The sequence below is a fragment of the Magnolia sinica genome, chromosome 13, assembly GCF_029962835.1.
Source record: "Magnolia sinica isolate HGM2019 chromosome 13, MsV1, whole genome shotgun sequence".
Taxonomy (NCBI): domain Eukaryota; kingdom Viridiplantae; phylum Streptophyta; class Magnoliopsida; order Magnoliales; family Magnoliaceae; genus Magnolia; species Magnolia sinica.
The window spans coordinates 67,033,910-67,105,998 of NC_080585.1; the positions used below are offsets into that span (position 1 = coordinate 67,033,910).

A 72,089-nucleotide genomic window follows, 5' to 3' on the forward strand; every position below is an offset into this window, starting at 1 on the left:
ATCCTCACTCAACTGCACTTGCTCCCAACTGATAATATGCGAAGGATCAGGAACGTACTTCTTCAGCATAGAAACATGAAATACGTTATGCAAGCCCGCAAGAGGTGTGGGTAAAGCAAGGCGGTATGCTACCACTCCCACTCGATCCAGAACTTGAAATGGACCAATAAATCTCGGCGTCAGCTTCCCCTTCTTACCGAACCGCAGAACTCCCTTCATAGGAGAGACCTTCAGAAAAACATGGTCTCCAACCTCAAACTCAAGCGGTCGACGCCTCGTATCAGCATAACTCTTCTGCCTGCTCTGCGCTGTCAGAAGTCAACGTCGAATGATGTCAACCTTCTCTGAAGTCACCTGCACCAACTCCGGGCCAAGCAAACTACGCTCACCAATTTCTGCCCAGCAATGTGGTGCTCTGCACGTGCGACCGAACAATGCCTTATAGGGAGCCATGCCGATACTCGCCTGGAAACTATTATTATACGCGAACTCTGCATACTGAAGACAATCATCCCAACTGTCTTTAAAATTCAAAACACAAGCTCGCAACATATCTTCCAGGACTTGATTCACGCGCTCCATCTGCCCATCTGTTTGCAGATGCAACGCGGTGCTGAACTTCAGTTTCACACCCATCGCTTCATGGATATGAGTCCAGAAGATAGATGTAAAACGCGTGTCTCTATCAGACACAATCTCCAGGGGAACTCCATGCAGACGCACTATCTCCTTGATATACAACCTAGCCAACTCGTCTGCAGAGTAAGTGACCTTGATCGGTAAGAAATGCGCCGACTTCGTTAATCGATCAACGATCACCCAAATAGAGTCATATCCCTTCCTCGTCCTCGGCAACCCAGAAATAAAATCCATAGAGATGAAATCCCACTTCCATTCAGCTATGGGCATGGGCTGCAACAACCTAGGAGGTCGACGATGCTCTGCCTTGACCTGCTGGCACATAAGACAACGAGAAACAAATTCAGTAATCTGGACCTTCATATTGTCCCACCAATAACTTCTCCTCATATCCTGATACATCTTCGTGCTACCTGGATACATCGCAAGTTTAGAACTATGGGCTAACTCGAGAACCTCCCGTCTCAAGTCAGGGATGTCAGGAACACATAACCGGCCACGAAAACGTAGGCCCCCATCAGAACTAACACTCCAGTCGGAGTTCTCATCTGTACCAACCCGCTGCCTCATCTTCACCAAAAGCTCATCATCTGCCTGAGCTGCAACGATCCTCTCCTCAATAAGGGGCTGTACACGAATGTGTGCGATAACCTCATACGGCTCAACCACCGTAAGCTTCTGCTCAAAATCGCGCATGAACTCCAACATATCCCACTCTGCTATCATCAGCAGAGCCGCAAACTCAATAGCCTTCTTGCGACTCAACGCATCTGCCACAAGGTTCGCCTTGCCCGAATGGTAAGAAACATCGAACTTGAAGTCCTTCAATGTTTTCATCCATCGGAGCTGCCTCATATTCAAATCACGCTGCGTGAAAATATACTTAAGGCTCTTGTGGTCGCAAAAGAGCTCGAACTCCTCACCATAGATGTAATGTCTCTAAAGCTTTAATGCGAATATGACAGCTGCTAATTCCAGGTCGTGCGTAGGGTAATTCTCTTCGTGTTTCCTCAACTGACGCGAAGCATAAGCAATCACCCTGTCCTTCTGCATAAGGACACAACCCAGACCAACGCGAGAGGCATCAGTATATATAATATACTTAACCCCTTGCTCTGGCAATACTAGCACAGGGGTGGACGTCAACTTGTCCTTCAGCTCCTGAAAAGCTAACTCCGCCTGCTCATTCCAAGAAAACTTCAAATCTTTCCGTGTCAACTGCGACAACGGTCTGGCAATCTTCGAGAAGTCTTGAATGAAGCGTCGATAATAGCTTGCAAGACCCAGAAAATTCCTTACCTCAGTAACTGAACCAGGTTGCTTCCAGTCCTGCACTGTAGCTACCTTGGCAAGATCGACGGCTATTCCTTCCTTAGACACCACATGTCCCAGGAACTTGACTTCCTCTTTCCAGAAATCACACTTCTTGAACTGTGCGAAAGTTGATTCTTCCTAAGAGTATCCAAAACCGCTCTTAAGTGCTCCTCGTGTTCTTCCCGGCTCGCAGAATAAATCAAAATCTCATCGATAAAGACAATGACAAATCGGAACAAGAACGGATGAAATAGCCTGTTCATCAGATCCATGAACACGGCCGGTGCGTTCGTCAGACCGAACGACATCACAAGGAACTCATAATAACCGAAGCTAGTCTTGAAAACGGTCTTCTGCACGTCCCCATCCTTGATGCGCAACTGATGATACCCTGACTGCAGATCAACCTTCAAAAAGTACTGTGCCGCCTTCAACTGATCAAACAGATCATCAATCCTGGGCAAAGGGAACTTATTCTTCACAGTTACCAAATTCAGCCTGCGATAATCAATACACAATCGCAAGGAACCATCCTTCTTCTTCACAAACAGAACAGGTGCTCCCCAAGGAGACACACTAGGCCGAATAAAACCCAAATCCAGCAAACCATCTATCTGCTTCCTCAACTCCTCCATTTCACTCGGAGGCATACGATAGGTGGGTAAAGAAATGGGCGCCGCACCAAGCATAAGATCGATAGCAAAATCAATCTCACGCTGAGGAGGTAATCTAGGAATCGACTCAAACACATCTTCAAATTCCCGAACTACCGGCGTACTAACTAACGCCGATTCGGCCAAACTCTCCAACAGAGAAGAATAATAATCAATACGAAGAGGGTAACTGACCTGAACTGGGAAAGTAACAGTCTTGCCCTCAGGTCCATGGATTGTCACTGATTTAGCTTCACAATCAATCTCAGCTCGCATCCTCGTGAGCCAATCCATACCCATAATAACATCGTAGTGATAAAGCGGTGCGACAAAGAAATCAACACAGATCGATCCACTTCCCAGATCGACCAAACAATCCATACAACGCTTGCCCAAAGCAGAGGAAATCCCCGTAGCGGTAGTAAGCGTCACTCCTTGCATAGGAACAGATCTCAAACCCAAACGCCTAACTGCCGCATAAGATATAAGAGAAGTAGTGGACCCTGTATCCACTAACACAGAAACGGGAATACCTTCAATGTGCGTTGTCACCTCGAAGGACCTCGGCATTAAGTCAGACATAGGCGCTTCAGCTGAAAGAGCAAGAACTCGAGCCTGCTGCTGACGATTCGGCGGAGGAACCATGGGCCGCTGAGGTGGCCTGAAGCTAGGAACTGCAGGTCTGAAGGATGGATGAGCTGGCGCTGAGCGAAGAGGTGGAGGAGAAATAACCTGAGGCATCAGACGGCTAATCCTCTGCGGTGGAGTAAATCCACTAGCTCGCATACGGGAGAAGCAAAAATGGTCCAAGTGCCCTATCTTCCCACAATAGGAACATCAAAGATCAGCTCTCATCTGCTGAGCGGGCGGCGCTGAACGCCTTGGAGGAGAATTTGTTCGCGGCCTCTTGCCGAGGAAAGGTGCACCCTGAAAGTCCGGTCGTGGCCTAGGAACCATCGGTGCTGGCATGCGGGACGCTCTATCCCCGTCCTACTCTGCTCGCAAGGACATGCTCACCAGCTCCGCATAAGAAGAAATGCTAGCACAGCAAATCTTCGATCGGATATCAGGTCTCAATCCCTCAGAGAAATGTCGCATCCTCATCGGCTGATCACCCAGGATCAAAGGAACATACCGCCCCAACTCAGTAAACCGGTTCTCATACTCCGTCAACGACAGCCCTCCCTGGTGGAGGCGAAGGAACTCACTCTCCTTCTCATGTCGGTACGTAACCGGGAAATACTTCTCGTGGAAGCGCGCCTCAAACGCCTGCCACGACCACACAAAATCCTCCTCGACAGTGCGAAGAACATTGTCCCACCATAAACTGGCCTCCTTCTCAAACATGAAGGAGGCAAGCTCAACCTGCTCGACCTCAGAGCAGTGCAGCAGTCTCAGCATCTTAAAGATGCGGTCGATCCAATACTCGGCCTCCTCAGGTCTGTGAGAACCCACAAACGTAGGAGGTCACAAGCACTGGAATCGCTCGAAAGTGCCGCTGGCACTGGCGCTCCCAGATGGAGGCATAGGTGAAACAGGTGGAGTCGCCCCCACTGACTGAGCAAAGATGCCAGCCATGGAAGAGAGGAACTCCTACTGCTGCTGTTGCTGCTGCTGCTGGTGCTGCTGCTGCTGCATCAACAGCATCATCTGCTCAAACCTATCAGCAAGTGGAGCAGACGAAGGCGCACGGCTCGGCTCAGGAACCGAGGGTGTGACTGGAGGAGCCATAGGTTTTGGCCCAACACCGGCATGAGACGGACCCGCCTGGGGATCTGACTGGCTATCGCTCAAAGGAGGAACCCCAGCAAGTGACTCAATCAAAGAGAGACGGGCCGAAGACTTCGAACCCTTAGGAGGCATCCCTACATTCAACAGAGGATGCAACCTGTTAGATTCTACATCACATAATCCATCCACACAGCAACACAACACAACTCCAAAGACAAACAACATGCATTCCATTAATCAAAATCGTCGCAATACAAGTAGTGCAGCAATACATGAATCACGACTAGGAAAGCATGTAAACAACAACATCTAACACTTCAAACACTTTAAACAACCACAGTAACTACAACAACCACAAACAACTACAACAACTACAAACAACTCCAACTACAAAGCCAACAACGGATACACACAGAAAGAAAACAACAAACAAAGCAAAGGACGGCCACAACGATGCTACTCGTCGGAATCAGGAGATGGAGGCGGGGCACCCTTATCCTGCAAGCAACACAGGATAGACTTCAGAGTTCGAGTCACCTTCTTAAACTTATGTTTAACAAGGCCTCGAAGATCAACAATATCCTGGCGTAAAACAGCCTGCCCTTCTTCAAGCCGTGTAAGACGGGCATCTCTGGCAGTCTGCTCTGCGCTCTGCTCTGGCGCCACAGGAGGAGAGCTATCACTCGAATCCTGTGCCTCATCTTCTTCCTCGTCCTGCTCTGTTTCTTCCTCAATCTCAGCACCACCTTCAGCATAACTCTCTTCATCACCGCTCTCAGACTCAGCCTCACTCTCTGAGGCATGCCGACCAGAACCGATCTCCATCTGCTTAAGAGTCCTCAGATCAATATGACGAACAGGAACCGGCTTCTCAGCTCCAAGCCTATAGCCAAACTCATGTGCAAGCTTGCAAATGAGGCGGCCAAATGGAAGCGACTCGGTCCTCCTACTCGAACGAGCGATGAGAATAATCTGGCGCAGGACGTACGTCGGCACACACAACTTCGCTTCCTGCCCCACCTGATATAGGAAATCCACCATCAGGCGCGTACACTCGCTGCGGTTGCTCCACCTTGGGTATACATTGAACGTAAATATGTGGTGAAGCAAACGGAAGTCATCCGTCATGTAGGTAGCCAGAAGACTCCTATTCGGCTGCCATTCGACCAGACGACCACACAAGGATCGGGTGCGACGATCCCTCTCGCGCACACTGTTCACATTCTTCTCGCTGGCATGCACTTCACCAAGTGGCACCTTTAGGAGTCGGGATATCAAAGCAACATTGACAATACCCACTCGACCGCTACCACAAGGAATCTTGAACTGCAGAGGCTCCAGCGAAGGATCAAGAATATTGGCATAAAAGGCTCGAACAGTGCTAGCATTCGCGCGATACTCACCTTCGAACAAGGGACCCCAACCAGCCCCTTCTAGGCGCTCCAACAAGAAAAACTCACCAAAGAGCCGCGGATCAACATGAGCCTCAAAAAGGACTCTACGGCCTTCATAGACTCCATGCGACAACTCCGCCAACAAAGTTCTACCAATGGGAGCTCGAGGATCGAGGTCCCGCTTGGTCTGGAATTCACGAGTGACAGACGTGCTCGCGGTAGTACCTCTCGGCCTCCGTGCACGGGTTGGGCGGCTCGGCCCGGCTTCATCCACGGGCGCTCTCTTCTTCCCCATCAAGGAAAGAATGGAAGAAATGAAAAAGATCGCTGTCACAATCTCAAAAAGGGCCATGAGAAATGAGAGAAAGAGAGAAATAGGAAGATGGTGAAACTTCCACACACTTGAGAGCCAAAAAGGGAAAGTAGGAGCTCAAATAAGAAGGAAAGAAAGGGAAATCAGTAATGGAAAAGAGGATTTTGAGATGGGGTATTGGGTTTGCACGAAAAATGGAAAAAGAAGAAGATTTGGGAGAGATTTGGAAGGATTTGGAGAAGGTTTTCAAGAAAGGGAAAGCTTGGGAGGGGTGTTTGTGAAGGAAATAGATGAAAGAAAGGGTTTTAAGGTGAAAACCATGGAGGGGTGGGCCACACAAGGCCTAGGATTCATCGGCCCGCGCCGGCCCGGCCCGCCTGGCCCGCTGATCGGCGAGCCCTCGCCGAACCGGCGATGACATCGCCGGTCTCTGGACTGACCAGCGATGCCTCGCCGTTTGGGCGAGGTCCTCCTGGTCCCCCATGGTTAGAAATGTGTGGTTCCCCCCTGGGCCCCACAGAAAATGCCTCAATTGGCCCCTTGCATGATTTGACGCCTATCGGGCCATTCTGGTAGAAATCTGATTCAAATAAAGATTTTTTGAAGGTTTAAGGGTTAAAAAGGGAAGATAGACCATTTAAACTCATTAATAGATGGTCTAGGGAAGGTTTCGAGTCGCTGTGTGTGATCAGGTAAGAGTACAGATTCGATCTCGGCGAAGGTTTTCAGGAAACTTTCGCCGATAGAAACTACGGAGCACAAACACAAAATCTATGATAAACCTGCACCCAATTACACTAAAGTGGCGACAACGTGCGGTGTGTGACCATAACCCAGGTCCGGTTTAATCCAGATCATGCTCTGATACCAACTTATAACGCCCTGAAATTCGGGGGTCGAGCATAACTCAGCTCCCGAGTTCCAAAACATCACTTATGCAACATATTTAATGATAGATTTATGTTGACTGTATCAGTACATAAAACATGGAATAGATTAAGCCAAAACACAGATATAATTCAGGGATAAGTGAATAAAGCAAGCGGAAGACTTATAAAAATATATGTGTACAAGTGTAAATCCCTGAAGTACATTCACCAACCAGGTCGTATGAAAGTTTTACTTAACAAAATTACAAGTTTCAAATTACATCATTTAAATTTCCAAAAATAATCCCAGAGTCCCGCGCATCAGACCAAGGCTCGCTAGAACCTGTCTGAAAACTGCATATACGAGAAAGCAGCCTCATCATCATCCATCTCCCGCTCTGCCTCAGAAGTCGCATCAACATCTGCAACATCAGAACCTAAGACATAATCTGGTGGGTGTTTAACACCGCCCCAGAACATGGGAGTGAGTGATCAACTCAGTGGAACAATAAGGCACTGGTTAACATGTTATCAGTTCAATCAAGCAGTAATGATAAAACAGAACATTTAAATAAATCCTAAGTACTCTTGTTAATGCAAGGATGTATGGAAAATGATGCGTGCCCTCACGTGTACACCCTCAGTGTCTTCATCTTATGTTACGCATGACACCACCTCAAAGTGCGCCACATCTACAAAGCACATGCAAATGCGGTGCATGAATATGATTACCAAGTTGTTATTAGTTCTTTTCATACAGTAGGATTGGGAAGCTAAGATACCTTCCTCATATCATCATCCAAACAGTGATCCATACTAGGGTCGTCAGTCCTAGACATCTCATACGATCATATATTTAAGGTCGTAGCAAAGGGCTCGTCACCAATCAATGCACGCCTTTCATACCTTTATTTCCACAGTTCGGCTCGTCACCTCATTGCGGTATCCAGGTATGCTCGAGGTCACTACAAAGGGCTCGTCACCAATCAATGTAGGCCGACAGCACGAATATAGTGTCCCATACCACCATAATCGGCTCACGAGTTTAGGTGCTCACTGGTCACTACGGGGAGGCTCGTCACCCCAGCGTAGGCTGACAGCTCGACCACGGTGTCCCATACCACCATGTCCGGCTCATGAGTCTTAGTGGATCAAGGTACCATGGTTATTAGGATTTCACTGGTAAGTTCGGTACCCTAGATTCAAGCAGTAGCGTCCATACATGGTGAACATACATCGGACAATCGGGTTACTTGACGAACTCGACTAGCACGAGCGCACGTTGGGTTGAGCGACATAGAGTGCGCAAACACTCCGCGTGGCCAAACCACTGCCGACAACTCTAATACGACTCGGGTTCGTCTAATACGTCCTACGTGGCGAAAGCAACCTCAGCCACGATCATAAAGCAAATTACTGATTTCCTGGACTAATGCATAGTCCCACACACATTACACTACGACAGATATTCATATTAAATGTAAAACAGTAATGGAACAACAACTTAATTCAAGTGATACTCAAGCATCTGAAGAATATCAACTTAACATAAATGTAAGCATAGTAATGCTTGAAATTAAATAACATGGAATGTAACTTGCATAAAGGAAATCATGCACATCAATAGGAGTGTTGAGAATCACTTCTCAACGCCCGCAATTAGTGTAATAAATTACACTTTAGATCATTCATGCATTTCTACAAACACTTAGAATACGTGGTACAACATACATGACGTATGTTGAAAAACAAGCACTTGGACAATTCCTTTTACCAAGGAGTTGTCATACACACATCTAGCATGCATACATGACAAATAATCATGGCAAACACAAGTGCATAATTTATACGTATACGGTACTTTATACATACACATAGAATACATAAATCTCAATATAACACATGCATATCAGGAACGCATCATAAATACAACATTTGGCATGTGAAATCCCATCCATAACAAGAATAAATCATTAACTGGCATTGAAAGCCTTGAAAACCATAACCTATACACTTAAAGTCTGCACTTTAAGCAAGGAAAGAAACACCGAACTGATTTAGACGAGTTGTCTTCGTCAACGGTGATAGAATACCCTAAAGCAAGGATAGAAATGAGATACAACAATACCAAGACTAATCTAAGCTCTAACACAGATTAGGGTTAGGTTAACTTACCCCAAGATGAACTCAGAATCGTCAGAATAACGATTCAAAGTGAAGGTTCAAGGATGCAGATGAATAAGATAGAATCCAAGATGATTCACCAACTTCTCTCTCACTTTCTCTCTCTTTTCCACTCTCTTTCCAAGCTAGGGTTAGAGAAAATTCGTATGGAAAAGAGAGATAGGGTTTAAGGACTATAAATAGGCCTATAATTGATGAAAATGACCCCAGGGCCAAGGTATACTTAGGGTATAACCAAAACTAGCCTCTTACGATCCAATGAAGCACTTCTGGTGGGCCTATAACCACGAAAGGTCCGACTTAAGCTCACTGACCATGGATTTAGGTCAGGCTGAGTTTTCGTACCGACCGGCTCTTCAGATCAGCCGTGGCGGACCACACTCAATTCAACGGTCACAGAATCTCGATCAGGTCCACAAGCACAAGGATATGCCTAGGCCACCTTCCTTGATCAGAGGGTAAAATTGGGTCAGAATCCAACGGTCAGATAGCTTAAATTCATCGCGTAAGCGACACGACTCAGATTTCATAAAAGCTTAGTAAATTTCCAACCGTTCTCACACTCTTCACTTCGAACTCAATCAAATCGACCCAGAACATCACATGGACTTGATTTTCGAGGTGATGGTCAAGCCCAACTCCGTGATCGCAACAGCCTAAGATCATCGCCATCGAACTTTCGACGCGCGGTCCAGGTCTGATCCAAAACTTCCAAAAATTCCCCAGAACAACTGGATTTAGCGATGGATCCCAGGTTTCAGAGTAACATAGCGCTAACTAATCTACAAGTTTAGAGCCATGCAGATACAATTTAAAGTGATTGATGCGAATTTCACAAGCAATCAAGTATAGCGCTAATTACCCCAAAAACAACTACTTAAGGAAAGATAAGCACAAAAATTTCCAAGGTTGTTACAATAAGTGTCAAGTATTCAATGCAATGTCATAATTAAACAATGTTAGAAATATTAGCAAGATCATGAATCATACGATAATAAGTAAGGAGAAATACTGACAGGTCCATGAGTTATTCAATATCAGAGTACGCAATATAGATCAGCCTCGATAATTGACCTCGGCAATCGGCCTATACAGTCGGCCTCAACAATCGGAATCAGCCTCGACAATCGGAATCGGCCTCGACAATCAGAATTGGTATCGACAATCAGAATCGACAATCAGAATCGGCGTCAATAATTAGCCTCGACAATTGGAATCAGTACCGACAATCGGAATTGGCCTCGATAATCGGAATCGGAATCGGCCTCAACAATCGGCCTCGATAATCGACCTCAGCAATCGAAATCGGAATTGGCCTCGACAATCGGCCTCGACAATCAGAATTGGCCGAACAAGGCCTAAGGAAAGGTCACAATGTGGACATTAAACCATCATTGCCCATCAATGTGGCCATTTAACCAACATTGCTCCCAAGGAGTGGCCCACATAGAGCCAAACATGTAGTGGGCCCATGGCCTCACACAATGGCCTAATGTACATCACAATGGGCCGAATACACGGGCCTAATATATATCACCATAGGCCACGACCCATGGTCCTCAAATACATCATAATGGGCTACGACCCATGGGCCTCAATATACATCATAATGGGCCGTAACCCATAGGCCTTAATATACATCAAGTGGGCCGCATTAATGGTCGCACCACTGGTCCTCATATACAACGAGTGGGCTGCATTAATGGGACGCACCAATGGGCCTCATATACACAACAGGTGGGCCCTGTTCATGGGCCTCAAATACATAACATGTGGGCCCTACACATGGGTCTCATATGCATCAAATGGGCCACGTATCTGGGCCTCGAATACATCAAAAGGGTCACGCGTCATGGGCCTAATACATATCATAATGGGCCTTGCCCATAGGCCACGAATACATCACAATGGGCCTTGCCCATGGGCCTCAGATTCAAGCAGTGGGCCCCATCATATGGGCCTTAAATACAAGCTAGGTGGGCCCCATCATATGGGCCTTAAATATGCATCATGATGGACCTCATGGATGGACCACACCAATGGGCCTCAAGTGGGCTTGGACCACACCAAAAATTATTTCAATAGTTGTAGGTGTAACATGTATATCACTGTACACTGTCATGCAATGGGGCACATGGCCCACTAATGATGATCAGCATTGTCCAAACATTGTCCAGGTAAATCAGCACCATCCAAACACTTCCCATGTAAATCAGCACCATCCAAACATTATCTAGGTGAATTAGCACCGTCCAAACAGATCCAGCATTGATCTAGACGGTGTTGATGAAACAAATACATCAAGTCGGGTCCCCACCGTCTAGAAACGCTGGACGGTGTGGATAATTCCACACATCAAGGTGGGTCCCACGTGGGACCTGCCATACATATACATATATATATATATGCATATATATATATATATATATTGTATAATACAATAATATATTATCATATTTTTATTATTATTATTTTTTAATTGAAATGGTCCACCGTCCAGACCCATGTCTGGACGGACAGTGTGGATTACAAAACATGCATCACAGTGCGGTGATGGACGGTCAGGGCCTCACACATACATCAAGGGTCCACACGTGTGGACCCACCAGCGTTTAAAGGAGCTAGCCAAGAGTTTTGCCACGTCCAGACCCCAGCGTCTGGATGGTCTGGATGTAACACGGACCACATAGATGGGGTCCACTCCACCGTTAGATGGACGGTGTTGATAAAACCTAAACATCATAGTGTGGCCACCATCCAGATCTGTTGGACGGTGTAGATTTAATAAATACATTAAGGTGGGTCCACATCAGCGTGGCCCACCTGTTTAGATCAATCTAATATTTCTGTTTTCTCTCCATCCAGGCCTGCCCAAATGGAAAGGCGGGAGGATCCTGCCCACTGGACAGGCAGCATGGATAAAACAATTACATCATGTGGGGCTCACTTTCACGTGGCTGGACGGCATGGTTATATGCCACATGCGTCAGGTGGGTCACACACTCTAAATAGATGAACGATGTGGGCAATGCATATCATCAAGGTGGGCCATCAAAAGAAGGAGAGGGGGAGAGAGAGAGAGAGAGAGAGAGAGAGAGAGAGAGAGAGAGAAAGGTGGAGATGGGAGGGACCCTGCAACTATGGGACCCTCATTCATATAAGGCATACATCAAGATGGGTCCCACCACAAGTGAGCCCTAACACATCAAAATCACACAAATCAAAACCTAAAAAAAATACCCACCTCAAGATCTCTTCTTCCTTCTTCCACTAATGGGTTCTAGAGCTCCAAGGAAATAAGATTTAATAGTTAAGATTGCACTACAAGAAAAATAAGCAAAGGCTACGGACAAAAACCGTAGCAAAAGCCCTTTTGCTACGGATATAATCCATAGCAAGTTCGTCGCTATTGGTGGGGTAGCTAAAGATCCAGCTACGGACTAAATCCGTAGCAATAGATACAAATTGCTACGGACTATATCCGTAGCAATAGATATCAATAGCTACGGATATAGTCCGTAGTAATAGATACCAATAGCTACGGATTATATCCGTAGCAATAGATTTAGCTACCCCATCAATAGCGACGAACATACTACGGATCATATCCGTAGTAAAAGGAATTTTATCCGTAGCAATAGATACCTATAACACCAATTATATCCATAGCAATAGATACCAATAGTTACGGACAAAAGCCGTAGCTATAACTGCGGATTATATTTCTAGCTATTTTTTAAAAAATTGTAATAATACGACCTGTTTCCATTGCAAGAACCTGCTATGATTGATAACTTATCTAAGCTTAATGCTGATAGAAATAGTACATAAAATGCAATAAAAAAAAAATGAAACGATGCATTTATTACAAATAGCAATCAAATCATACAATGCATCCTACATTCACATTTCTAAATAAACAATACTTCACTTTGCTCAACCTATCATAAGAATTACAACTAAGGCGTGCCCTCTTGTACAAGAAACAAATACACTCCAACACAGTAAACACCCTCAATATGCATTCAATAATGCTCACAGTTTTCAGAATTTTCTTCCTTTAGAAGGTCAATTTCAACAAATGCAGAAGATACAACTTCTTCTTTCATTGAAACTGCAGATGTAACTTCTGCGGACTTCGACACAAGATCACTTTCAAGTTCTGAAACCCTTCCCTTGAGAAAATGAATTTCATCCTCCACTGACTTCTTTAGTTTGTCAGCCTGTATAAAACAGCATTTGTAGACACAATCAAACAAGCATACCTTTGTACACATCTCAAAAGGAAGAAAGACAAAAAAAAAACACTTATATATGAAGAAATAAAAAATATACCTACAAATCTTCTAAACTATGGCAAAATCCAACATGAGTAATGTGTTCAAACCTAGGATGGACTTGTAAACTCAAAACCTACGTTTAGGTTAAGGTTATAGGTTTAGGGTTAGGTTAAGGTTAAGGCTATAGGTTTAGGTTAGGTTTAGGTTAAGGTTATAGGTTTAGGTTTAGGTTTCGGTTTAGGTTTTAGGTTTAGGTTAAGGTTATAGGTTTAGGTTATAGGTTATAAGTTATAGCTTTAGGGAATTGAGAATAGATTAAGGTTTAGGTTTAGGAAATCGGGTTCGGGTTTTAGATCGGGTTTAGGTTTGGGTTTTCAAGTTTAGTTTTAGGTTTAGGTTAGGGAGTTGAGATTAGGATTAGGTGTAGGTTTAGGTTTAGGTTAGGGAGTTGAGATTAGGATTAGGTGTAGGTTTAGGTTTAGGGATTTGAGAATACATTTAGGTTTTAGGTTTAGGTTTTCGGTTATAGGTTTAGGTTTAGGTTTAGGTTTTAGGTTTAGGTTTAGGTTAGGTTATAGGTTATAGGATATAGGTTAATGTTTAGGTTATAGGTTTTGGTTTTGGTTTAGGTATAGGTATAGGTTTAGGTTATAGGTTTAGGTTTAGGTTAAAGCTTTAGGGAATTGAGAATAGGTTAAGGTTTAGGTTTAGGAAATCGGGTTTGGGTTTAAGATCGGGTTTAGTTTGGGCTTTCAAGTTTAGGTTTAGGTTAAGGAGTTGAGCTTAGGATTAGGTGTAGGTTTAGGTTTAAGGATTTGAGAATACATTTAGGTTTTAGGTTTAGGTTTAGGTTAAGGTTATAGGTTTAGGCTAGGTTTAGGTATAGGTTATAGGTTATAGTTTTAGGGAATTGAGAATAGGTTAAGGTTTAGGTTTAGGAAATCGGGTTCGGGTTTGAGATCGGGTTTAGTTTGGGTTTTTAAGTTTTAGGTTAGGGAGTTGAGATTAGGATTAGGTGTAGGTTTTGGTTTAGGGATTTGAGAATACATTTAGGGCTTATGTTTAGGTTTAGGTTAGGTTTTAGGTTTAGGTTAAGGTTAGGTTATAGGTTATAGGTTATAGGTTAAGGTTTAGGTTATAAGTTTTAGTTTAGGTTTAGGTTTAGGTTTTAGGGTATAGGTTATAGGTTAAGGTTTAGGTTATAGGTTTTAGTTTAGGTTAAGGTTATAGGTTTAGGTTTAGGTTTAGGTTTAGGTTATAGGTTATAGGTTATAGGTTATACGTTAAAGCTTTAGGGAATTGAGAATAGGTTAAGGTTTAGGTTTAGGATATCGGGTTCGGGTTTGATATCGGGTTTAGTTTGGGTTATCAAGTTTAGGTTTAGGTTAAGGAGTTGAGATTAGGATTAGGTGTAGGTTTAGGTTTAAGGATTTGAGAATACATTTAGGTTTTAGGTTTAGGTTTAGGTTAAGGTTTAGGTTTAGGTTATATGTTATAGGTTAAATGTTATAGCTTTAAGGAATTGACAATAGGTTAAGGTTTAGGTTTAGGAAATCGGGTTCAGGTTCGGGTTCGGGATCGGGTTTGGGCTTGGGTTTTCAAGTTTAGGTTTAGGTTTAGGTTAGGGAGTTGAGATTAGGATTAGGTGTAGGTTTAGGTTTTGGGATTTGAGAATACATTTAGGTTTTAGGTTTAGGTTTAGGTTTTAGGTTATAGGTTTAGGTTTAGGTTTTAGGTCTAGGTTAAGGTTAGGTTATAGGTTATAGGTTATAGGTTTTAGTTTAGGTTAAGGTTATAGGTTTAGGTTTAGGTTAAGGTTTAGGTTTAGGTTATAGGTTATAGGTTATAGGTTAAAGCTTTAGGGAATTGAGAATAGGTTAAGGTTTATGTTTAGGAAATCGGGTTCGAGTTTGAGATCGGGTTTAGTTTGGGTTTCCAAGTTTAGATTTAGGTTAAGGAGTTGAGCATAGGATTAGGTGTAGGTTTAGGTTTAAGGATTTGAGAATACATTTAGGTTTTAGGTTTAGGTTTAGGTTTAGGTTTAGATTTAGGTTAAGGTTTAGGTTTAGGTTATATGTTATAGCTTTAGGGAATTGAGAATAGGTTAAGGTTTAGGTTTAGGTTTAGGAAATCGGGTTCGGGTTCGGGATCGGGTTTAGGTTTGGGTTTACAAGTTTAGGTTTAGGTTTAGGTTAGGGAGTTGAGATTAGGATTTGGTGTAGGTTAAGGTTTACGGATTTGAGAATACATTTAGGGTTTAGGTATAGGTTTAGGTTTTAGGTTTAGGTTAAGGTTAGGTTATAGGTTAAGGTTTAGGTTATAGGTTTTAGTTTAGGTTAAGGTTATAGGTTTAGGTTTAGGTTTAGGTTAAGGTTTAGGTTTAGGTTATAGGTTATAGGTTATAGGTTAATGCTTTAGGGAATTGAGAATAGGTTAAGGTTTAAGTTTAGGAAATCGGGTTTGGGTTTGAGATCGGGTTTAGTTTGGGTTTTCAAGTTTAGGTTTAGGTTAAGGAGTTGAGCTTAGGATTAGGTGTAGGTTTAGGTTTAAGGATTTGAGAATACATTTAGCTTTTAGGTTTAGGTTTAGGTTTTAGGTTTAGTTTAAGGTTATAGGTTTAGGTTAGGTTTAGGTGTAGGTTATAGGTTATAGCTTTAGGGAATTGAGAATAGGTTAAGGTTTAGGTTTAGGAAATCAGGTTGGGTTTGAGATCGGGTTTAGTTTGGGTTTTGAAGTTTAGGTTTAGGTTTATGTTAGGGATTTGAGATTAGGATTAGGTGTAGGTTTAGGTTTAGGTATTTGAGAATACATTTAAGTTTTAGGTTTAGATTTAGGTTTTATGTTTTAGGTATAGGTTTAGGTTTTAGGTTTAGGTTAAGGTTAGGTTATAGGTTATAGGTTATAGGTTAAGGTTTAGGTTATAGGTTTTAGTTTAGGTTAAGTTTATAAGTTTAGGTTTAGGTTAACGTTTAGGTTTAGGTTTAGGTTATAGGTTAAAACTTTAGGGAATTAAGAATAGGTTAAGGTTTAGGTTTAGGAAATCAGGTTCGGGTTTGAGATCAGGTTTAGTTTCGGTTTTCAAGATTAGGTTTAGGTTAAGGAGTTAAGATTAGGATTAGGTGTAGGTTTAGGTTTAAGGATTTGAGAAGACATTTAGGTTTTAGGTTTAGGTTTAGGTTTAGGTTATAGATTTAGGTTATAGGTTTAAGTTAGGTTTAGGTGTAGGTTATAGGTTATAGCTTTAGGGAATTGAGAATAGGTTAAGGTTTAGGTTAAGGAAATCAGGTTCGGGTTTGAGATCAGGTTTAGTTTGGGTTTTCAAGTTTAGGTTTAGTTTTAGGTTAGGGAGTTGAGATTAGGATTAGGTGTAGGTTTAGGTTTAGGGATTTGAGAATACATTTAGGTTTTAGGTTTAGGTTTAGGTTTAGGTTTTAGGTTTTAGGTTTAGGTTTAGGTTATAGGTTTAGGTTTAGGTTAGGTTATAGGTTATAGGTTATAGGTTAAGGTTTAGATTGTAGGTTTTAGTTTTGTTTAAGGTTATAGGTTTAGGTTTAGGTTAAGGTTTAGGTTTAGGTTATAGGTTATAGGTTAAAGCTTTAGGAAATTGAGAATAGGTTAAGGTTTAGGTTTAGGAAATCGGGTTTGGGTTTGAGATCGGGTTTAGTTTGGGTTTTCAAGTTTAGGTTTAGGTTAAGGAGTTGAGCTTTGGATTAGGTGTAGGTTTAGGTTTAAGGATTTGAGAATACATTTAGGTTTTAGGTTTAGCTTTAGGTTTAGGTTAAGGTTAGGTTTAGGTGTAGGTTATAGGTTATAGCTTTAGGGAATTGAGAATAGGTTAAGGTTTAGGTTTAGGTTAAGGTTAGGTTTAGGTGTAGGTTATAGGTTATAGCTTTAGGGAATTGAGAATAGGTTAAGGTTTAGGTTTAGGAAATCAGGTTGGGTTTGAGATTGGGTTTAGTTTGGGTTTTGAAGTTTAGGTTTAGGTTTATGTTAGGGATTTGAGATTAGGATTAGGTGTAGGTTTAGGTTTAGGTATTTGAGAATACATTTAGGTTTTAGGTTTAGGTTTAGGTTTTAGGTTTTAGGTATAGGTATAGGTTTTAGGTTTAGGTTAAGGTTAGGTTATAGGTTATAGGTTATAGGTTAAGGTTTAGGTTATAGGTTTTAGTTTAGGTTAAGTTTATAAGTTTAGGTTTAGGTTAACGTTTAGGTTTAGGTTTAGGTTATAGGTTAAAACTTTAGGGAATTAAGAGTAGGTTAAGTTTAGGTTTAGGAAATCAGGTTCGGGTTTGAGATCAGGTTTAGTTTGGGTTTTCAAGTTTAGGTTTAGGTTAAGGAGTTGAGATTAGGATTAGGTGTAGGTTTAGGTTTAAGGATTTGAGAAGACATTTAGGTTTTAGGATTAGGTTTAGGTTTAGGTTATAGGTTTAAGTTAGGTTTAGGTATAGGTTATAGGTTATAGCTTTAGGGAATTGAGAGTAGGTTAAGGTTTAGGTTTAGGAAATCGGGTTCGGGTTTGAGATCGAGTTTAGTTTGGGTTTTTAAGTCTAGGTTTAGGTTTAGGTTAGGGAGTTAAAATTAGGATTAGGTGTAGGTTTAGGTTTAAGGATTTGAGAATACATTTAGGTTCTAGGTTTAGGTTTAGGTTTTAGGTTTTAGGTTTAGATTTAGGTTTTAGGTTTAGGTTAAGGTTAGCTTATAGGTTATTGGTTATAGGTTAAGGTTTAGGTTATAGGTTTTATTTTAGGTTAAGGTTATAGGTTTAGGTTTAGGTTAAGGTTTTGGTTTAGGTTATAGGTTAAAGCTTTAGGGAATTGAGAATAGGTTAAGTTTTAGGTTTAGGAAATCAGGTTTGGGGTTGAGGTCGGGTTTAGTTTGGGTTTTCAAGTTTAGGTTTAGGTTAAGGAGTTGAGGTTAGGATTAGGTGTAGGTTTAGATTTAAGGATTTGAGAAGACATTTAAGTTTTAGGTTTAGGTTTAGGTTTAGGTTATAGGTTTAGGTTTAGGTTAAGGTTTAGGTTTAGGTTGTAGGTTATAGGTTATAGGTTAAAGCTTTAGGGAATTGAGAATAAGTTAAGGTTTAGGTTTAGGAAATTGGGTTTGGGTTTGAGATCGGGTTTAGTTTCGGTTTTCAAGTTTAGGTTTAGGTTAAGGAGTTGAGCTTAGGATTAGGTATAGGTTTATGTTTAAGGATTTGAGAATACATTTAGGTTTTAGGTTTAGGATTAGGTTTTAGGTTTAGGTTAAGGTTATAGGTTTAGGTTAGGTTTAGGTGTAGGTTATAGGTTATAGCTTTAGGGAATTGAGAATAGGTTAAGGTTTAGGTTAAGGAAATCAGGTTCGGGTTTGAGATCCGGTTTAGTTTGGGTTTTCAAGTTTAGGTTTAGTTTTAGGTTAGGGAGTTGAGATTAGGATTAGGTGTAGGTTTAGGTTTAGGGATTTAAGAATACATTTAGGTTTTAGGTTTAGGTTTAGGTTTAGGTTAAGGCTTAGGTTTAGGTTGTAGGTTATAGGTTATAGGTTAAAGCTTTAGGGAATTGAGAATAAGTTAAGGTTTAGGTTTAGGAAATTGGGTTTGGGTTTGAGATCGGGTTTAGTTTCGGTTTTCAAGTTTAGGTTTAGGTTAAGGAGTTGAGCTTAGGATTAGGTATAGGTTTATGTTTAAGGATTTGAGAATACATTTAGGTTTTAGGTTTAGGATTAGGTTTTAGGTTTAGGTTAAGGTTATAGGTTTAGGTTAGGTTTAGGTGTAGGTTATAGGTTATAGCTTTAGGGAATTGAGAATAGGTTAAGGTTTAGGTTAAGGAAATCAGGTTCGGGTTTGAGATCAGGTTTAGTTTGGGTTTTCAAGTTTAGGTTTAGTTTTAGGTTAGGGAGTTGAGATTAGGATTAGGTGTAGGTTTAGGTTTAGGGATTTGAGAATACATTTAGGTTTTAGGTTTAGGTTTAGGTTTTAGGTTATAGGTTTAGGTTTAGGTTATTGGTTTAGGTTTAGGTTAGGTTATAGGTTATAGGTTATAGGTTAAGGTTTAGGTTGTAGGTTTTAGTTTTGTTTAAGGTTATAGGTTTAGGTTTAGGTTAAGGTTTAGGTTTAGGTTATAGGTTATAGGTTATAGGTTAAAGCTTTAGGAAATTGAGAATAGGTTAAGGTTTAGGTTTGGGAAATCGGGGTCGGGTTTGAAATCGGGTTTAGTTTGGGTTTTCAAGTTTAGGTTTAGGTTAAGGAGTTGAGATTAGGATTAGGTGTAGGTTTAGGTTTAAGGATTTGAGAATACATTTAAGTTTTAAGTTTAGGTTTAGGTTTCAGTTATAGGTTTAGGTTAAGGTTTAGGTTTAGGTTATATGTTATAGGTTATATGTTATAGCTTTAAGGAATTGAGAATAGGTTAATCTTTAGGTTTAGGAAATCGGTTCGGGTTCGGGATCGGGTTTAGGTTTGGGTTTTCAAGTTTAGGTTTAGGTTTAGGTTAGGGAGTTGAGATTAGGATTAAGTGTAGGTTTAGGTTTAGAGATTTGAGAATACATTTAGGTTTTAGGTTTAGGTTTAGGTTTAGCTTTTAGGTTATTGGTTTAGGTTTAGGTTTTAGGTTTAGGTTAAGGTTAGGTTATAGGTTCTAGGTTATAGGTTAAGGTTTAGGTTATAGGTTTTAGTTTAGGTTAAGGTTATAGGTTTAGGTTTAGGTTAAGGTTTAGGTTTAGGTTATAGGTTAAAGCTTTAGGGAATTGAGAATAGGTTAAGGTTTAGGTTTAGGAAATTGGGTTCGAGTTTGAGATTGGGTTTAGTTTGGGTTTCAAGTTTAGGTTTAGGTTAAGGAGTTGAGATTAGGATTAGGTGTAGGTTTAGGTTTATGGATTTGAGAATACATTTAGGTTTTAGGTTTAGGTGTAGGTTTTAGGTTTAGGTTAAGGTTATAGGTTTAGGTTAGGTTTAGGTGTAGGTTATAGGTTATAGCTTTAAGGAATTGAGAATAGGTTAAGGTTTAGGTTTAGGAAATCGGGTTCGGGTTTGAGATCAGGTTTAGTTTGGGTTTTGAAGTCTAGGTTTAGGTTTAGGTTAGGGAGTTGAAATTAGGATTAGGTGTAGGTTTAGGTTTACGGATTTGAGAATACATTTAGGTTTTATGTTTATGTTTAGGTTTTAGGTTTTAGTTTTAGGTTTAGGTTTTAGGTTTAGGTTAAGGTTAGGTTATAGGTTATTGGTTATAGGTTAAGGTTTAGGTTAAAGGTTTTATTTTAGGTTAAGGTTGTAGGTTTAGGTTTAGGTTAAGGTTTTGGTTTAGGTTATAGGTTAAAGCTTTAGGGAATTGAGAATAGGTTAAGTTTTAGGTTTAGGAAATCGGGTTTGGGTTTGAGGTCGGGTTTAGTTTGGGTTTTCAAGTTTAGGTTTAGGTTAAGGAGTTGAGGTTAGGATTAGGTGTAGGTTTAGGTTTAAGGATTTGAGAAGACATTTAAGTTTTAGGTTTAGGTTTTGGTTTACGTTATAGGTTTAGGTTTAGGTTAAGGTTTAGGTTTAGGTTGTAGGTTATAGGTTATAGGTTAAAGCTTTAGGGAATTGAGAATAAGTTAAGGTTTAGGTTTAGGAAATTGGGTTTGGGTTTGAGATCGGGTTTAGTTTCGGTTTTCAAGTTTAGGTTTAGGTTAAGGAGTTGAGCTTAGGATTAGGTATAGGTTTATGTTTAAGGATTTGAGAATACATTTAGGTTTTAGCTTTAGGTTTAGGTTTTAGGTTTAGGTTAAGGTTATAAGTTTAGGTTAGGTTTAGGTGTAGGTTGTAGGTTATAGCTTTAGGGAATTTAGAATAGGTTAAGGTTTAGGTTTAGGAAATCAGGTTCGGGTTTGAGATCAGGTTTAGTTTGGGTTTTCAAGTTTAGGTTTAGTTTTAGGTTAGGGAGTTGAGATTAGGATTAGGTGTAGGTTTAGGTTTAGGGATTTGAGAATACATTTAGGTTTTAGGTTTAGGTTTAGGTTTTAGGTTATAGGTTTAGGTTTAGGTTGTAGGTTTAGGATAAGGTTAGGTTAGAGGTTATAGGTTATAGGTTAAGGTTTAGGTTGTAGGTTTTAGTTTTGTTTAAGGTTATAGGTTTAGGTTTAGGTTAAGGTTTAGGTTTAGGTTATAGGTTATATGTTATAGGTTAAAGCTTTAGGAAATTGAGAATAGGTTAAGGTTTAGGTTTAGGAAATCGGGGTCAGGTTTGAAATCGGGTTTAGTTTAGGTTTTCAAGTTTAGGTTTAGGTTAAGGAGTTGAGATTAGGATTAGGTGTAGGTTTAGGTTTAAGGATTTGAGAATACATTTAGGTTTTAGGTTTAGGTTTAGGTTTCGGTTATAGGTTTAGGTTAAGGTTAGGTTTAGGTTATATGTTATAAGTTATATGTTATAGCTTTAAGGAATTGAGAATAGGTTAATCTTTAGGTTTAGGAAATCGGGTTCGGGTTCGGGATCGGGTTTAGGTTTGGGTTTTCAAGTTTAGGTTTAGGTTTAGGTTAGGGAGTTGAGATTAGGATTAAATGTAGGTTTAGGTTTAGAGATTTGAGAATACATTTAGGTTTTAGGTTTAGGTTTAGCTTTTAGGTTATAGGTTTAGGTTTAGGTTTTAGGTTTAGGTTAAGGTTAGGTTATAGGTTATAGGTTATAGGTTAAGGTTTAGGTTATAGGTTTTAGTTTAGGTTAAGGTTATAGGTTTAGGTTTAGGTTAAGGTTTAGGTTTAGGTTATAGGTTAAAGCTTTAGGGAATTGAGAATAGGTTAAGGTTTAGGTTTAGGAAATTGGGTTCGAGTTTGAGATTGGGTTTAGTTTGGGTTTCAAGTTTAGGTTTAGGTTAAGGAGTTGAGATTAGGATTAGGTGTAGGTTTAGGTTTATGGATTTGAGAATACATTTAGGTTTTAGGTTTAGGTGTAGGTTTTAGGTTTAGGTTAAGGTTATAAGTTTAGGTGTAGGTTATAGGTTATAGCTTTAAGGAATTGAGAATAGGTTAATGTTTAGGTTTAAAAAATCGGGTTCGGGTTTGAGATTGGGTTTAGTTTGGGTTTTCAAGTTTAGGTTTAGGTTTAGGTTAGGGAGTTGAGATTAGGATTAGGTGTACGTTTAGTTTTAGGGATTTGAGAATACTTTTAGGGTTTAAGTTTAGGTTTAGGTTTTAGGTTATAGGTTTAGGTTTAGGTTTTAGGTTTAGGTTAAGGTTAGGTTATAGGTTATAGGTTATTGGTTAAGGTTTAGGTTTTAGGTTTTAGTTTAGGTTAAGGTTATAGGTTGAGGTTTAGGTTATGGTTTAGGTTTAGGTTATAAGTTATAGGTTATAGGTTATAGGTTATAGGTTAAAGCTTTAGGGAATTGAGAATTGGTTAAGGTTTAGGTTTAGAAAATCGGGTTCGGGTTTGAGATCGGGTTTAGTTTGGGTTTTCAAGTTTAGGTTTAGGTTAAGGAGTTGAGATTAAGATTAGGTGTAGGTTTAGGTTTAAGGATTTCAGAATACATTTGGGTTTTTGGTTTAGGTTTAGGTTTTAGGTTATAGGTTTAGGTTTAGGTTATAAGTGTAGGTTATAGGTTTTGTTAGATTTTTAGGTTTAGGTTTAGGATTTGAGTATAGGTTTAGGTTAGGTTATAGGTTAAGGTTTAGGGAATTGAGTTTAGGTTATAGGTTAAGGTTATAGGTTATAGGTTATAGGTTTAGGTTAACGTTTAGGTTATAGGTTTTGGGATTTGAGAATAGGTTTAGGTTATAAGTATAGGTTCAGCTTAGGTTGTAGGTTAAAGTTTAGGGAATTGAGTTTAGGTTATAGGTTTAGGTTATAGTTTATAGGTTTAGGTTGTAGTTGTAGGTTTTGGGATTTGAGAATAGGTTTAGGTTGTAAGTTAAGGGTGTGGTCCCTGCAAATACGGGATATAAACATGGCCTACTCCAATTGGCTAGGCCCTTCCAATGCTATCCATAGGAAATGAACAGCTTCATCATAGTCATAATAGCGGTCTCTATCTTCCAGGGACCCCCGCTCAACATCCGGATAGCTCCGACGCACATTCGGGTCTGCTCCATCAATTTCGAGTAAATACATAAACTTGGCATGTCCAAATGGCCAGGCCCCTCCAATGTTGTCCATAGGAAATGGACAGCTTCATCATGGTCATAACAGCAGTTCCCACCTTCCAGGGACCCCCGCTCATCCGGATAGCTCCGACGCACATCCGGGTCTGCTCCATTAATTTCGAGCAAATACATAAACACGGCCTGTCCCTGGGATCCACTGAATTCGTCTGATCCAGGGATCCAAGGAAGCCGGATACTATAATTTGGACCATAGTTTCAGCCATTTGAAATGCTGAAATCACGCACACTAACATAATCCGAAAAGGAAATTTCTTATGCTAAAATATACCAACAAAAGTAAATGGCATTCTTGATTTTCAACTAGAAAGCAAAAAATATGAACTGGAACATGAGAGCAGAGAAGTGTCAACTCACTTGTTCACTTTAACCCAAGTAACTTTTAGTGTTTCCTTCTTCTTTTCATTAAGCTCTTCCATCACCTTCTTGATTTTTGACTTATCATTCTAAGAAGAGAAGAATATAGTAAGCAAACAACTTCAGACATAAACAAATTCAATTTAAAAAAAAAAAAAAAAAGATGAGATCCTTTACAGGCTGAGAAATACAACAATATACCTCAATGATGTTTTTCTTGGATAATAAGTCATTGTATTCATCTTCATCTTTCTCGAACATTGCCATAACTTTTTTGTTGACCCTCTTCTCAAGGCTAAAAGCAATCAATCAGATTAACTGAGATGCATGTCCATTAACCTTCCTCTTTAAAAAAAATGTAAAACCAAACATTAATTAGGTGTTGAATCATACTATTTCATTGTCATGGAAAAGAAAACAAAGAATTGTGTGCTCTTGAATGCAAAACCAAACATCAATTAAGTGTTGAATCATACTATTTCATTGATTTTCCAGGGAAGCATGCTCTTGAATGACTGCGTCCTTCTCCATAATGAGCCTATCCCTTTCGTTTTCAAAGTCATAAATCCTTTCACAATTGAATGCATCGAAATTTAAAAATAAGCATGTGCAAGAATGCACCAATTATAATAAGAAGTGTGTGCAAGAATGCACCTTGTTGTCTATTGAAGATGGAATTGAATCAGTCTTGTTTTTGTTGGGATTGCTTTTGCCTATGTTGATGCTTAAATACGAGACACATCCTATGGAAATATCTGCAGTTCCAGATCAAACCTATAAATCAATAGCAAAACAGAAGTGCATTTTGGGTAGTATCGCACAAGTGAGCAATGTACATACCAGCAGATTTATCTATGAATCAACAAACTCTATGTAGCTCCAATTGATTTCCTCTTTTGTGTACTCTTCCTGTTCCATTTTGAAGACATGCTATCAGTACACAACCCAAGAAAAAATCAAGATATTAGAGGTTTCCAAGATAGAGGCAACAACTTGTCATGGAGTAAGTTAACCTGGTTAAAATGTTGTTGCAGCTTCTCATTTGTGAAATTAATGCAGAACTGCTCAAAATTGTTTACCATGAAATATAAGGAAATATCAAACATGCAATCTGTAATGTATAGTGCAGGGGCTGGACACAGGTCCACTGCCTGATTTTTTTTTTTTTGCTGGTTTCAGCCCAGATGGAAGGCCCAATTGAGGTCTGGCCTGTATTGATTTGCTACCCATAAAAAGCTTAGCTGTAAGGTTGGTACTAAGGGCCTGTTTGAGGCCCGATTCTAGTGTAGATCAAGGCCCAGTTGGGGCCTGATTTCAACTCAAATCGGACCCATCTGGAGCTTGTTTTCAGCACGCAGCACGACCTAGATGGAGGCTGTTTGGATCTAGGTTTCATGGCCTGACCGTGAGCCATGTCTGGCCCGACTGTGAGGCATCTAAAATACATTTCTTAGCCCTCTGCGTGGTCTGATTGAAGGCCTTGTTTCTGGCTAAAAACACTTTCGCAACTAGGATACACTCAGCCCATATCTCTGTGTGTTTCATGGCCAGCATAAGGTCCGACTGAGGGCCGATTTTCAGCATCTTTACAGCCAATCTGGGAGGTATTTTGACTTAGATTTGGGGCTGGCTGAAGGATGTTTTTCAGCTCCCTTGTGTGGCCTAAAGAAGGCTTGGTTTCAGCCTAAGGTTGAGGCCTGTTTATAGCTTAGATTGAAGCCCATTTAAAGGCCTGTTGTAGCTCTCTTCACTGCCCAGTTGGAGGTCAGTTTCAGCTCGCAGCATGGCCTTCAAACATGGCTAGAACCTTAATGAAAGGAAGAAGGAAAATAAGAGTTCTAGCACTTTGTTAATTGGAGAATGACCTTCCAAATAACAAACAGCAACATGCCACCAATTGTGAGTGTACCTGCAAAGTCTTTCCTCAGTGACATTGAAATAAAACAGGGAAATTCTATTTAATCATCAAATGCATAAAAGCTATGATCTCTAGAACAAAAACCCCATACATGAATGATGAACAAGAATTCCATCATTTTAAACATCATTCAGTACAGAGTCAAATCGATACCAGTGGAATTGACAATTTAGTAAGTCCACCAAATGGTCTATTCCATTGACAAACACAGAAAGGAGATAGGAGTCTGGTTTGTCATTTGTCATTGGCATTGAAATAATGGCCCTAACTTTTAATAGAAAGGAGAAGATGGAGGATACCATACCCATACTACCTGAACTACCATTTGTCAGGACCACCATGTTTTGATTTTCGTTTTCACTTTGGGGTTTTTCCTCAGCAAAGCCAGCTCCTTTAGCAGCCCAATTGCATCTTATTTGTCTATTTCTAAGCCATTTACCTGACAGGAGCATAGTAAAATTAAAGAAAAATACCATGTACAAGCATTCTGACAAACCCAAAATTTTTAAACCCCAGATGCCTTACTAGTCAAGTCATTGATAGCATTCTCAGCATCTTGCAAAACAATAACAAATAAATAGATAATCAGGTTTCAATGAATAATGAACCATGAAGATTGACATAGAATAAATAGATAATCAAAAAATGAAGGAAAAGTACACAACTCACCTTGATGCCCATTCTCCCTCCTCCTTTACCCGAGCTTAGGACCGGCAATGCAAGGAGTTGCATTGGCGGAGTTAAAAAGGGGCTTAGGCTCCATTTGGTTTGTGACGACCAAATGGAGTCTAATATGTTTAACTATAGAGTATAAAATTCATTCAAAATTACAAAAACCAAACCAAACAACATATAGAGTAACCAAAAAAAAATAAGTGAAACATCAATATAAAGTAACTAAAAATCAAACCAAGTTCTAAGTTCATCAATATAAAGTAACTAAAGTGCCAAATTAGTTCAAAAATAACCAAAAAAAAACAAGCAAAATATCATATAAAGTAACTGAAAAAAGCATCCACACCAAGTTCAATTATAGAGTACCAAATTTGTTCAAATTATCGAAATCTCAAAGATTCCTTCCCCCATTGCACAAGTGATCCTGGACCGGCCTCTCCAAGTGTAGATGTGAACCCATCTTCTTTCCACAAAAGAGTGTCAGGATGTATAATCTCAGTCAGGGTAACAACAAAAGCTCCCTCCTCCAATGGTTCGCAATGGACAACTGCATTTGGATTAACTTCGTGTACTTGACCACGAGCAACTACATCACGATTTCCCCAACCAAGCAAGTCGCATCTCCTACCGATATATATAACATCCGGCTACATGTACACATATAAAATGGCATTAGTATTGTTATCATTTATAAAATAATTGTACGTTCAATACTGTAGCAAATTTACACTTGCATACCGACGATGCCTGAGCAAATTTAGCAATTGTTGGTGATGAGAGGTTTTGAGTAGATTGTGCATGTTACTGCAACTCCATCCAGGCCTCCATCTTGGCCAATGATTTCTTTATATCAAATATCTCCTGCACTAGGCCATCTCTTTCTTTTATCAAATTCTCTACCTTTGAACGAGCAGGGGCTAACATCTTCAGTCCTGTCTTAGTTATTGAGCAACTTAGACCCCGCATTCGCCCTCTATTGTCAGAACCAACCAACTGTAAAACATTGCAAATCAAGTTATTAGAAAATTCCTAATTACCATGAATCTCACTGTAATTTTTAAATTTTATTATTACCTGTGTAAGGGCATCGTCAACGCCGATAATCTTAGAAGAAGGATTGCTAGAATAAAGCTCTTCTAATTTTTCCTGCAACAAAATACAAATGAATGTAAAATAATTCAAAGTTATACATTGGCATCTCATAATGGTACTGGTTAGTGGTAGAAGGGGATGTACTTACAACAAGGTCAGGATACTGGACAACTTTGTCCTTGTATGGGCTCTTAAGTAAACATCACATCTACCTATCTCGGCATCAGAGGTAAGATTCCTCTCTTTCGCCTTTGGCACATTACATATTAATGGAGTTAGATGAGTGATAATTCAAAAGTAAATTCAATATTAAACTATAATACCTATATTTATAAATAAATAATACATACCATCTGATGGTGAATAACAGCCATGCTATTCCTCCCAAGACACACAGGTCTTTTTAGCTTGGACCGATTGATTTTATTCCTTTCGGTTGCTCTCTTGAATTCCTCAATGCCATGTTGATTCACGAAGACTAACCAATCCTCCATAGGGATGCCTGGGGGGGGCAGGATTATCTCTCACAACTGCAGGATCCTTATCTTTAATATATTTTACAGTCAACCGCACTACCAAAAAAAGGGGCAAAGGATACAGACTATGTTACTTTTTCGCGACGGATATAAGCCTTAGCTAATATTGCTACAGTTTTAATCTGTAGCTAAAAGTCAATACACCATTAATATTTAATAGTGATGTAAGGGGCTCTATGAGGCTTAAAAGAAACTATATGTTCTATCTAAGCCGTCAATATATTTTTAAATATTAATTTAGAGGATTAGAAAAAAAATCAGCTAGATCGAAGGCTCAGGTGGACCACACAGTACTAAACATTGATATTAAATTACAGTTGCTTCTTATGGTATGGTCCACTTGGATCTTCAATATATCTGGAATTTGTTGTGGTAAGCTAAAATAATTTATTTAAATTATATATCGGAATGGATTGAGTAAATACATCATGATGAGCCCCACGGAGCCCCTGATCGGACCGTTTATGTCCGTCTGTTAGAAACGCCTAAATTTGGGTGCTTGCTCGCACGCCCAAATACAGTATTTCACTCTCTCTCTCTCTCTCCATTCCCTTATCAAAGCATTCCCTATGCTCTTCTTTCCCTGATCCTCTCACTCCCTCCCTATCTCTGCTCCATCTCTCTCCAATGCATCAGCCGTGAACGCCCTCCTCTCTCTCTCTCTCTCCATTGCAGCAGCCGTGAATCTCTTGCTTGAAGATACACATGCCGTGAAGCTCCTCTCCATAGGTTTGATATCTTCTTCTATTTGTATCTCTTTTCCTGTCTTTCAGATTTGATATACGCCATCTGTTTGTTGAAATGGCATGCTATCTGTTTGTTGAAATGGCATTGTATATATTTGATGAAATGGCATGTTATCTGTTTGTTGAAATGACATTCATGCTAGGAGATATTAACCAGGTTTTTTTTTGGTTTTTTCATTTTTTTCTTTTATTTTAATGCAACGTCCCCATCCCATTTAATTTGTGAGCCTTAATTTTCAGCTTAGAGTCCAACCCTCATAGAGTTGTTACCAAATTGTCACCAAGCAGGCTGTCCCTGGAAGTTCATCATTATAGGATAGCCCACTCGCACCCTAGTCCACCAATTCAACAGTTTGGATAACTGGCTTCTTCTCTCTCTCTCTCTCTCTCTCTCTCTCTCTCTCTCTCTCTCTCTCTCTTTTTCTGCTATCTCAGCAGTCCCCCCTGTTTCCCTATTTTTCGTTCTTAATAAATTCCAGTTGCTTTAAAATGCAAACATGAAAAACCCCTATGAAATCCTCAAGAAACGAAAACTGTGGAATTTTAGATTTGATGTATGGTCAAGTAGCAACTTGCCTTGCCGCTCAGAACCATGGAAATCTAGATTTAACATGTTTCTTGGGGAATCATTTTACTCATTTTTTGAGGAAACTGTGGAAATGGAAATCAATTTTCACCTACAATTGGGTATTTGCAATCTGGGGAAAACGTCATATTTGTGGAAATAGATTTCATTTCCATGATTTTCCATCTGTTTGACTGCCACTTAAAAATGATTTCATCTCATTTAACAGTAATGATGTATTAGAGAAAATAGTTTATGTAAATTATGGGTTATTAAAATATGTAAATCATTTTACTCTTTCTACCAACCCAACTTGTAACTTTGGTTCCATTGTATTGTTTTTTCTTCTGGAATGTAGAATCTCTAATGTTCTTTATGATAGAAAACAAACTATTTCCCACTCACCCGACAAAGGATGCATCCAGCTCCTTAGACAAAGTTATCTTGATCATTGACACGTGCCTTGTGGTTTCGAGGCTAAAAGGTGTACAAAAGACACTTATCAGATACCAATATAATAACCACAACAAAGGAAACAATGATAATAATATTAGTAGTAATAGTTGTAACAGACCATAATAATAAATAAGGTATGCACACAATTATATAAAAGACAATGCAACCATCCATTTCAAGTATATATCTTTAAATTCTCCAATCATTCATTGCCTCTATATATTTTCTGGAGATCTGATTTTAGGTAGTCCCCCATCACTCCCATACTGAATCTTCTTTACCCCATGACATCAGGAAGCTCATTCTGCAAAATCTTCTACAAACATTGAGAGAAAGCAATCACTTGGCTTGGTCAGGTTTGTCAAACTGCATATAAACAAAAGAAATTAGGTGAAAAATGGAAAAGACAAATGAATTTGTAGGATTCAAGTTTTAAAGTGCTCCTTTGTCAAGGACAAACTTCCACTAATGTTGCAATAAAGTGCACCATCACCATCCATTTTTGTTCTTTTTCTTCTTCTTTTTTTTTTCTAATTAATGCAAAACAAGTCTATGATTGACAAATGGTCATATTAGTGAAATAGTTTGTTTTCTTTATTGTGCTTGTAATCGCATGCTTATGCGCCAGACCCTCATCAAGGGGGCTGTTATGTATTTGAGTTATTATATCACGATGGTGCTTTTCTCTATAATGCACGCATGTCATGATGTTCCACATATTACATTGAGGAATCTATCTACCGTACATGTGCCGCACGAGTGTGTGACCATAGCACCTGTTGGGCTGTCACGTGGGTGGGCTGTAGCTCAAAGTTTGGATTTTGATAACCATTTCATAAGTAGTCTGCGAATGGATGGTTTAAAAAAGGTGGAGCAGACTTTCTCATTCAACAAGGAAAGTTTACAATGAGAAAATGATTAAAATCATCCAACTGTTGGTGTTCTCTTGGTCATTGCTCCACAAACATGATTACCTGTGTACCACATGTACTAGGACATCCATCCTGTTCACCATAGTTGTGAATCAATAGCTTATATATATATATATATATATATATATAGAGAGAGAGTAATTTTTTTTTCACCAAAGGCGACAAAGAATACACATATGAAATGGGATGAATGATGAATATGGGTATGTACACTTTTCTTAAGCTATATCCCATTTTTGAGATGAAGATTTTGCTTCGCTTTAGGAAAACAGGTCAAATGTGAAGACAACTAACACAGGAAAGACCTTATAAAAATCTGATCATGGCGATGGTTAGCTTGGAACCGTTAGCTTATGTTAAATTTATGCAGAAGTCTTGGTGCCTTTTTTTTTCTCCCCATTAAATATGGTTTTTGACCATTGTCTATTTGTTGGTCATCATCTAATATGGAGTATTTGGTGAGGTGGAATGTAAGATCACCATTTTGGATTATCAATCAATGGGCCCCACATTTCTGATCAGCAAACTGCATGCTCAGTTATTGCAGCAGCTGCATCATGACATTTCCATGTTAGTTTACCCGATCTAGGTCCCTCATGATATGCCCATGAAATGTTAAAGTTATTCAAAGACTAAACTCCAAAGATAGTCATAAATGCATGTGTTTAGAATTAGATCCGTGAATGGGTGAAAAATAATAATTTTTTTTTTGTAAGGTGCAGGTTCAAAATGAACCTCGTGGTTAATCAGGATCCAGCTATAACAGATAGGGAGTGGATGACACTAACTTTTTCGAACCCTCGTTTTATTTATGGAATCAAAAGCTTTGTGAAGTTTGCACGAGAACACCTTCCTGGTAGAGAAACCATTGTTTGTCCATGCGCCACTTGCAGATGTTTACGATTACCGGATTCTTATGATGATTTGGAAATACATCTAATGAAAAATGGATTCAACTCAAGCTATAGGGTTTAGGGCATGCATGGTGAGCATGTATCACCTAAGCGTACTGAATATGCATCGAGTTCCCAATAGTACCACAATGTCCTGAACTTAGATGAGGTTCACAACGCAATTATTCAAGAACTCGGTGGTAATAACCTAGATGAAGTTGTACAGGATGAGCCAAATGTGACCCCTGTAGTCGAAGGTGTCTTTGGGGAAAATGAAACTAATGAGTTTGAAGAAAATCTACGAGACGCAATGATTGAGCTATACCCAGGGGCCCAAATTTCACAGTGCTAACTTTTATTGTATAACTTTTCAAATTAAAGGTGAACCATGGATGGAGCGAAAAAAGCTTTACAGAGCTCCTTCAACTACTAAAGAAGGTATTACCTTCCGGTAACAAGGCCCCTACTAATACCTACCAAGCAAAGAAGATCATTACAAAGTTGGGTCTTGATTATGTGAAGATCCATGCTTGTCCAAATGACTGTATCTTGTACTGGAAAGAGAACGAGATGAAAACTAGTTGTCCAACTTGTAAAGCTCCTAGGTTCAAGATAGAAATGAATGTTGAGAAAAAACAATCTAAAGTACCTGTCAAGGTGTTAACGTATTTTCCATTAACACCAAGGCTACAAAGAATATTTAGTGTGCCATGGTTAGCGAAAGAAATGTCCTGGCACTCAACCAGAAAATTGCAACCTAAAAAGATGGAGCATCTAGCTGATTCTATTGCATGGAAGAATCTCGATGAGAAGTATATGGATTTTTCAGCTGAGCCTCGCAATGTTCGATTGGGCCTGGCTACAGATGGGTTTAACCCATTCGGTGCTTTCACTACAGCTCATAGTTCATGGCCCATTATGTGTGTGATGTACAATCTTCCACCAAAGCTTTGCATGAAACCTCAGTTTACTATGTTGACTTTACTAATTGAGGGACCACAACAACTAGGAAAGGATATTGATGTTTATTTATGACCATTAATTGATGAATTGCAAGACTTATGGCATAAAGGGGTCACGACGCTTGACGCATATCATAAAAACAAATTCAAGATGCGTGCCATTTTGCTCGGGATAATCCACGACTTTCCAACATATGGTAATGTTTCTGGCTATAGGACCAAGGGTAAGTACGGTTGTCCTGTATGTGGTCCTAACACAAATTCCTTGTGACTCCAATATGGAAAGAAACATGTTTATATGGGTCACAGACAATGGTTTCCAATGTCAGACCAGGCAAGGAAGGACACAAGTGCTGGCACATTCAATAAGAAGGTGGAGATACGACGTCAACCCATTCGTCTGGACGGGATTGAGGTCGAAAGACAGACTGCGAACCTGCATATGCAATGGGAGAAGACTGAGAAGAGGAATATGAGGGGTATTGATGGAGGCCAACAAGAGCTAACGGGTGATGTTAAATCACCATGGTTCTTCAAACGGTCTATATTATTTAATCTGGAGTATTAGAAAGATATTCCAGTGCGTCACAACCTTGATGTTATGCATGTCGAGAAAAATATATGTGAAATCCTTATCGCCTTGTTGTTGAACACACCTGGCAAGACCAAGGATGATGCTAATGCGTGCAGGGACCTGAAACAGTTGGGAATTAAGAAGCGTTTATGGCTAAAAAAGAGCAATGGCAAGGTGATTCAGAAATAAGGTCCTTTTTGTTTAAGAAAAGAAGAGAAAAAGTTTTTCATCCAGACTTTGCATGACTTGTGTGTTCCAATCGGTTTTAGAGCGAATTGGAAGACCATCATAAAGGGAGATTGCGTGGATTTAAAGGGAATGAAGTCTCATTCTTACCATGTGTTGATGCAACATCTTCTCCCACTTCTCATCCAGCATGCATTCAGGGATAGGAAGGTCATTCGTCCTATAATTACAAGCTTTTGCACCTTCTTTACTGCCTTGTGCTCGACAACAGTAAACGTTCAAACGCTCCTCACTCTGAGAGGGGTATGGCTAGGACGTTATGTCAACTTGAGATTATATGCCCTCCATCTATATTTGTCGTGATGATGTATCTGTCGATACACTTAGCTTACGAGGCTCGCATATGTAGTCCTGTATACTATCGATGGATGTATCCATTTAAAAGGTACGCTATAAGTTTAGTAAGAACAATCCGGCTTAACATCTACGGTTGTATGTATTTGTAATGTATCATTATCTTTGTTAGGTTCATGAAGACATTCAAGGCCTATGTCTGTAACAAGACGCGACCTGAGGGTTGCAATGCAAAACAATATATCCAAGAGGAGACAATTATATATTGCAACCAATACAGAGGAAAACAAAAAGCAAGCCTCTTGGAAAAATTGGAAAAACGGTTTGATGGAGTCATTTTAGGACTACAAAAGTTACAAGATGTTGTTGATGACGATAACAATGATGACAATGTTGGTCCAATAAGTTCAGGTCAAAGTGTTACCCTAGCGTGTATCGAATACGAACAAGCTCATACATGGGTACTGAAGAGTCATCCCAGCTATGATGTGTGGGAAGGGTATGCAAAATTAGCTCATTTGTATATATCTTCTTTACTTTATGCGATTTTAATATAACAATGGTATCAAATAATGCGCAGGAAGCACAAAGATTTCTTGCAGCGATGTTACAGGAGGACCAACAAGGTGCCTAACAAGGATGAATTCATACCTTGGTTGAAGAGGCAACTAAAGTTTAGCGAATCTGACGATGAAGAATTTAAAGATATAGTGAGAGGACCTCTAGCTTTTTGTACTCAATACAATAAGTATTGTATTAATGGCTTTCTCTTTGTCACTAAAGACTTTGAGGAGAATAAAACGAACTAAAACAGTGGGGTTATGACAAAGGGTATGCCACCTTCCGATCTAGTGCTAAGGATATGAATACAGTGGATGAAAATCAACCTTACTATGGAGTCCTTCATAGAATTATCCAATTGGAGTACAGAACAGGGTACAAGCCTGTCTTATTTAAGTGTGATTGGGTGAAGGTGACGCATCATGGTGTTTCTTTTGATGTCGAAGCGAATCTGAGATTAGTAAATTTGTCCAGTCTTTACAGTTCAGACAAATTGGGTGACGAGCCATTCATTCTTGCAGAGCATGCCACGCAAATTTTCTACTCCGGAGATCTAAAAAATCCTGAATGGCATGTGGTATTGGAGGTTCGAAAAAAGATTTTTATCGAAGAAGAGACATGCCATCTATCAGAACGATTTAAGGATGTAACTGATGCCGATGCAGGACCTAATCTCACCTCATTACCAATTGTTGATGAGTTGATATTCAATGAACCGGAAGACATCAGTTTTATAGTCGAGAAAATAAAGAAAAGAAAGCGACCAAGGAGAATCTCTTGAATTGTTTATATTTACTAAGCATGTAACAATATGATATTTATTGGAGGAAATCCAATCAAGGTATGGATAATGTAGTGAATTGTTTGTACTTTATCTGTTATCCAAATTATTGTATTAATCATTAGTGTTTTTATTTTATTTTATTTTATTTTATTTTAAACAGGCACATGGATTCACAACCAGAGGCATTGGGTGGGCACTTGACCGAGACTACAGATGCAAGCAAGACCAAAGGTAATATGATAGTTCTCCTGAATTAGATATGTAAATTTTAATTTTCTTATATATTGGCAGTAATCAACGATGTGTATTTATAACTGTTATTCTTTTTATGTTGTTGTGCCAGCTTCTTCTTCTTCGTTTAGAAAGAGAGGTCCTACTAGGGGTGCTTTTTTACATGAGCAACCTGATAGGAAAAAAGTCCTAAAGACAAATGAATTCGGGCAACCGAATGAGGATTGTCTTGAACAAAAGCAATTTGCATCGCATATCGGTATCCTCACCCGTACTCATATCCCGATCATATACCAGGACTTTTACCAGGTGCCTTATGCACACATTCAAATGATCATAGAGTCATTGTCACGGGCTTATGAGTTTGAGGGTCAAAGTTGGGATGTGAGTCTTACATACATAACAAAATGCCTCAAGGAAACATGGCGGAATTATAAAAAAAAAGGTTGACTGTAAAATATATTAAAGACAAGGATCCTGCAGTTGTGAGAGACAGTCCTGCCCCCCCAAGCATCCCTATGGAGGATTGGTTAGTCTTCGTGAATCAACATAGTACTGAGGAATTCAAGAGAGCAAGCGAAAGGAATAAAATCAATCGATCGAAGCTAAAAGGACCTGTGTGTCTTGGGAGGAACAGCATGGCTGTTCTTCGCCATCAGATGGTATGTTTATTTATTTATAAATATAGGTATTATAGTTTAATATTGAATATACTTTTGAATTATCACTCATCTAACTCCATTAATATGTAATGTGCCAAAGGCGAAGGAGAGGAATCTTACCTCTGATACCGAGATAGGTAGATGTGATGTTTACTTAAGAGCCCATACAAGCAAGGACAAAGTTGTCTAGTATCCTGACCTTGTTGTAAGTACATCCCCTTCTACCACTAAGTAGTACCTTTATGAGATGCCAATGTATAACTTTGAATTTTTTTACATTCATTTGTATTTTGTCGCAGGAAGAATTAGATGAGCTTTATTCTAGCAATCCTTCTTCTAAGATTACCGGCATTGACGATGCCCTTACACAGGTAATAATAAATTTTAAAAATTACAGTGAGATTCATGGTAATTATGAATTTTCTAATAACTTGATTTGCAATGTTTTACAGTTGGTTGGTTCTGATAGTAGAGGGCGAATGCGGGGTTTAGGTTGCTCAATAACTAAGACAGGACTGAAGATGTTAGCCCCTGCACATTCAAAGGTAGAGAATTTGATAAAAGAAAAAGATGGCCTAGTGCAAGAGATATTTGATATAAAGAAATCATTGGCCACTATGGAGGCCTGGATGGAGTTGCAGCAACATACACAATCTACTCAAAACCTCTCATCACCAACAATTGTTAAATCTGCTCAGGCATCGTCAGTATGCAATTGTAAATTTGCTACAGTATTGAACGTACAATTATTTTATAAATGATAACAATACTAATGCCATTTTATATGTGTATATGTAGCCGGATGTTATATATATCGGTAGGAGATGCGACTTGCTTGGTTGGGGAAATCGTGATGTAGTTGCTCGTGGTCAAGTACACGAAGTTAATCCAAATGCAGTTGTCCATTGCGAACCATTAGAGGAGGGAGCTATTGTTGTTACCTTGACTGAGATTATACATCCTGACACTCTTTTGTGGAAAGAAGATGGGTTCGCATCTACACTTGGAGAGGCCGGTCCAGGATCACTTGTGCAATGGGGGAAGGAATCTTTGAGATTTCGATAATTTGAACAAATTTGGTACTCTATAATTGAACTTGGTGTGGATGCTTTTTTCAGTTACTTTATATGATATTTCGCTTGTTTTTTTTGGTTAATTTTGAACTAATTTGGCACTTTAGTTACTTTATATTGATGAACTTAGAACTTGGTTTGATTTTTAGTTACTTTATATTGATGTTTCGTTAGTTTTTTTTTATTACTCTATATGTTGTTTGGTTTGGTTTTTGTAATTTTGAATGAATTTTATACTCTGTATTTAAACATATTAGACTCCATTTGCTCGTCACAAACCAAATGGAGCCTAAGCCCCTTTTTAACTCCGCCAATGCAACTCCTTGCATTGCCGGTCCCAAGCCCGGGTAAAGGAGGGAGAATGGGCATCAAGGTGAGTTGTGTACTTTTCTTTCATTTTCTGATTATCTATTTATTATATGTCAATCTTCATGGTTTATTATTCATTGAAACCTGATTATCTATTTATTTGTTATTATCTTACAAGATGCAGAGAATGCTATCAATGACTTGACTGGTAAGGCATCTGGGGTTTGCAAATTTTGGGTTTGTCAGAATGCTTGTACATGGTATTTTTCTTTGATTTTACTATGCTCCTGTCAGGTAAATGGCTCGGAAATAGACAAATAAGATGCAATTGGGCTGCTAAAGGAGCTAGCTTTGCTGAGGAAAAACCCCAAAGTGAAAACGAAAATCAAAACATGGTAATCCTGACAAATGGTAGTTCAAGTAGTATGGGTACGGTATCCTCCATCTTCTCCTTTCTATTGAAAGTTAGGGCCATTATTTCAATGCCAATGACAAACCAGACTCCCATCTCCTTTCTATGTTTGTCAATGGAATAGACCATTTGGTGGACTAACCAAACCGTCAATTCCACTAGTATCGATTTAACTCTGTACTGAATGATGTTTAAAATGATGGAATTCTTGTTCATCATTCATGTATGGGGTTTTTGTTCTAGAGATCATTGCTTTTATGCATTTGATGATTACATAGAACTTCTCTTATTTTCCTTCTTCCTTTCATAAAGGTTCCAGCCACGTTTGGAGGCCATGTTACGAGCTGAAACTAACCTCAAACTGGGCCGTGTAGAGAGCTGCAACAGACCTTTAAATGGGCTTCTATCCAAGCTATAAACAGGCCTCAACCTTAGGCTGAAACCAGGCCTTCTTCAGGCCACACAAGGGAGCTGAAAAACACCCTTCAGCCAGGCCCAAATCTAAGTCGAAATACCTCCCAGATAAGCCGTAAAGATGCTAAAAATCAGCCCTCAGTCGGACCTTCTACTGGCCATGAAATGCACAGAGATATGGGCTGAGTGTAGACTAGTTGAGAAAGTGTTTTGAGCCAGAAATAAGGCCTTCCATCAGACCGCGCAGAGGGCTGAGAAACGCATTTCAGATGCCTCGCAGTCGGGTCGGACATGGCTCACGATCAGGCCATGAAACCTGGATCCAAACAGCCTCCATCTAGGTCGTGCTGCGTGCTGAAAACAAGCTCCAGATGGGTCCAATTTGAGATGAAATCAGGCCCCGACTGGGCCTTGATCTGCACTAGAATCTGGCCTCAAATAGGCCCTTAGTACCAACCTTACAGCTAGGCTTTTTATGGGCAGCAAATCAGTCCAGGCCAGACCTCAATTGGGCCTTCCATCTGGGCTGAAACCAACAAAAAAAATCAGGCAATGGACCTGTGTCCAGCCCCTGCACTATACATTACAAATTGTATGTTTGATATTTCCTTATATTTCATGGTAAACAATTTTGAGCAGTTCTGCATTAATTTCACAAATGAGAAGCTGCAACAGCATTTTAACCAGGTTAGCTTACTCCATAACAAGTTGTTGCCTCTATCTTGGAAACCTCTAATATCTTGATTTTTTCTTGGGTTGTGTACTAACAGCATGTCTTCAAAATGGAACAAGAAGAGTACACAAAAGAGGAAATCAATTGGAGCTACATAGAGTTTGTTGATTCATAGATAAATCTGCTGGTATGTACATTGCTCACTTGTGCGATACTACCCAAACTGCACTTCTGTTTTACTATTGATTTATAGGTTTGATCTGGAACTGCAGATATTTCCATGGGATGTGTCTCGCATTTGAGCATCAATGTAGGCAAAAGCAATCCCAACAAAAACAAGACTAATTCAATTCCATCTTCAATAGACAACAAGGTGCATTCTTGCACACACTTCTTATTGTAATTGGTGCATTCTTGCACATGCATATTTTTAAATTTCAATGCATTCAATTGTGAAAGGATTTATGACTTTGAAAACGAAAGGGAGAGGCTCATTATGGAGAAGGACGCAGTCATTCAAGAGCATGCTTCCCTGGAAAATCAATGAAATAGTATGATTCAACACCTAATTGATGTTTGGTTTTGCATTCAAGAGCACACACTTCTTTGTTTTCTTTTCCATGACAATGAAATAGTATGATTCAACACCTAATTGATGTTTGGTTTTGCATTTTTTTTAAAGAGGAAGGTTACTGGACATGCATCTCAGTTAATCTGATTGATTGCTTTCAGCCTTGAGAAGAGGATCAACAAAAAAGTTATGGCAATGTTCGAGAAAGCTGAAGATGAATACAATGACTTATTATCCAAGAAAACATCATTGAGGTATATTGTTGTATTTCTCAGCCTATAAAGGATCTCATCCTTTTTTAAAAAATTGAATTTGTTTATGTCTGAAGTTGTTTGTTTACTGTATTCTTCTCTTCTTAGAATGATAAGTCAAAAATCAAGAAGGTGATTGAAGAGCTTGATGAAAAGAAGAAGGAAACACAAAAAGTTACTTGGGTTAAAGTGAACAAGTGAGTCAACACTTCTCTACTCTCATGTTCCAGACCTTGGAATTTTTGTGCTAATCTTTCCTTAAGTAGTTGTTTTGGGGTAATTAGCGCTTTACTCGATTGCTTGTGAATTTCGCATCAATCACTTTAAATTGTATCTGCATGGCTCTAAACGTGTAGATTAGTGAGCGCTACGTTACTCTGAAACCTGGGATCTATCGCTAAATCCAGTTGTTCTGGGGATTTTTTGGAAGATCTGGATTGGACCTGGACCGCGCGTCGAAAGTCCGATGGCGATGATCTTAGGCTGTTGCGATCACCAAGTTAGGCTTGACCATCTCCTCGAAAATCAAGTCCATGTGATGTTCTGGGTCAATTTGCTTGAGCTCGGAGTGAAGAGTGTGAGTACGGTTGGAATTTAATAAGCTTTTATTGAAATCTGAGTCGTGTCGCTTGCGCGACGATTTTAAGCTATCTGACCATTGGATTCTGACCCAATTTCACCCTCTGATCAGGATAGTTGGCCCAGGCATATCCTAGTGCTTGTGGACCTGATCGAGATTCCGTGACCGTTGATTTGAGTGTGGTCCGCCACGGCTGATCTGAAGAGCTGGTCGGTATGAAAACTCAGCTTGACCTAGATCCATGGTCAAGGAGCTTAAGTCCGACCTTTCGTGGTTATAGGCCCACCAGAAGTGCTTCGTTGGATCGAGAAAGGCTTACTTTGGTTATAACCTAAGTATACCTTGTCCCTAGGGTTATTTTCATCAAGAATAGGCCTATTTATAGTCCTTAAACCCTAGCCCTCTTTTCCATACGAATTTTCTCTAACCCTAGCTTGGAAAGAGAGTGGAAAAGAGAGAGAAAGTGAGAGAGATAAGTTGGTGAATCATCTTGGATTCTTCCTTGTTCTGCTTCATCTTTGAACCTTCACTTTGAATCGTTCTTCTGACGGTTCTGAGTTCTTTTTGGGGTAAGTTAACCTAACCCTAACTGTGTTAGAGCTTAGATTAGACTTGGTGTTGTTGTATCTCATTTCTATCCTTATTTTAGGGTATTTTATCGCCGTTGACGAAGACAACACGTCTAAATCAGTTCGGTGTTCTTTCCTTGCTTAAGGTGCGGACTTTAAGTGTATAGGTTATGGTTTTCAAGGCTTTCAATCCCAGTTAGTGATTTATTCTTGTTATGGATGAGATTTCACATGCCAGATGTTGTGTTTACATTGCTTTCCTGATATGCATGTGTTATATTGAGATTTGTGTATTCTATGTGTATTTATAAAGTACCGTATACGTATAAAATATGCACTTATGTTTGCCATGATTATTTGTCATGTATGTATGCTAGATGCATGCATGACAACTCCTTGGTAAAAGGAATTGTCTAAATGCATGTATTTTCAACATACGTCATGTATGTTGTTCCATGTATGCTAAGTGTTTGTAGAAATGCATGAATGATCTGAAGTGTAACTTATTGCACTTATTGCGGGCGTTGAGAAGTGATTCTCAATACTCCTATTGATGCGCATGATTTCCTTACGCAAGTTACTTTCCATGTTATTTAAATTCAAGCATCTCCTATGCTTACATTTATGTTAAGTTGATATTCTTCAGATGCGTATGTACCATGATTCAAGTTGTTGTTTCATTACTGTTTTACATTCCATATGAATATCTGCTGTAGTATAAGGTGTTTGGGACTATGCCTTAGTCCAGGAAATCGGTAATCGACTCTATATTCGTGGTTGAGATTGCTTTCGCCACGTAGGACGTATTAGACGAACCCGAGCCGTATTAGAGTTGTCGGCAGTGGTTTGGCCACGCAGAGTGTTTGCGCACTCTATGTCGCTCAATTCAATGTGCGCTCGTGCTAGTCGAGTTCGTCAAGTAACCCGATTGTCCGTTGTATGTTAACCATGTATTGGACGCTACTGCTTGAATCTAGGGTACCGAACTTACCAGTGAAATCCTATTAACTATGGTACTGATCCGCTAAGACTCATGAGCCGGACATGGTGGTATGGGACACCGTGGTCGAGCTGTCGGCCTACGCTGGAGTGATGAGCCTCCCCGTAGTGACCAGTGGGCAACTAGACTCGTGAGCCGATTATGGTGGTATGGGACACTATATTCATGCTGTCGGCCTACATTGATTGGTGACGAGCCCTTTGTAGTGACCTCGAGCATACCTGGATACCGCAAGGAGGTGACGAGCCGAACTGTGGTAGTAAAGGCATGAAAGGCGTGCATTGATTGGTGACGAGCCCTTTGCTACGACCTCAAACATATGATCGTATGAGATGTCTAGGATTGACGACCCTAGTATGGATTACTGTTTGGATGGTGATATGAGGAAGGTATCTTAGCTTCCCAATCCGGCTGTGTGAAATGGACTAATAACAACTTGGTAATCATATCCATGCACCGCATTTGCATGTGCTTTGTAGATGTGGCGCACTTTGAGGCGATGTCATGCGTAACGTAAGAAGAAGACGCTGAGGGTGTACGCGTGAGGGCACGCATCATATCGCATTCATCCTTGCATTAACAAGAGTACTTAGGATTTATTTAATTGTACTGCTTTATCATTACTGTTTGATTGAATTGATAACATGTTAACCAGTGCCTTATTGTTCCACTGAGTTGATCACTCACTCCCACGTTTCTGGGGCGGTGTTAAACACCCACCAGACTCTGTCTTAGGCTCTGATGTTGCAGATGTGGATGCGACTTCTGAGGCAGAGCGGGAGCTGGATGATGACGAGGCTGCCTTCTCCTATATGCAGTTTTCAGACGGGTTCTAGCGAGCCTCGGTCTGATGTGCGGGATCATGGGATTATTTTTGGCAACTGAAATGATGTAACTTAATACTTATAATTTTGTTAAATAACACTTTCATACGATCCGGCTTGTATATGTAATTCAGGGGTTTACACTTGTACACATATTTTACTATAAGTCTTCCGCTTGCTTTATTCACTTATCCCTGAATCATATCTGTGTTTTGGCTTAATCTATTCCATGTTTTATGCACTAATACAGTCAACATACATCCTTCATTAAATATGTTGCATAAGTGATGTTTTGGAACTCGGGAGCTGAGTTATGCTCGACCCCCAAATTTCAGGGCGTTACAAGTTGGTATCAGAGCATGATCTGGATTAAACTGGACCTGGGTTATGGTCAAACACCGCACGTTGTCGCCACTTTAGTGTATTTGGGTGCGGGTCTATCATCGCTTTGTGTTTGTGCTCCGTAGCTTCTATCGGCGAAAGTTTCTTGAAAACCTTCGCCGAGATCGAGTCTGTACTCTTACCTGATCACACACAGCGACCAGAAACCTTTTTCAGACCCTCTATTAATGATTTCAGACGGTCTATCTTTCCTTTTTCATCTTTAAACCTTCCAGAAATCGCTATTTGAATCAGATTTCTATCAGAATGACTCGATAGGCGTCAAACTACACAAGGGGCCGATCGGGGCATTTCCAGTGGGGCCCGGGGGGGGGACCCACACTTTTTTGAGCATGGGGGACCAGGAGGGCCTCGCCAAAATGGCGAGGCATCGCCGATATGTCCAGAGACCGGCGATGCCATCGCCGATTCGGCGAGGGATCGCCGGTCAGCGGGCTTGGCGGGCCGGGCCGTAGTGAGCCGACGCATCTCAGGCCTAGTGTGGCCCACCCCTTTACGGTTTTACCTTAAAACCCATTCCTTTTACCTATTTCCTTCACAAAACCCACTCCCAAGCTCTCCCTTTTTTTCAAAAACCTCTCCAAACCCTCTCAAATCTCTCCCAAATCTTCTTCTTCCTCCCATTTTCGTGCAAACCCATCACCCCATCTTCAAATCTTCCTTCTCATTGCTGATTTCTCCTTCTTTCCTTCTCATTTGAGCCCTTGTTTTCCCTTTTTGGCTAATAGTTGTGTGGAAGCTTCACCATCTTCCTATTTCTCTCTTTCTCTCATTTCTCATGGCCCTCTTTGAGATTGTGACGGCCATCTTTTCTATTTCTTCCCTTCTTTCCTTGATGGGGAAGAAGAGAGCGCCCGTGGATGAAGCCGGGTCGAGCCGCCCAACCCGTGCACGGAGGCCGAGAGGTGCCGCCGCTAGCACGTCCGCCGCTCGTGAATTCCAGACGAAGCGGGACCTTGATCCTCGAGCTCCCATTAGTAGGAATTTATTGGCGAAATTGTCACATGGAGTCTATGAAGGGCGTAGAGTCCTTTTTGAGGCTCATGTTGATTCGCGGCTCTTTGGTGAGTTTTTCTTGTTGGAGCGCCTAGAAGGGGCTGGTTAGGGTCCCTTGTTCGAAGGCGAGTATCGCGCGAATGATAGCACTGTTCGGGCCTTTTATGCCAACATTCTGGAGCCTTCGCTGGAGCCTCTGCAGTTCAAGATTCCCTGTGGTAGCGGTCGAGTGGGTATTGTCAATGTTGCTTTGATATCCCGACTCTTGAAGGTGCCACTTAGTGAAGTGCATGCTAGCGAGAAGAATGTGGACAGTGTGCGTGAGAGGGATCGTCGCACCCGATCCTTGTGTGGTCGTCTGGTCGAATGGCAGCTGAATAGGAGTCTTCTGGCTTCCTTCATGACGGACGACTTCCGTTTGCTTCACCACATCTTTACGTTCAATGTATACCCAAGGTGGAGCAATCGCAGCGAGTGTACGCGCCTGATGGTGGATTTTCTATATTAGGTGGGGCAGGAAGTGAAGTTGTGTGTGCCGACGTACGTCCTGCGCCAGATTATTCTCATCGCTGGTTCGAGTAGAAGGACCGAGTCGCTTCCCTTTGGCCGCCTCATTTGCAAGATTGCACATGAGTTTGGCTATAGGCTTGGAGCTGAGAAGCCGGTTCCTATTCGTTACATCAATTTGAGGACTCTTAAGCTGATGGAGGTTGGTTCTGGTCGGCTTGCCTCAGAGAGTGAGGCTGAGTCTGAGAGCGGTGATGAAGAGAGTTATGCTGAAGGTGGTGTTGAGTCTGGGGAAGAAACAGAGCAAGACGAGGAAGAGATTGAGGCACAGGATTGGAGTGATAGCTCTCCTCCTGTGGCGCCAGAGCAGGGCGCAGAGCAGACTGCCAGAGATGCCCGTCTTACACGGCTTGAAGAAGGGCAGGCTGTTTTACGCCAGGATCTGGTTGATCTTCGAGCCCTTGTTAAACATAAGTTTAAGAAGATGTCTTGGACTCTGAAGTCTATCCTGTGTTGTTTGCAGGATAAGGGTGCTCCGCCTCCATCTCCTGATTCCGACGAGTAGCTGTCGTCGTGGCCGTCTTTTGCTTTGTTTGGTGTTTTCTTTCTGTGTGTAGCCGTTGTTGGCTTGTAGTTGGAGTGTTGGAGTGTTGTAGTTGTGGTAGTTGTTGGTGGTTGTTTGTCGTGGCTGTGGTTGTTTGAAGTGTTAGATGTTGTTGTTTACATGCTTTCCTAGTCGTGATTCATGTATTGCTGCACTACTTGTATTGCGACGATTTTGATTAATGGAATGCATGTTGGTTGTCTTTGGAGTTGTGCTGTGCTGTGTTGTTGTGTGGATGGATTATGTGACTTAGAATCTGACAGGTTGCATCCTCTGTTGAATGTAGGGATGCCTCCTAAGGGTTCAAAGACTTCTGCCCGTCTCTCTCTGATTGAGTCGTTTGCTGGGGTTCCTCCCTTGAACGATAGCCAGTCGGATCCGCAGGCAGGTCCATCTCGTGCCGGTGTTGGGTCGACACCGATGGCTCCTCCAGTCACACCCTCGGTTCCTGAGCCGAGCCGTGCACCTTCGTCTGCTTCGCCTACTGACAGGTTTGAGCAGATGATGTTGTTGATGCAGCAGCAGCAGATTCAGCAACAGCAGCATCAGCAGCAGCAGGAGTTCCTCTCTTCCATGGCTGGCATCTTTGCTCAGTCAGTAGGGGCGACTCCACCTGTTTCACCTATGCCTCCATCTGGGAGTGCCAGTGTCAGTGCCAGCGGCACATTCGAGCAATTTCAGCGCTTGCGACCTCCTACTTTTGCGGGTTCTCATAGACCCGAGGAGGCCGAGTATTGGATTGACCGCATCTCTAAGATGCTGAGACCGCTGCACTGATCTGAAGTCGAGCAGGTTGAGCTTGCCACCTTCATGTTTGAGAAGGAGGCCAGTTTGTGGTGGGACAGTGTGCTTCGCACTGTCGAGGAGGATTTTGTTTGGTCGTGGCAGGCGTTTGAGGCGCGCTTCCACGAGAAGTATTTTCCGGTGACGTACCGACATGAGAAGGAGAGTGAGTTCCTTCGCCTCCGCCAGGGAGGGTTGTCGGTTACGGAGTATGAGAACCGGTTTACTGAGTTGGGGCGGTATGTTCCTTTGATGCTAGGTGATCAGCCGATGAAGATGCGGCATTTTTCTGAGGGACTGAGACCTGAGATCCGATCAAAGATTTGATGTGCTAGCATTTCTTCTTATGTGGAGCTGGTGAGCATGTCCTTGCGAGCAGAGCAGGACGGAGATAGAGCGTCCCGCATGCGAGCACCGATGGTTCCTAGGCCGCGACCGGATTTCCAGGGTGCACCTTTCCTTAGCAAGAGGCCGCGAGTTGATTCTCCTCTGAGGCGTTCAGCGCAGCCCGCTCAGCAGATGAGAGCTGATCTTAGATGTTCTTACTGTGGGAAGGTGGGGCACTTGGACCATTTCTGCTTCTCCCGTATGCGAGCAGGTGGTTTTACTCCACCGCAGAGGGTTAGCCGTCCGATGCCTCAGGTTATTTCTCCTCCTCTCCTTCGATCAGCGCCAGCTCATCCATCCTTCAGACCTGCAGTTCCTGGTTTCAGGCCACCTCAGCGGCCCATGGTTCCTCCGCCTAATCGTCAGCAGCAGGCTAGTGTTCATGCGCTTTCAGCTGAAGCGCCTATGTCTGACTTGGTGCCGAGGTCCTTTGAGGTGACAGCGCATATTGAAGGTATTCCCGTTTCTGTGTTAGTGGATACAGGGTCCACTACTTCTCTTATATCTTATGCGGCAGTTAGGCGTTTGGGTTTGAGATCTGTTCCTATGCATGGAGTGACGCTTACTACCGCTACGGGGATTTCCTCTGCTTTGGGCAAGCGTTGTATGGATTGTTTGGTCGATCTGGGAAGTGGATCGATCCGTGTTGATTTGCTAGTCGCACCGCTTTATCACTACGATGTTATTATGGGTATGGATTGGCTCACGAGGATGCGAGCTGAGATTGATTGTGAAGCTAGATCAGTGACGATCCATGGACCTGAGGGCGAGACTGTTACTTTCCCAGTTCAGGTCAGTTACCCTCTTCGTATTGATTTTTATTCTTCTCTGTTGGAGAGTTCGGCCAAATCGGCGTTGGTTAATACGCCGGTAGTTCAGGAGTTTGAAGATGTGTTTGAGTCGATTCCTGGATTACCTCCTCAGCGTGAGATTGATTTTGCTATCGATCTTATGCCTGGTGCGGCGCCCATTTCTTTACCCACCTATTGTATGCCTCCGAGTGAAATGAAGGAGTTGAGGAAGCAGATAGATGGTTTGCTGGATTTGGGTTTTATTCGGCCCAGTGTGTCTCCTTGGGGAGCACCTGTTTTGTTTGTGAAGAAGAAGGATGGTTCCTTGCGATTGTGTATTGATTATCGCGGGTTGAATCTGGTAACTGTGAAGAATAAGTACCCTTTGCCCAGGATCGATGATCTGTTTGATCAGTTGAAGGGGGCACGGTACTTCTCGCAGGTTGATCTGCAGTCAGGGTATCATCAGTTGCGCGTCAAGGATGGAGACGTGCAGAAGACCGCTTTTAGGACCAGCTTCGGTCATTATGAGTTCCTTGTGATGTCGTTCGGTTTGACGAACGCACCGGCCGTCTTCATGGATCTGATGAACAGGGTGTTTTGGCCATTCCTGTTTCGATTCGTCGTTGTATTTATCGATGACATCTTGATTTATTCGGCGAGCCGGGCAGAGCACGAGGAGCACTTAAGAGCGGTTTTGGATACTCTTAGGGAGCATCAGCTTTTCGCATAGTTCAAGAAGTGTGATTTCTGGAAAGAAGAAGTCAAGTTCCTGGGACATGTGGTGTCCAAGGAAGGAATAGTCGTCGACCTTGCCAAGGTAGCTGCAGTGCAGGACTGGAAGCAGCCTGGTTCAGTTACTGAGGTAAGGAGTTTTCTGGGTCATGCAGGCTATTATCGACGCTTTATTCAAGACTTCTCGAAGATTGCCAGACCGTTGTCGCAGCTGACACGAAAGGATTTGAAGTTTGCTTGGAGTGAGCAGGCGGAGTTAGCTTTTTAGGAGCTGAAGGACAAGTTGACGTCCGCCCCTGTGCTAGTATTGCCAGAGCAAGGGGTTAAGTATATTATATATACTGACGCCTCTCGCGTTGGTCTGGGTTGTGTCCTTATGCAGAAGGACGGGGTGATTGCTTATGCTTCGCGTCAGTTGAGGAAACACGAAGAGAATTACCCTACGCATGACCTGGAATTAGCAGCTGTCATCTTCACATTAAAGCTTTGGAGACATTACCTCTATTGTGAGGAGTTCGAGCTCTTTTGCGACCACAAGAGCCTTAAGTATATTTTCACACAGCGTGATTTGAATATAAGGCAGCGCAGGTGGATGGAAACATTGAAAGACTTCAAGTTCGATGTTTCTTACCATCCGGGTAAGGCGAACCTTGTGGCAGATGCGTTGAGTCGCAAGAAGGCTATTGAGTTTGCGGCTCCGCTGATGATAGCAGAGTGGGATATGTTGGAGTTCGTGGGCAATTTTGAGCAGAAGCTTACGGTGGTTGAGCCGTATGAGGTTATCGCACACATTCGTGTACAGCCCGTTATAGACGAGAGGATTGTTGCAGCTCAGGCAGATAATGAGCTTTTGGTGAAGATGAGGCAGCGGGTTGGTACAGATGAGAACTCCGACTGGAGTGTTAGTTCTGATGGGGGCCTACGTTTTCGTGGCCGGTTATGTGTTCTTGACATCCCTGACTTGAGACGTGAGGTTCTTGAGTTAGCCCATAGTTCTAAACTTGCAATGCATCCAGGTAGCACGAAGATGTATCAGGATATGAAGAGGTCTTATTGGTGGGACAATATGAAGGTCCAGATTGCTGAATTTGTTTCTCGTTGTCTCACGTGCCAGCAGGTCAAGGCAGAGCATCGCCGACCTCCTGGGTTGCTGCAGCCCATGCCCATAGCTGAATGGAAGTGGGATTTCATCTCTATGGATTTTATTTCTGGGTTGCCGAGGATAAGAAAGGGATTTGACTCTATTTGGGTGATCGTCGATCGATTAACGAAGTCGGCGCATTTCTTACCGATTAGAGTCACTTACTCTGCAGACGAGTTGGCTAGGTTGTATATCAAGGAGGTAGTGCGTCTGCATGGAGTTTCCCTGGAGATCGTGTCTGATAGAGACACGCGTTTTACATCTATCTTCTGGACTCGTATCCAGGAAGCAATGGGTGTGAAACAGAAGTTCAGCACCGCGTTTCATCCGCAAACAGATGGGCAGACGGAGCGCGTGAATCAAGTCCTGGAAGATATGTTGCGAGCTTGTGTTTTGGATTTCAAAGACAGTTGGGATGATTGTCTTCGGGCCGAGTTTGCGTATAATAATAGTTTCAGGCGAGTATCGGTATGGCTCCCTATGAGGCGTTGTATGGTCGCCCGTGCAGAGCGCCACATTGTTGGGCAGAGATTGGTGAGCGTAGTTTGCTTGGCCCAGAGTTGGTGCAGGTGACTTCAGAGAAGGTTGACATCATTCGACATCGACTTCTGACAGCGCAGAGTAGGCAGAAGAGTTATGCTGATACGAGGCGTCGACCGCTTGAGTTTGTAGTGGGAGATCATGTGTTTCTGAAGGTCTCTCCTATGAAGGGAGTTCTGCGGTTCGGTAAGAAGGGGAAGCTGACGCCGAGATTTATTGGTCCATTTCAAGTTCTGGATCGAGTGGGAGCAGTAGCATACCGCCTTGCTTTGCCCACACCTTTTGCGGGCGTGCTTAACGTATTTCATGTTTCTATGCTGAAAAAGTACGTTCCTGATCCTTCGCATATTATCAGTTGGGAGCAAGTGCAGTTGAGTGAGGATGCCACTTATGTACTGCGACCGACGCGTATTCTCGACAGGAAGGAGCAGGTATTGCGTAGCAAGGTTATCCCTCTTGCGAAGGTGCTATGGACGCATCATGGTGTGGAAGAGGCTACTTGGGAATCTAAAGCTGAGGTCAGAAAGACCTACCCTCTGATCCTCGAGGATTATATGAAGGTATGAATTTCGAGGATGAAATTTTCTTTAAGGGGGGTGGATTGTAACGACCTTGGAATTTTTGTGCTAATCTTTCCTTAAGTAGTTGTTTTGGGGTAATTAGCACTTTACTCGATTGCTTGTGAATTTCGCATCAATCACTTTAAATTGTATCTGCATGGCTCTAAACGTGTAGATTAGTGAGCGCTACGTTACTCTGAAACCTGGGATCCATCGCTAAATCCAGTTGTTCTGGGGATTTTTTGGAAGATCTGGATCAGACGTGGACCGCGCGTCGAAAGTCCGATGGCGATGATCTTAGGCTGTTGCGATCACCGAGTTGGGCTTGACCATCTCCTCGAAAATCAAGTCCATGTGATGTTCTGGGTCAATTTGCTTGAGCTCGGAGTGAAGAGTGTGAGTACGATTGGAATTTAATAAGCTTTTATTGAAATCTGAGTCATGTCGCTTGTGCGACGATTTTAAGCTATCTGACCATTGGATTCTGACCCAATTTCACCCTCTGATCAGGATAGTTGGCCCAGGCATATCCTAGTGCTTGTGGACCTGATCGAGATTCCGTGACCGTTGATTTGAGTGTGGTCCGCCACGGCTGATCTGAAGAGCTGGTCGGTATGAAAACTCAGCTTGACCTAGATCCATGGTCAAGGAGCTTAAGTCCGACCTTTCGTGGTTATAGGCCCACCAGAAGTGCTTCGTTGGATCGAGAAAGGCTTACTTTGGTTATAACCTAAGTATACCTTGTCCCTAGGGTTATTTTCATCAAGAATAGGCCTATTTATAGTCCTTAAACCCTAGCCCTCTTTTCCATACGAATTTTCTCTAACCCTAGCTTGGAAAGAGAGTGGAAAAGAGAGAGAAAGTGAGAGAGATAAGTTGGTGAATCATCTTGGATTCTTCCTTGTTCTGCTTCATCTTTGAACCTTCACTTTGAATCGTTCTTCTGACGGTTCTGAGTTCTTTTTGGGGTAAGTTAACCTAACCCTAACCTATGTTAGAGCTTAAATTAGACTTGGTGTTGTTGTATCTCATTTCTATCCTTATTTTAGGGTATTCTATCGCCGTTGACGAAGACAACACGTCTAAATCAGTTCGGTGTTCTTTCCTTGCTTAAGGTGCGGACTTTAAGTGTATAGGTTATGGTTTTCAAGGCTTTCAATCCCAGTTAGTGATTTATTCTTGTTATGGATGAGATTTCACATGCCAGATGTTGTGTTTACATTGCTTTCCTGATATGCATGTGTTATATTGAGATTTGTGTATTCTATGTGTATTTATAAAGTACCGTATACGTATAAAATATGCACTTATGTTTGCCATGATTATTTGTCATGTATGTATGCTAGATGCATGCATGACAACTCCTTGGTAAAAGGAATTGTCTAAATGCATGTATTTTCAACATACGTCATGTATATTATTCCATGTATGCTAAGTGTTTGTAGAAATGCATGAATGATCTGAAGTGTAACTTATTGCACTTATTGCGGGCGTTGAGAAGTGATTCTCAATACTCCTATTGATGCGCATGATTTCCTTACGCAAGTTACTTTCCATGTTATTTAAATTCAAGCATCTCCTATGCTTACATTTATGTTAAGTTGATATTCTTCATATGCGTATGTACCATGATTCAAGTTGTTGTTTCATTATTGTTTTACATTCCATATGAATATCTGCTGTAGTATAAGGTGTTTGGGACTATGCCTTAGTCCAGGAAATCGGTAATTGACTCTATATTCATGGTTGAGATTGCTTTCGCCACGTAGGACGTATTAGACGAACCCGAGCCGTATTAGAGTTGTCGGCAGTGCTTTGGCCACGCAGAGTGTTTGCGCACTCTATGTCGCTCAATTCAACGTGCGCTCGTGCTAGTCGAGTTCGTCAAGTAACCCGATTGTCCGTTGTATGTTAACCATGTATTGGACGCTACTGCTTGAATCTAGGGTACCGAACTTACCAGTGAAATCCTATTAACTATGGTACTGATCTGCTAAGACTCATGAGCCGGACATGGTGGTATGGGACACCGTGGTCGAGCTGTCGGCCTACGCTGGAGTGATGAGCCTCCCCGTAGTGACCAGTGGGCAACTAGACTCGTGAGCCGATTATGGTGGTATGGGACACTATATTCGTGCTGTCGGCCTACATTGATTGGTGACGAGCCCTTTGTAGTGACCTCGAGCATACCTGGATACCGCAAGGAGGTGACGAGCCGAACTGTGGTAGTAAAGGCATGAAAGGCGTGCATTGATTGGTGACGAGCCCTTTGCTACGACCTCAAACATATGATCGTATGAGATGTCTAGGATTGACGACCCTAGTATGGATTACTGTTTGGATGGTGATATGAGGAAGGTATCTTAGCTTCCCAATCCGGCTATGTGAAATGGACTAATAACAACTTGGTAATCATATCCATGCACCGCATTTGCATGTGCTTTGTAGATGTGGCACACTTTGAGGCAATGTCATGCGTAACGTAAGAGGAAGACGCTGAGGGTGTACGCATGAGGGCACGCATCATATCGCATTCATCCTTGCATTAACAAGAGTACTTAGGATTTATTTAATTGTACTGCTTTATCATTACTGTTTGATTGAACTGATAACATGTTAACCAGTGCCTTATTGTTCCACTGAGTTGATCACTCACTCCCACGTTTCTGGAGCGGTGTTAAACACCCACCAGACTCTGTCTTAGGCTCTGATGTTGCAGATGTGGATGCGACTTCTGAGGCAGAGCGGGAGCTGGATGATGACAAGGCTGCCTTCTCCTATATGCAGTTTTCAGACGGGTTCTAGCGAGCCTCGGTCTGATGTGCGGGATCATGGGATTATTTTTGGCAACTGAAATGATGTAACTTAATACTTATAATTTTGTTAAATAACACTTTCATACGATCCGGCTTGTATATGTAATTCAGGGGTTTACACTTGTACACATATTTTACTATAAGTCTTCCGCTTGCTTTATTCACTTATCCCTGAATCATATCTGTGTTTTGGCTTAATCTATTCCATGTTTTATGTACTAATACAGTCAACATACATCCTTCATTAAATATGTTGCATAAGTGATGTTTTGGAACTCGGGAGCTGAGTTATGCTCGACCCCCGAATTTCAGGGCGTTACATTATAGTATCCGGCTTCCTTGGATCCCTGGATCAGACGAATTCAATGTATCCTGGGGACAGGCCGTGTTTATGTATTTGCTCGAAATTAATGGAGCAGACTCGGATGTGCGTCGGAGCTATCTGGATGAGCGGGGGTCCCTGGAAGGTGGGAACCGCTATTATAACCATGATGAAGCTGTCCATTTCCTATGGACAACATTGGAGGGGCCTGGCCATTTGGATAGGACATGTTTATGTGTTTATTCGAAATTGATAGAGCAGACCTGGATGTGCTTCGGAGCTATCCGGATGTTGAGCGAGGGTCCCTGAAAGATGGGAACCGCCGTAATGACCATGATGAAGCTGTCCATTTCCTATGGACAGCATTGGAAGGGCCTGGCCAATTGGAGTAGGCCATGTTTATATCCCATATTTGCAGGGACCACACCCTTAACTTACAACCTAAACCTATTCTGAAATCCCAAAACCTATAACTACAACCTAAACCTATAAAATATAACCTAAACCTTTAACCTAAACTCAATTCCCTAAACTTTAACCTACAACCTAACCTAAACCTATACTTATAACCTAAACCTATTCTCAAATCCCAAAACCTATAACCTAAACCTTAACCTAAACCTATAACCTATAACCTATAACCTGAACCTATAACCTAAACTCAATTCCCCAAACCTTAACCTATAACCTAACCTAAACCTATACTTATAACCTAAACCTAATCTCAAATCCTAAACCTAAACCAAAACCTATAACAAAACCTATAACCTACACTTATAACCTAAACCTAAACCTATAACCTAAAACCGAAACCTAAACCTATAACCTAAATGTATTCTCAAATCCATAAACCTAAACCTACACCTAATCTTAATCTCAACTCCTTAACCAAAACCTAAACTTGAAAACACAAACTAAACCCGATCTCAAACCCGAACCCGATTTCCTAAACCTAAACCTTAACCTATTCTCAATTCCCTGAAGCTTTAACCTATAACCTATAACCTATAACCTAAACCTAAACCTTAACCTAAACCTAAACCTATAACCTTAACCTAAACTAAAACCTATAACCTAAACCTTAACCTATAACCTATAACCTATAACCTAACCTTAACCTAAACCTAAAACCTAAACCTAAACCTATAACCTAAAACCTAAACCTAAACCTAAAACCTAAATGTATTCTCAAATCCCAAAACCTAAACCTACACCTAATCCTAATCTCAACTCCCTAACCTAAACCTAAACCTAAACTTGAAAACCCAAACTAAACCCAATCCCGAACCCGAACCCGATTTCCTAAACCTAAACCTTAACCTATTCTCAATTCCCTAAAGCTATAACATATAACCTAAAACTAAACCTTAACCCAAACCTAAACCTAAACCTAAAACCTAAATGTATTCTCAAATCCTTAAACCTAAACCTACACCTAATCCTAAGCTCAACTCCTTAACCTAAACCTAAACTTGAAAACCCAAACTAAACCCGATCTCAAACCCGAACCCGATTTCCTAAACCTAAACCTTAACCTATTCTCAATTCCCTAAAGCTTTAACCTATAACCTAAACCTAAACCTAAACCTATAACCTTAACCTAAACTAAAACCTATAACCTAAACCTTAACCTATAACCTATAACCTAACCTTAACCTAAACATAAACCTATAACCTATAACCTAAACTTAAACCTAAAACCTAAATGTATTCTCAAATCCCAAAACCTAAACCTACACCTAATCCTAATCTCAACTCCCTAACCTAAACCTAAACCTAAACTTGAAAACCCAAACCTAAACCCGATCCCGAACCCAAACCCGATTTCCTAAACCTAAACCTTAACCTATTCTCAATTCCCTAAAACTATAACATATAACCTATAACATATAACTTAATCCTAAACCTATAACCTAAACCTAAACATAAACCTAAAACCTAAATGTATTCTCAAATCCTTTAACCTAAACCTACACCTAATCCTAATCTCAACTCCTTAACCTAAATCTACACCTAATCCTAATCTCAACTCCTTAACCTAAACCTAAACTTGAAAACCCAAACTAAACCCGCACTCAAACCCGAACCCAATTTACTAAACCTAAACCTTAAGCTATACTCCATTCACTAAAGCTTTAACCTATAACTTATAACCTATAACCTATAACCTAAACCTAAACCTAAACCTTAACCTTAACCTAAACCTAAACCTATAACCTTAACCTAAACTAAAACCTATAAACTAAACCTTAACCTATAACCTATAACCTATAACCTAACCTTAACCTAAACCTAAAACCTAAACCTAAACCTAAAACTTAAACCAAAACCTATAACCTAAATGTATTCTCAAATCTCTAAACCTAAACCTACACCTAATCCTAATCTCAACTCCCTAAACCTAAACCTAAACTTGAAAACCCAATCTTAAACCCGATCCCGAACCCGAACCCGATTTCCTAAACCTAAACATTAACCTATACTCAATTCCTTAAAGCTATAACATATAACCTAAACCTAACGCATAACCTAAACCTATAACGTATAACCTAAACCTAAAGCTAAAACCTAAATGTATTCTCAAATCCTTAAACCTAAACCTACACCAAATCCAAATCTCAACTCCTTAACCTAAACCCAAACTAGAAAACCCAAACTAAACCCGATCTCAAACCCGAACCCGATTTCCTAAACCTAAACCTTAACCTATTCTCAATTCTCTAAAGCTTTAACCTACAACCTATAACCTATAACCTAAACCTAAACCTTAACCTAAACCTAAACCTAAACCTATAACCATAACCTAAACTAAAACCTATAACCTAAACCTTAACCTATAACCTATAACCTATAACCTAACCTTCACCTAAACCTAAAACCTAAACCTAAACCTAAAACCTAAAACCTAAACCTAAACCTATAACCTAAATGTATTCGCAAATTCTAAAACCTAAACCTACACCTAATCCTAATCTCAACTCTCAAACTTAAACCTAAACCTAAACTTGAAAACCCAAACCTAAACCAAATCCCGAACCCGAACCCGATTTCCTAAACATAAACATTAACCTATTCTCAATTTCCTAAAGCTATAACATATAACCTAAACCTAAACCGTAACCTAAACCTAAACCTAAACCTAAAACCTAAATGTATTCTCAAATCCCAAAACCTAAACCTACACCTAATCCTAATCTCAACTCCCTAACCTAAACCTAAACATAAACTTGAAAACCCAAACCTAAACCCGATCCCAAACCCGAACCCGATTTCCAAAACCTAAACCTTAACCTATTCTCAATTCCTTAAAGCTATAACATATAACCAATAACATATAACTTAAACCTAAACCTTAACCTATAACCTATAACCTAAACCTAAACCTAAACATAAACCTAAACCTAAAACCTAAATGTATTCTCAAATCCTTTAACCTAAACCTACACCTAATCCTAATCTCAACTCCTTAACCTAAACCTATACCTAATCCTAATCTCAACTCCTTAACCTAAACCTAAACTTGAAAACCCAAACTAAACCCGATCTCAAACCCGAACCCAATTTCCTAAACCTAAACCTTAACCTATTCTCAATTCCCTAAAGCATTAACCTATAACCTATAACCTATAACCTAAACCTAAACCTTAACCTTAACCTAAACCTAAACCTATAACCTTAACCTAAACTAAAACCTATAAACTAAACCTTAACCAATAACCTATAACCTATAACCTAACCTTAACCTAAACCTAAAACCTAAACCTAAACCAATAACCTAAATGTATTCTCAAATCCCTAAACCTAAACCTACACCTAATCCTAATCTCAACTCCCAAACCTAAACCTAAACCTAAACTTGAAAACCCAAACCTAAACCCGATCCCGAACCCGAACCCGAACCCGATTTCCTAAACCTAAACATTAACCTATTCTCAATTCCTTAATGCTATAACGTATAACATAAACCTAAACCTTAACCTAAACTTATAACCTATAACCTAAACCTAAACCTAAAACCTAAATGTATTCTCAAATCCTTAAACCTAAACCTACACCAAATCCTAATCTCAACTCCTTAACCTAAACCTAAACTGGAAAACCCAAACTAAACCCGATCTCAAACCCGAACCTGATTTTCTAAACCTAAACCTTAACCTATTCTCAATTCTCTTAAGTTTTAACCTATAACCTATAACCTATAACCTATAACGTAAACCTTAATCTAAACCTAAACCTATAACCTTAACCTAAACTAAAACCTATAACCTAAACCTTAACCTATAACCTATAACTTATAACCTAACCTTAACCTAAACCTAAAACCTAAACCTAAACCTATAACCTATAACCTAAACTTAAACTTAAAACCTAAATGTATTCTCAAATCCCAAAACCTAAACCTACACCTAATCCTAATCTCAACTCCCTACCCTAAACCTAAACCTAAACTTGAAAACCCAAACCTAAACCCGATCCTGAACCCGAACCCGATTTCCTAAACCTAAACCTTAACCTATTCTCAACTCTCTAAAGCTACAACATATAACCTAAACCTAAACCTAAAACCTAAATGTATTCTCAAATCCTTAAACCTAAACCTACACCTAATCCTAAGCTCAACTCCTTAACCTAAACCTAAACTTGAAAACCCAAACTAAACCCGATCTCAAACCCGAACCCGATTTCCTAAACCTAAACCTTAACCTATTCTCAAATCCCTAAAGCTTTAACCTATAACCTAAACCTAAAACTAAACCTAAACCTAAACCTATAACCTTAACCTAAACTAAAACCTATAACCTAAACCTTAACCTATAACCTATAACCTAACCTTAACCTAAACCTAAACCTATAACCTAAAACCTAAACTTAAACATAAAACCTAAATGTATTCTCAAATCCCAAAACCTAAACCTACACCTAATCCTAATCTCAACTCCCTAACCTAAACTTAAACCTAAACTTGAAAACCCAAACCTAAACCCGATCCTGAACCCAAACCCGATTTCCTAAACCTAAACCTTAACCTAAAACCTAAACTTAAACATAAAACCTAAATGTATTCTCAAATCCCAAAAACTAAACCTACACCTAATCCTAATCTCAACTCCCTAACCTAAACTTGAAAATCCAAACCTAAACCCGATCCTGAACCCAAACCCGATTTCCTAAACCTAAACCTTAACCTATTCTCAATTCCTTAAAGCGATAACATATAACCTATAACATATAAATTAAACCTAAACCTTAACCTAAACCTATAACCTAAACCTAAACCTAAACCTAAAGCCTAAAGGTATTCTCAAATCCTTTAACCTAAACTTACACCTAATCATAATCTCAACTCCTTAACCTAAACCTACACCTAATCCTAATCTCAACTCCTTAACCTAAACCTAAACTTGAAAACCCAAACTAAACTCGATCTCAAACCCGAACCAAATTTTCTAAACCTAAACCTTAACCTACTCTCAATTCCCTAAAGCTTTAACCTATAACCTATAACCTAAATCTAAACCTTAACCTTAACCTAAACCTAAACCTATAACCTTAACCTAAACTAAAACCTATAAACTAAACCTTAACCTATAACCTATAACCTATAACCTATAACCTAAAACCTAACCTTAACCTAAACCTAAAACCTAAACCTAAACCTAAAACATAAATGTATTCTCAAATCCCTAAACCTAAACCTACACCTAATCCTAATCTCAACTCCCTAACCTAAACCTAAACCTAAACTTGAAAACCGAAACCTAAACCCGATCCCGAACCCGAACCCGAACCCGATTTCCTAAACCTAAACCTTAACCTATTCTCAATTCCCTAAAGCTAAAACCTATAACCTAAACCTATAACCTTAACCTAAACCTAAAACCTAAATGTATTTTCAAATCCTTAAACCGAAACCTACACCTAATCGTAAGCTCAACTCCTTAACCTAAACCTAAACTTGAAAACCCAAACTAAACCCGATCTTAAACCCGTACCCGATTTCTTAAGTGTTTTATTTCTCCATATATAAGTGGTTTTTTTTATCTTTCTTCCTTTTGAGATGTGTACAAAGGCGTGCTTGATTGATTGTGTCTATAAATGCTTTTTGATATAGGCTGACAAACTAAAGAAGTCAATGGAGGATGGAAGTGATATTGTGTCGAAGACCACAAAAGTTACATCTACAATTTCAAGGAAAGAAGAAGCTTTATCTTCTACATTTGCTGAAATTGACCGTCTGAAGGAAGAAAATTCTGTAAAAATGTGAGCATTATTGAATGCATATAGAGGGTGTTTACTGTGTTGGAGTGTATTTGTTTCTTGTACATGAGGGCACGCCTTAGTTGTAGTTCTTATGATAGGTTCAGCAAAGTGAAGTCTTGTTTATTTAGAAATGTGAATGTAGGATGCATTATATGATTTGATTGCTATTTGTAATAAACGCATCGTTTCATTTTTTTTCTGATTGCATTTTATGTACTATTTCTTTCAGCATTAAGCTTAGATGAGTTATCAATGACAACAAGTTCTTGCAATGGAAACAGGTCGTATTATGACAATTTTTTTAAAAAATAGGTAGAAATATAATCTGTAGCTATAGCTACGGCTTTTGTTCGTAGCTATTGGTATCTATTGCTACAGACTAAATCCGTAGCTATTGGTCTCTATTGCCACGAACTATATCCGTAGCTATTGGTCTCTATTGCTACGGACTATATCCGTAGCAATTTGTATCTATTGCTACAAATTTAGTCCGTAGCTAGATCTTTAGCTACCCCACCAATAGCGGCGGATGAGCTATGGATCATATCCGTAGTAAAAGGGCTTTTGCTACAGTTTTTGTCCGTAGCCGTTCATTCAAATGATCCGTACCTTTTTTTGTAATTCCGCCATGTTTTCTTGATGCGTTTTGTTATGTATGTAAGACTTGCATGCCAACTTTGACCCTCAAACTCATAAGCCCATGACAATGACTCTATGATCATTTGAATGTGTGCATGAGGCACCTGGCGAAAGTCCTGGTATATGATCGGGATATGAGTACGGGTAAGGATACCGACATGCGATGCAAATTGCTTTTGTTCAAGACAATCCTCATTCGGTTGCCCGAATTCATTTGCCTTTAGGACTTTTTTCCTATCAGGTTGCTCATGTAAAAAAGCACCACCTGGTAGGACCTCTCTTTCTAGACGAAGAAGAAGAAGCTAGCACAACAACATAAAAAGAATAACAGTTATATATATACATTGTTGATTACCGCCAATATATAAGAAAATTGAAATTTACATATCTAATTAAGGAGAACTATCATATTACCTTTGGTCTTGCTCGCATCTGTAGTCTCGGTCAAGTGCACACCCAATGCCTCTGGTTGTGAATCCATGTGCCTGTTTAAATTAAAATAAAATAAAATAAAATAAAAACACTAATGATTAATACAATAATTTGGATAATAAATAAAGTACAAACAATTCACCACATTATTCATACCTTGATTGGATTTCCTCCAATAAATATCATATTGTTACATGCTTAGTAAATATAAACAATTCAAGAGATTCTCCTTGGTTGCTTTCTTTTCTTTATTTTCTCGACTACAACACTGATGTCTTTAGGTTCATTGAATATCAACTCATCAACAATTGGTAATGAGGTGAGATTAGGTCCTGTATCGGCATCAGTTACATCCTTAAATCGTTCCGATAGATGGCATGTCTCTTCTCCGATAAAAATCTTTTTTGGAACCTCCAATACCACATGCCATTCAAGATTTTTTGGATCTCTGGAGTAGAAAACTTGCGTGGCATGCTCCGCAAGAATGAACGGCTCGTCACCCAATTTGTCTAAACTGTAAAGATTGGACAAATTTACTAATCTTAGATTCGCTTCGACATCAAAAGAAACACCATGATGCGTCACCTTCACCCAATCACACTTAAATAAGACGGGCTTGTACCCTGTTCTGTACTCCAATTGGATAATTCTACGAAGGACTCCGTAGTAAGGTTGATTTTCATCCACTGTATTCATATCCTTAGCACTAGATCGGAAGGTGGTCATACCCTCTGTCATAACCCCACTGTTTTGGTTCGTTTTATTCTCCTCATAGTCCTTAGTGACAAAGAGAAAACTGTTAATACAATACTTATTGTATTAAGTACAAAAAGCTAGAGGTCCTCTCACTATATCTTTAAATTCTTTATCATCAAATTCGCTAAACTCTGATTGCCTCTTCAACCAAGGTATGAATTCATCCTTGCTAGGTACCCTGTTGGTCCTCCTGTAACATCGCTGTAAGAAATCTTTATGCTTCCTGCGCATTATTTGATACCATTGTTATATTGAAATCGCATACAGTAAAGAAGATATATACAAATGAGCTAATTGTGCATACCCTTCCCACACATCATAGCTGGGATGACTCTTTAGTACCCATGTGCGAGCGTATTCGTATTCGATACACGCTAGGGTAACACTTTGACCTGAACCTATTCGACCAACATCGTCATCATTGTTGTCGTCATCAACAACATCTTGCAACTTTTGTAGTCCTGAAATGACTCCATCAAACCATTTTTCCAATTTTTCCAAGAGGCTTGTTTTTTGTTTTCCTCTGTATTGGTTGCAATATATAATTGTCTCCTCTTGGATATATTGTTCTGCAATGCAACCCTCAGGTCATGTCTTGTTACAGACATAGGCCTTGAATGTCTTCATGAACCTGACAAAGATAATGATACATTACAAATACATACAACCGTAGATGTTAAGCCGGATTATTCTTACTAAACTTATAGCATACCTTTCAAATGGATACATCCATCGATAGTATACAGGACCACATATGCGAGCCTCGTAAGCCAAGTGGATCGACAGATGCATCATAATGACAAATTTAGATGGAGGGCATATAATCTCAAGTTGACATAACGTCCTAGCCATACCCCTCTCAAGAGTGAGGAGCGTTTGAACGTCTACTGTTGTTGAGCACAAGGCATTAAAGAAGGTGCAAAAGCTTGTAATTATAGGACGAATGACCTTCCTATCCCTGAATGCATGCTGGATGAGAACTAGGAGCAAATGTTGCATCAACACATGGTAAGAATGAGACTTCATTCCCTTTAAATCCATGCAATCTCCCTTTATGATGGTCTTCCAATTCGTACTAAAACCAATTGGAACACACAAGTCATGCAAAGTCTGGATAAAAAGCTTTTTCTCTTCTTTTCTTAAACAAAATGGACCCTACTTCTGAATCATCTTGCCATTGTTCTTTCTTAGCCATAAACGCTTCTTAATTCCCAACTGTTTTAGGTCCCTGCGTGCATTAGCATCATCCTTGGTCTTGCCAGGTGTGTTCAACAACAAGGCGATAAGGATTTCACATATATTTTTCTCGACATGCATAACATCAAGGTTGTGACGCATTGAAATATCTTTTCAATACTCCAGATCAAATAATATAAACTGTTTGAAGAACCATGGTGATTCAACATCACCCGTTAGCTCTTGTCAGCCTCCATCAATACCCCCCATATTCCTCTTCTCAGTCTTCCCCCATTGCATATGCAGGTTCGCTGTAACGCCCTGAAATTCGAGGGTCGAGCATAACTCAGCTCCCGAGTTTCAAAACATCACTTATGCAACATATTTAATGATGGATGTATGTTGTCTGTATGAGTACATAAAACATGGAATAGATTAAGCCAAACTGCAAATATAATTCAGGGATAAGTGAAGGACGCAAGAGGAAGACTTAAAGAAACATAAGTGTACATGTGCAAGTCCCTGAAATACGTATACATGCCAGGTCATACTTACAAGTGGTGCTATCAAAAAATACAAGCATCAAATGACATTATCTATTCCAAAAGAAAACCCAGAATTCCTGCACATCAGGACATGGCTCACGAGAACCCGCCTGAGAACTGCATAAAAGAAAATGCGGCCTCATCATCCTCGAACTCCTGCTCTGCCTCAAGGGTCGCATCAACATCTGTATCTAAGACAGAGTCTGGTTGGTGTTTAAACACCGTCCTAGAACGTGAGAGTGAGTGATCAACTCAGTGGAACAATAAATCAAAGGTTAACATGTTATCAATTCAATCAAGCAGTAATGATAAAGCAGAACAATCAAATATGTCATAATTACTCTTGTTAGTGCAAGGATGTATGTATAAATGATGCATGCCCTCTCCTTACTCCCTCGGTGTCTTTATCTTACGTTACGCATGACAACCTCCCGCAGTGCCAATGACTTCCATGCACATGCAAATGCGGTGCATGAACATGATTTCCAAGTTGTTATTAGTCCTTTTCATACAGCAGGATTGGGAAGCTAAGGTGCCTTCCTCATATCAATTTCCACACAGTGATCCATTCTAGGGTCGTCAGTCCTAGGCCATCTCATACGATCATATGGTTTTAGGTCGCTGCAAAGGGCTCATCACCAATCAATGCACGCCTATCATACCTTCATTACTACTCTAAGGCTCGTCGCCTTAATGCAGTATCCAGGTATGCTTAAGGTCACTACAAAGGGCTCGTCACCAATCAATGTAGGCCGACAGCATGAATATAGTGTCCCATACCACCATAATCGGCTCATGAGTCTGGTGTGCTCACTAGTCACTACGGGGAGGCTCGTCACCCCAGCGTAGGCTGACAGCTCGACCACGGTGTCCCATACCACCATGTCCGGCTCATGAGTCTTAGTGGATCAAGGTATAACGGTTAACGGGATTTTATCGGTAAGTTTGGTACCCTAGATTCAAACAATAGCGTCCATACATGGTGAACATACATCGAACAATCAGGTTACTTGACGAACTCGACTAGCACGAGCGCACGTTGGGTTGAACGACATAGAGTGCGCAAACACTCCGTGTGGCCAAACCACTGTCAACAACTCTAATACGACTCAGGTTCGTCAAATCACGTCCTTCGTGGCGAAAGCAACCTCAGCCACAAACTCAAGGCCGATTACCGATTTCCTGGACTATTTCCTAATCCCAAACATATTCCATTATAACAGATATGCATATACAATTTAGAACAGTAATAGAACAATAATTCAAATCACACAGTATGTGAGCATTTGAAGAATATCACTTAACATGGATTTCAACATAAGTAGTGCCTGAACTTAAAGAACAAAGAATGTAAATTGAATGTAAGAAATCATACACACCAATAGGAGAGTTGAGAATCTCTTCTCAATGCCCACAAATAGGATAACGTATTACACATTAGCCCATTTAACATTTCTACAAACACTTGGACTACATAGTTCAACATATATGACGTATGTTGGAATACACGCATTTGGACAATTCCTTTTGCCAAGGAGTTGACACACATACAACTAGCACAAATACACAACAGTTAATTATGGCAAGTACATGTTCATATTTTATACGTATACGATACTTCCTACATATACATAGAATACACAAATCTCAATATAACATATATATCAGGAACGCAATATAAACATAGCATTTGGCATGTGAAATTGCACCCACAACAAGAATAAACCATTAACTGGTATTGAAAGCCTTGAAAACCATAACCTATACGAATATAGTCCGCACCTTAAACCAGAAAATGAGCAACAGAAACTGATTCAGATGATATGTCTTCGTCAACGGCGACTAGATAACCTAAGGCAAGAATAGAAATGAGCTATAACAACACAGACTATTCTAAGCTCTAAAACAGATTAGGGTTAGATTAACTTACCCAAGAAGGAACTTAGAATCGCCGGAATAACAATTCAAAAGTGATGGTTTAAGGATGTAGAGTAACAGGAAAGAATCTTAAGATGATTCACCAACTTCTCTCTCCCTTTCTTTCTCTTTTCCTCTCTCTTTCTTAGCTAGGGTTAAGAAATTCGTATGGAAAAGAGAGTGAGGGTTTTAAGGTCTTTATATAGGCCTAAAATAGATGAAAATAGCCCCAAGGCTAAGGTATACTTAGGTTATAACCAAATCAAGCCTCTCTCGATCCAACGGAACACTTCTGGTGGTCCTTTCTCCACATGCGGTCGGACTTAAGCTCACTAACCATGGATCTAGGTCAGGCTGAGTTTTCGTACCGATCGGATTTACAGATCAGCCGTGGCGGACCACTCTTAATTCAACGGTCACCGAAACTCAATCAGCTCCACAAACACTACGACATGCTTGGGCCATCTTCCCTGATCCGAGGGTGAAATTGGGTCGGAATCCAACGGTCAGATTGCTTAAAATCATATTTAATAAAATCATATTTAATCTCTCACCGTTCTCACCCTCTTCACTCTGGACTCAAGAAAATCGACTCAGGACATCATCTGGACTTGATTTCTGAGGTGATGGCCAAGCCCAACAAGGTGACCATAACTGTCTAAGATCATCGCTATTGAACTTTCGATGCGCGGTCCAGGTCTGATCCAAAGCTTCTAAAAATTCTTGAGAGCAACTGGATTTAGCGTTGAATCCCAGATTTCAGAGTAACATAGAGCTAACGATTCTACAGGTTTTGAGTCCAGCAGATTAAATTTAAAGTGATTGATGCTAATTTCACAAGCAATCGAGTTTAGCACTAATTAACCCACAAATAGCTTCTAAGGAAAATAGAGGTAGTACTCGGATCTTGGCACAAAATTTTTCGGGTCATTACAATCTACCCCCCTTAAAGAAAAATTTTATCCTCAAAATTCGTACCTTCTCATATTCCTCAAGGATCTGAGGGTAGCTCTTTCTGACCTCAACTTCAGTCTCCCAAGTAGCCTCTTCTTCACTATGATGCGTCTACAGTACTTTTACAAGAGGGATGACCTTGCTATGCAATACCTGCTCCTTCCTATCTAGGATACGCGTCGGTCGCAGTACATATGTGGCATCCTCGCTCAACTGCACCTGCTCCCAACTGATGATATGCGAAGGATCAGGAACGTACTTCTTCAGCATAGAAACATGAAATACGTTATGCACGCCCGCAAGTGGTGTGGGCAAAGCAAGGCGGTATGTTACCGCTCCCACTTGATCCAGAATTTGAAATGGACCAATAAATCTCGGCATGAACTTTCCCTTCTCACAAAACCGTAGAACTCCCTTCATAGGGGAAACCTTAAGAAATACATGGTCTCCAACCTCAAACTCAAGAGGTCGCCGCCTCATATCAGCGTAACTCTTCTACCTACTCTGGCCTGTCAGAAGTCGACGTCGAATAATGTCAACTTTCTCTGAAGTCACCTGCACTAACTCCGGGCCAATCAAACTACGCTCGCCAACTTCTGCCCAGCAATGCGGTGCTCTGCACGAACGACCATACAATGCCTCGTAGGGAGCCATGCCGATACTCGCCTAGAAACTGTTATTATACGCGAACTCTGCATACGGGAGACAATCATCCCAACTGTCCTTAAAATCTAAAACACAAGCTCACAACATGTCTTCCAGAATCTGATTCACACATTCCGTCTGTCATCTATCTGCGGATGAAACGCGGTGCTAAACTTCAATTTCACACCCATCGCTTCCTGGATACGAGTCCAGAAGATAGATGTGAAATGCATGTCTCTGTCAGACACAATCTCCAAGGGAACTCTATGCAGACGTACAATCTCCTTGATGTACAACCTAGCCAACTCGTCTGCAGAGTTTGTGACTATGATCGGTAAGAAATGAGCCGACTTCGTCAATCGGTCGACGATCACCCAAATAGAGTCATGTCCCTTCCTCGTTCTTGGCAACCCTGAAATAAAATCCATAGAGATGAAGTCTCACTTCCATTCTGCTATGGGCATGGGCTGAAGCAGCCCAGGAGGTCGGCGATGCTCTGCCTTGACCTGCTGGCACGTGAAACAACGAGATACAAACTCAGCAATGTGAACCTTCATGTTGTCCCACCAATAAGATCTTCTCATATCCGGATACATCTTTGCGCTACCTGGATGCATCGCAAGCTTAGAATTATGGGCTGACTCGAGAACCTCCTGTCTCAAGTCAGATTGCTTAAAATCATCGCGCAAGCGACACGACTCAGATCATAACAGTCTGACCATAACATGGTGATGACCAAGTCCAACATGGTGACCATAACAGTCTAAGATCATCGCTATCGGACTTTCAACACGCGGTCCAGGTCTAATCCAAAGCTTCTAAAAATTCTCGAGAGTAACTGGATTTAGTGTTGAATCCCAGATTTCAGAGTAACATAGCGCTAACGATTCTACAGGTTTTGAGTCCTGGAGATCAAATTTAAAGTGATTGATGCTAATTTCATAAGCAATCGAGTTTAGCGCTAATTAACCCACAAATAGCTTCTAAGGAAAATAGAGGTAGTACTCGGGTCTTGGCACAAAATTTTTCGGGTCATTACATTTGCAGTCTGTCTTTCGACCTCAATCCCGTCTAGACGAATGGGTTGACGTCGTATCTCCACCTTCTTATTAAATGTGCCAGCACTGTGTCCTTTCTTGCCTAGTCTGACATGGCAACCATCATCTGTGACCCATGAAAACATGTTTCTTTCCATATTGGAGTTGCAAGGAATCTGTGTTGGGACCACATACAGGACAACCATACTTACCCTTGGTCCTACAACCAGAAACATTACCATATGCTAGAAAGTCATGGATTGTCCAGAGCAAAACGACACTCATCTTAAATTTATTTTTATGATATGCGTCAAGTGTCGTGACACCTTTATGCCATAAGTCTTATAATTCATCAATCAATGGTCGTAAATAAACATTAATATCCTTTCCTGGTTGTTGTGGTCCCTCAATGAGCAAAGTCAACATAGTAAACTGAGATTTCATGCAAAGCTTTGGTGGAAGATTGTACGTCACACACATAACGGGCTATAAACCATGAATTGTAGTGAAAACACCGAATAGGTTAAACCCATCTGTAGCTAGGCCCAATCGAACATTGCGAGGCTCAGCTGAAAAATCCATACAGTTCTCATCGAGATTCTTCCATGCAATAGAATTAGCCGGATGCTCCATCTTTTCAGGTTGCAATTTTCTAGTTGAGTGTCAAGACATTTCTTTCACTAAGCATGTCATACTAAACATTCTTTGTAGCCTTGGTGTTAATGAAAAATACCTTAACACCTTGATAGGTACTTTAGATTATTTTTTCTCAACATTCATTTCTATCTTGAACCTAGGAGCTTTACAAGTTGGACAACTGGTTTTCATCTCGTTCTCTTTCTAGTACAAGATAAGTCATTTGGACAAGCATGGATCTTCACATAATCAAGACCCAACTTTGTAATGATCTTCTTCGCTTGGTAAGTATTAGTAGGGGCCTTGTTACCAGAAGGTAACACCTTCTTTAGTAGTTAAAGGAGCTCTGTAAAGCTTTTTTCGCTCCATCCATGGTTCACCTTTAATTTGAAAAGTTGTACAATAAAAGTCAGCACGGTGAAATCTTGGGCCCCTGGGTATAGCTCAGTCATTACGTCTCGTAAATTTTCTTCAAACTCATCAGTTTCATTTTCCCCAAAGACGCCTTTGACTACAGGGGTCACATTCGGCTCATCCTGTACAACTTCATCTAGGTTATTACGACTGAGTTCTTGAACAATCGTGTTGTGAACCTCATTTAAGTTCAGGACATTGTGGTACTGTTGGAAACTTGATGCATATTCAGTACGCTTAGGTGATACATGCTCACCATGCATGTCCCAAACCTTATAGCTTGAGTCGAATCCATTTTTCATTAGATGTATTTCCAAATCATCATAAGAAACCGGTAATCGTAAACATCTGCAAGTGGCACATGGACAAATAATGGTTTCTCTACCAGGAAAGTGTTCTCGTGCAAACTTCACAAAGCTTTTGATTCCATAAATAAAATGAAGGTTCGGAAAACTTAGTGTCATCCACTCCCTATCTGTTATAGTCGAATCCTGATTAACCCCGGGGTTCATTTTGAACCTGCACCTTACAAAAAAATTAATTATTATTATTATTTTTCACCCATTCACGGATCTAATTTTAAACACATGCATCTATGACTATCTTTAGAGTTTAGTCTTTAAATAACTTTAACTTCTCATGGGCATATCACGAGGGACCTGGATCGGGTAAACTAACATGGAAATGTCATGATGCAGCTGCTGCAGTAACTGAGCATGCAATTTGTTGATCAGAAATGTGGGGCCCATTGATTGATAATCCAAAATGGTGATCTTACATTCCACCCTACCAAATACTCCATATTAGATGATGACCAACAAATAGACAATGGTCAAAAACCATATTTAATGGGGGGAAAAAAAGGCACCAAGACTTCTGCATAAATTTAACATAAGCTAACAGTTCCAAGCTAACCATCGCCATGATCAAATTTTTATAAGGTCTTTCCTGTGTTAGTTGTCTTCACATTTGACCCGTTTTCCTAAAGCGAAGAAAAATCTTCATCTCAAAAATGGGATATAGCTCAAGAAAAGTGTACATACCCATATTCATCATTCATCCCATTTCAAATGTGTATTCTTTGTCGCCTTTGGTAAAAAAATTGCTCTCTCTCTCTCTCTCTCTCTCTCTCTCTCTCTCTCTCTCTCTCTCTCTCTCTATATATATATATATATATACATATATATAAGCTATTGATTCACATCTATGGTGATCAGGACGGATGTCCTAGTACATGTGGTACACAGGTAATCATGTTTGTGGAGCAATGACCAAGAGAACAATAGCAGTTGGATGATTTTAATCATTTTCTCATTGTAAACTTTCCTTGTTGAATGAGGAAGTCTGCTCCACCTTTTTTAAACCATCCATTCGCAGACTACTTATCAAATGGCTATCAAAATCCAAACATTGAGCTACAGCCCACCCACGTGATAGGCCAACAATTGCTATGGTCACACACTCGTGCGGCACATGTACGGTAGACAGATTCCTCAATGTAATATGTGGAACATCATGACATGCGTGCATTATAGAGAAAAGCACCATCGTGATATAATAGCTCAAATACATAACAGCCCCCTTGATGAGGGTCTGGTGCATAAGCATGCAATTACAAGCACAACAAAGAAAATAAACTATTTCACTAATATGACCATTTGTCAATCATAGACTTGTTTTGCATTAATTAGAAAAAAAAAGAAGAAGAAGAAGAAGAACAAAAATGGATGGTGATGGTGCACTTTATTGCAACATTAGTGGAAGTTTGTCCTTGATAAAGGAGCACTTTAAAACTTGAATCCTTCAAATTCATTTGTCTTTTCCATTTTTCACCTAATTTTGTTTGTTTATATGCAGTTTGACAAACCTGACCAAGCCAAGTGATTGCTTTCTCTCAATGTTTGTAGATGATTTTGCAGAATGAGCTTCCTGATGTCATGGGGTAAAGAAGATTCAGTATGGGAGTGATGGGGGACTACCTAAAATCAGATCTCCAGAAAATATATAGAGGCAATGAATGATTGGAGAATTTAAAGATACATACTTGAAATGGATGGTTGCATTGTCTTTTATATAATTGTGTGCATACCTTATTATTATGGTCTGTTACAAGTATTACTACTAATATTATTATTATTGTTTCCTTTTTGTTGTGGTTATTATATTGGTATCTGATAAGTGTCTTTTGTACACCTTTTAGTCTTGAAACCACAAGGCATGTGTCAATGATCAAGATAACTTTGTCCAAGGAGCTGGATGCATCCTTTGTCAGGTGAGTGGGAAATAGTTTGTTTTCTATCATAAAGAACATTAGAGATTCTACATTCCAGAAGAAAAAACAATACAATGGAACCAAAGTTACAAGTTGGGTTGGCAGAAAGAGTAAAATGATTTACATATTTTGATAACCCATAATTTACATAAACTATTTTCTCTAATACATCATTACTGTTAAATGAGATGAAATCATTTTTAAGTGGCAATCAAACAGGGCCTGAGCTATGTTTGAGACATGAGTTCTTCATGGCTATCAACAAGTTTTGGCTATTTTGGGTGTGCATTTCAATTTGGGATTTGTCATTTAGGTCTTGATGGTTAATAAAGCATCACATATTTTTTAATTAAATGGGTTTAATTTGCAATACAAAAACAAATAAGTTGTGATTTTTGTGATTATTTACTTCTGAGTGTGATCTTAGTCAGCGTGGATGTTTAAAGTGGTTTTTAGGCACTCTTTTATGGAACTACTAACATGAAGAATTGCTAAAAAATAAATAAATGTGGTGCTGAATGTTTCAAACTTTCTGTTTGGGATTGTGAAAAATAGCATCATAGCAACCAAACAACTGTTTTGGGACATCTTCTTTTCCTGTCCAAATGATTTGGAGGCCATTCAAGGTGCTGAATGCAGTTCTTGAAAAAAATACCAAGCAAGAGGAAATTTCACTTGGTTTGTTAAAATTTAAAAAAGAGAAAACTAGATAATGTTAGGTTGGAGTGCGGATTCTTGTTCGGAACATGAAAAGTAGCACATCCATGATGATTGTCCATATGAAGTTCCCACCTTTCAGTTTTCTTCCATAACCAAATGGAATAACTTTAAATGGTCATCTTGCTGTCATCTTGAGAGTTTCAGTGGGTTTGATCTTTCTTATCAAACTCCCCTATAGTAGGTTGAGTTAGGACTACCTCTAAAAAATGATTTGAGGGTCCATGTGGCCATTACAGATTTTATGGACCATTGGGCAGGGTAGGCACGAGATGGGATGCAGATAATAAGTCTACATGTTTATAAAACTGCCCATCTCTTCATGGATTCATCTCTGAAGATACATACATAAGAATTAACTGAGGGTATTTGGATTGGTGACAAACAATGGAAAATCATGGAAATGAAATCTATTTCCACAAATGTGATGTTTTCCCCAGATTACGAATACCCAATTGTAGGTGA

The 72,089-nt window shown here is 40.3% G+C and overlaps 1 protein-coding gene and 3 long non-coding RNA genes across 4 annotated transcripts; 2 read left to right on the forward strand and 2 right to left on the reverse strand.

The window, feature by feature from the left end:
- Nucleotides 1-12,935: 12,935 nt before the first annotated feature.
- On the reverse strand, nt 12,936-24,177 carry LOC131222272 (uncharacterized). The gene is made up of 3 exons (XR_009159971.1): nt 24,038-24,177; nt 23,837-23,925; nt 12,936-13,320 (listed from the first exon to the last, which is right to left on the reverse strand). It is a non-coding gene; the product is annotated as an uncharacterized LOC131222272 (long non-coding RNA).
- A 2,225-nt stretch (nt 24,178-26,402) lies between these two features.
- LOC131222273 (uncharacterized) lies at nt 26,403-27,561 on the reverse strand. The gene is made up of 3 exons (XR_009159972.1): nt 27,504-27,561; nt 27,168-27,422; nt 26,403-27,076 (listed from the first exon to the last, which is right to left on the reverse strand). It is a non-coding gene; the product is annotated as an uncharacterized LOC131222273 (long non-coding RNA).
- Nucleotides 27,562-35,034: 7,473 nt separating this feature from the next.
- LOC131224302 (uncharacterized) lies at nt 35,035-35,751 on the forward strand. The gene is made up of 2 exons (XM_058219825.1): nt 35,035-35,301; nt 35,414-35,751. The coding sequence occupies exons 1-2, from the start codon at nt 35,235-35,237 to the stop codon at nt 35,749-35,751; spliced, it is 405 nt and encodes a 134-aa protein (XP_058075808.1). The 5' UTR covers nt 35,035-35,234.
- A 317-nt stretch (nt 35,752-36,068) lies between these two features.
- LOC131222275 (uncharacterized) lies at nt 36,069-37,426 on the forward strand. Its single transcript, XR_009159973.1, has 4 exons — nt 36,069-36,168; nt 36,263-36,334; nt 36,416-36,670; nt 36,762-37,426. It is a non-coding gene; the product is annotated as an uncharacterized LOC131222275 (long non-coding RNA).
- Nucleotides 37,427-72,089: the final 34,663 nt, after the last annotated feature.

Excerpts from the sequence above, each read along its gene's own strand:
- LOC131224302 (XM_058219825.1), top strand. The coding sequence starts at position 35,235 with ATGGATTCACAACCAGAGGCATTGGGTGGGCACTTGACCGAGACTACA. Across the intron at positions 35,302-35,413 it reads AGATGCAAGCAAGACCAAAG|CTTCTTCTTCTTCGTTTAGA; the intron begins GTAATATGATAG and ends TTGTTGTGCCAG.